General features: G+C 48.7%; 1 protein-coding gene across 1 annotated transcript; it reads right to left on the reverse strand.

Moving 5' to 3' along the window:
- Positions 1-23,749: 23,749 nt before the first annotated feature.
- Positions 23,750-33,865, reverse strand: FBXO24 (F-box protein 24). Its single transcript, XM_069759942.1, has 10 exons — positions 33,717-33,865; positions 32,373-32,403; positions 30,556-30,727; positions 29,819-30,045; positions 29,254-29,482; positions 28,462-28,620; positions 28,264-28,385; positions 27,735-27,866; positions 26,681-26,854; positions 23,750-24,073 (listed from the first exon to the last, which is right to left on the reverse strand). Exons 1-10 carry the CDS (start codon positions 33,863-33,865, stop codon positions 23,750-23,752), a joined length of 1,719 nt encoding a protein of 572 aa, XP_069616043.1.
- Between the last annotated feature and the right edge of the window lie 38,224 nt (positions 33,866-72,089).

Genomic DNA, 72,089 nt, shown 5'->3' on the forward strand with positions numbered 1-72,089 from the left:
CCCCCAATCCTGTCACTCCCCACTGACCCCTCATCCCCCTCCCCCGGTCCTGTCACTCCCCACTGACCCCTCATCCCCCTCCCGCGGTGCTGTCACTCTCCACTGACCCCTCATCCCCCTCCCCCGATCCTGTCACTCCCCACTGACCCCTCATCCCCCTCCCCCGGTCCTGTCACTCCCCACTGACCCTTCATTCCCCTCCCCCAATCCTGTCACTCTCCACTGACCCCTCATTCCCCTCCCCCGGTCCTGTCACTCTCCACTGACCCCTCATTCCCCTCCCCCGGTCCTGTCACTCTCCACTGACCCTTCATTCCCCTCCCCCGGTCCTGTCACTCTCCACTGACCCCTCATTCCCCTCCCCCGGTCCTGTCACTCTCCACTGACCCCTCATCCCCCTCCCCCGATCCTGTCACTCCCTACAGACCCCTCATCCGCCCGCCTACGCTCATGATCTCTGCTTGCAGTGAATGGTGGCAGAACCTGAACATTCCTAATACTCCTCACAGCTGAAGGTTTGTTACAGGTGGATGCAGCTACGACAATCCTCTTGGAGGGTTGGGAGTCGGGTCACTGCGGGGGAGGGTGACCCTGCACCTGTCTGTCAGCGGGGAAGGGGATACATGTTCGCCTAGTTTAACTGTTGCAATGTATCAGTTTGTGAAACTGTAACAAACCCTCAGCTGAGAGCAGGATTGGGGCAGGAAGTATTTTCAGCCTCTAGATGTCAGCTGAAACATTTTCATTTGCGGACAGCAAGCAGAGATCTAATCAGCGCTGAGAAGGTTAAATCTACAGCATGAAGTTAGATGTCCATTCCCTGGTCGAGCTGTGAGTGGATGAGGGTGGTAGTGAGGACGCTGCTGGTTGTGCTCCGATCTCTGCTGTGTCTGAGTGGATGAGGGTGGTAGTGAGGACGCTGCTGGTTGTGCTCCGATCTCTGCTGTGTCTGAGTGGATGAGGGTGGTAGTGAGGACGCTGCTGGTTGTGCTCCGATCTCTGCTGTGTCTGAGTGGATGAGGGTGGTAGTGAGGACGCTGCTGGTTGTGCTCCGATCTCTGCTGTGTCTGAGTGGATGAGGGTGGTAGTGAGGACGCTGCTGGTTGTGCTCCGATCTCTGCTGTGTCTGAGTGGATGAGGGTGGTAGTGAGGACGCTGCTGGTTGTGCTCCGATCTCTGCTGTGTCTGAGTGGATGAGGGTGGTAGTGAGGACGCTGCTGGTTGTGCTCCGATCTCTGCTGTCTGAGTGGATGAGGGTGGTAGTGAGGACGCTGCTGGTTGTGCTCCGATCTCTGCTGTGTCTGAGCGGATGAGGGTGGTAGTGAGGACGCTGCTGGTTGTGCTCCGATCTCTGCTGTGTCTGAGCGGATGAGGGTGGTAGTGAGGACGCTGCTGGTTGTGCTCCGATCTCTGCTGTGTCTGAGTGGATGAGGGTGGTAGTGAGGACGCTGCTGGTTGTGCTCCGATCTCTGCTGTCTGAGTGGATGAGGGTGGTAGTGAGGACGCTGCTGGTTGTGCTCCGATCTCTGCTGTGTCTGAGCGGATGAGGGTGGTAGTGAGGACGCTGCTGGTTGTGCTCCGATCTCTGCTGTGTCTGAGCGGATGAGGGTGGTAGTGAGGACGCTGCTGGTTGTGCTCCGATCTCTGCTGTCTCTGAGTGGATGAGGGTGGTAGTGAGGACGCTGCTGGTTGTGCTCCGATCTCTGCTGTCTCTGAGTGGATGAGGGTGGTAGTGAGGACGCTGCTGGTTGTGCTCCGATCTCTGCTGTGTCTGAGTGGATGAGGGTGGTAGTGAGGACGCTGCTCGTTGTGCTCCGATCTCTGCTGTGTCTGAGCGGATGAGGGTGGTAGTGAGGACGCTGCTGGTTGTGCTCCGATCTCTGCTGTGTCTGAGTGGATGAGGGTGGTAGTGAGGACGCTGCTGGTTGTGCTCCGATCTCTGCTGTCTCTGAGTGGATGAGGGTGGTAGTGAGGACGCTGCTGGTTGTGCTCCGATCTCTGCTGTCTCTGAGTGGATGAGGGTGGTAGTGAGGACGCTGCTGGTTGTGCTCCGATCTCTGCTGTGTCTGAGTGGATGAGGGTGGTAGTGAGGACGCTGCTCGTTGTGCTCCGATCTCTGCTGTGTCTGAGCGGATGAGGGTGGTAGTGAGGACGCTGCTGGTTGTGCTCCGATCTCTGCTGTGTCTGAGTGGATGAGGGTGGTAGTGAGGACGCTGCTGGTTGTGCTCCGATCTCTGCTGTGTCTGAGCGGATGAGGGTGGTAGTGAGGACGCTGCTCGTTGTGCTCCGATCTCTGCTGTGTCTGAGCGGATGAGGGTGGTAGTGAGGACGCTGCTGGTTGTGCTCCGATCTCTGCTGTGTCTGAGTGGATGAGGGTGGTAGTGAGGACGCTGCTGGTTGTGCTCCGATCTCTGCTGTGTCTGAGTGGATGAGGGTGGTAGTGAGGACGCTGCTGGTTGTGCTCCGATCTCTGCTGTGTCTGAGTGGATGAGGGTGGTAGTGAGGACGCTGCTGGTTGTGCTCCGATCTCTGCTGTGTCTGAGTGGATGAGGGTGGTAGTGAGGACGCTGCTGGTTGTGCTCCGATCTCTGCTGTGTCTGAGTGGATGAGGGTGGTAGTGAGGACGCTGCTGATTGTGCTCCGATCTCTGCTGTGTCTGAGCGGATGAGGGTGGTAGTGAGGACGCTGCTGGTTGTGCTCCGATCTCTGCTGTGTCTGAGCGGATGAGGGTGGTAGTGAGGACGCTGCTGGTTGTGCTCCGATCTCTGCTGTGTCTGAGCGGATGAGGGTGGTAGTGAGGACGCTGCTGGTTGTTGTCTTGTCGCTGGGGATGTTTGCTCTCCTTCTGCTGATTGCGGAGTGTGAACTGCGCTGTACCCTTCTGGCTCCGGAGCTTGTGATGATCCTCTGTTATAATGTGCCGCGTCTTATTACTGGGCAGTGGGGTCTCATGTAGGAGGACGCTCGGACCTCTCTGTTTCGGGGGGCTTCACTGTCGCTTTCTTCCCAGCAGGTGTGTTGTGAGTTCTGTTTTTGGGCTCCCTCTGGTGGTTACTGATGGTACTGGGTGACTTGTCTTTCCTGGGTTTCTGGGTTCCACCTGTTCCATCAGCATATGGGAGTTTCCTATTTAACCTGGCTTTGCTGGCATTTCCTCGCCGGTTATCAATGTATCCAGTGTGTCTTGTTACCTCTGCTCCCTGCTCCTAGAACCTTCTGGTCAAGCTAAGTTTGGATTTTCCTGTTTTGGTGTTTTGCTTTATTTGGTTTTTAGTCCAGCCTGCAGATATGTGATTCTTGCTGCTGGTTGCTCTAGTGGGCTGAAATTGCTCCTCATGTACCATGAGTTGGCACATGAGTTCAAGTAATTTCAGGATGGTTTTCTTGAAGGGTTTTTCGCTGACCGCGCAGTTCACTTTTGTATCCTCTGCTATCTAGCTTTAGCGGGCCTCATTTTGCTGAAACTGTTTTCATACTGCGTATGTGCTTTCCTCTCATTTCACCGTCATTATATGTGGGGGGCTGCTATTTCTGTGGGGGATTTCTCTGGAGGCAAGAGAGGTCTGTGTTTCTTTTAATAGGGGAAGTTAGATCTTCGGCTGGAGCGAGACGTCTAGGATCATCGTAGGCACGTTCCCCGGCTACTTTTATTTGTGTGTTAGGTTCAGGGTCGCGGTCAGCTCAGGTTCCATCGCCCTAGAGCTTGTTTGTATCTGTGCTTGTCCTTTAGTGATCCCCTGCCATTGGGATCATGACAGTATAACCGGCCCACAAAGTGTTAATTGTATTGGCTGAAGTAGGAGGATAAGTAGTCTGAGGAAGTTTTTTTTTTTTTTTTTTTTTTTCTCTTTCCCTCAGAGTTTGCTGCCTAGCCTTATTGCAGTGTGGCTACTTCCTCCTCCTCTTAATCTTTGAATGGCTCTGATCCCAGCTGTTTATCATGGACGTCCAGAGTTTGGCTTCCAGCCTGAATAATCTTGCCACTAAGGTTCAAAATATACAGGATTTTGTTGTACATGCTCCTATGTCTGAACCTAGAATTCCTGTCCCAGAGTTTTTTTCTGGAGATAGATCTCGTTTTCTGAATTTTAGGAACAATTGCAAGTTGTTTCTTTCTTTGAAATCTCGCTCCTCTGGAGACCCTGCTCAGCAAGTCAAGATAATTATATCTTTCCTGCGGGGTGACCTGTTATGGCTGGCAATCAGGCAACACAGCGTGCAGTAATCAGCGCACATACAGAGATCTGGCAATAACCCAAAACAATAGGACGAGCTCTGAGACGTGGAATCTCTGTAGACTGCAGTACCTGATCTATCCTCACACAACTGGAAGCAGCAGTGGATTGCGCCTATCAACTACCTATGCAACTCGGCACTGCCTGAGGAGCTGACTAGCCTGAAGATAGAAATACAAGCCTGACTTACCTCAGAGAAATACCCCAAAGGAATAGGCAGCCCCCACATATAATGACTGTTAGCAAGATGAAAAGACAAACGTAGGAATGAAATAGATTCAGCAAAGTGAGGCCCGATATTCTAGACAGAGCGAGGATAGCAAAGAGAACTATGCAGTCTACAAAAAACCCTAAAACGAAAACCACGCAAAGGGGCAAAAAGACCCACCGTGCCGAACTAACAGCACGGCGGTGCACCCCTTTGCTTCTCAGAGCTTCCAGCAAAAGATAATAACAAGCTGGACAGAAAAAACAGAAAACAAACTAGAAGCACTTATCTAGCAGAGCAGCAGGCCCAAGGAAAGATGCAGTAGCTCAGATCCAACACTGGAACATTGACAAGGAGCAAGGAAGACAGACTCAGGTGGAGCTAAATAGCAAGGCAGCCAACGAGCTCACCAAAACACCTGAGGGAGGAAGCCCAGAGACTGCAATACCACTTGTGACCACAGAAGTGAACTCAGCCACAGAATTCACAACAGTGACCCTCAGGATTGGGCATTTGCATTGGCACCAGGGGACCCTGCGTTGCTTAATGCGGATGCGTTTTTTCTGGCATTAGGTTTGCTCTATGAGGAACCTAACCAAGAGATTCAGGCTGAAAAAGCTTTGTTGGCCCTCTCTCAGGGGCAAGATGAAGCAGAAATTTATTGTCAAAAATTTCGGAAGTGGTCGGTGCTTACTCAGTGGAATGAGTGCGCTCTGGCTGCAAAGTTTAGAGATGGCCTTTCTGAGGCCATTAAAGATGTTATGGTGGGGTTCCCTGCGCCTGCTGGTCTGAATGAGTCTATGACTATGGCTGTTCAGATTGATCGGCGTTTACGGGAGCGCAAACCTGTGCATCATTTGGCGGTGTCGTCTGAACCGTCACCTGAGATAATGCAATGTGATAGAATTCAGTCCAGAAGTGAACGGCAAAAGTATAGGCGGAAAAAAGGGTTGTGCTTTTATTGTGGTGATTCAGCTCATGTTATATCAGCATGCTCTAAACGCACAAAAAAGGTTGATAAGTCTGTTGCCATTAGTACTTTACAGTCTAAGTTCATTCTGTCTGTGACTCTGATTTGTTCATTATCATCCATTTCCGTCGATGCCTATGTGGATTCAGGCGCTGCCCTGAGTCTTATGGATTGGTCATTTGCCAATCGCTGTGGGTTTAGTCTAGAGCCTCTGGAAGTCCCTATTCCTTTGAAGGGAATTGACTCTACACCTTTGGCTATGAATAAACCTCAGTACTGGACACAAGTGACCATGCGTATGACTCCCGTTCACCAGGAGGTGATTCGCTTCCTGGTATTGTATAATTTGCATGATGTTCTAGTACTTGGTCTGCCATGGTTACAAACTCATAATCCAGTCCTTGACTGGAAAACAATGTCTGTATTAAGCTGGGGATGTCAGGGGGTTCATGATGATGCACCTCCGATTTCTATCGCTTCATCTACTCCTTCTGAGGTTCCTGTATTTTTGTCTGATTATCGGGATGTTTTTGAGGAGCCTAAGCTCAGTTCGCTTCCTCCTCACAGGGATTGCGATTGTGCTATAAATTTAATTCCAGGCAGTAAATTTCCTAAAGGTCGTTTGTTCAATCTGTCAGTGCCAGAGCATACTGCTATGCGGGATTATGTTAAGGAGTCCTTGGAAAAGGGACATATCCGTCCATCTTTGTCCCCTTTGGGAACAGGTTTTTTTTTCGTGGCCAAAAAAGATGGTTCCTTGAGGCCTTGTATAGATTATCGTCTTTTGAATAAGATTACCGTAAAATATCAGTATCCTTTGCCATTGTTGACTGATTTGTTTGCTCGCATTAAGGGGGCTAAATGGTTCACTAAGATTGATCTTCGGGGTGCGTATAATCTTATACGAATAAAGCAAGGTGATGAGTGGAAAACCGCATTTAATACGCCTGAGGGCCATTTTGAGTATTTGGTAATGCCTTTTGGACTTTCTAATGCTCCTTCAGTCTTCCAGTCCTTTATGCACGATATTTTCCGTGAATATCTGGATAAATTTATGATTGTGTATTTGGATGATATTTTGGTTTTTTCTGATGACTGGGAGTCTCATGTTCAGCAGGTCAGGAAGGTGTTTCAGGTCCTGCGGGCCAATTCCTTGTTTGTAAAAGGCTCAAAGTGTCTCTTTGGAGTCCAGAAGATTTCTTTCTTGGGGTATATTTTTTCCCCTTCTACTATTGAGATGGATCCCGTCAAGGTTCAGGCTATTTGTGACTGGACGCAGCCTACATCTCTTAAGAGCCTACAGAAGTTCTTGGGCTTTGCTAATTTCTATCGTCGTTTTATAACTAATTTTTCTAGGGTTGTTAAGCCTTTGACGGATTTGACTAAGAAGGGTGCTGATGTTGCTAATTGGTCTCCTGCGGCTGTGGAGGCCTTTCAGGAACTTAAGCGCCGGTTTTCTTCTGCTCCTGTGTTGCGTCAGCCAGATGTTTCGCTCCCTTTTCAGGTTGAGGTTGATGCTTCCGAGATTGGAGCGGGGGCGGTTTTGTCACAGAGAAGCTCCGATGGCTCAGTGATGAAGCCATGCGCGTTTTTTTCTAGAAAGTTTTCGCCGGCTGAGCGGAATTATGATGTTGGTAATCGGGAACTTTTGGCCATGAAGTGGGCATTTGAGGAGTGGCGTCATTGGCTAGAGGGTGCTAGACATCGTGTGGTGGTCTTGACTGATCACAAAAATTTGATTTACCTTGAGTCTGCCAGGCGTCTGAATCCTAGACAGGCTCGTTGGTCACTGTTTTTCTCTCGTTTCAATTTTGTGGTTTCATACCTGCCAGGTTCAAAGAATGTGAAGACGGATGCTCTTTCTAGGAGTTTTGTGCCTGACTCCCTTGGAAATTCTGAGCCCTCTGGTATCCTTAGGGATGGGGTGATTTTGTCTGCTGTCTCCCCAGACTTGCGACGTGCTTTGCAGGAGTTTCAGGCGGGTAAACCTGATCGTTGTCCGCCTGAGAGACTGTTTGTTCCGGATAATTGGACCAGTAGAGTCATCTCCGAGGTCCATTCTTCTGCGTTGGCAGGTCATCCTGGAATATTTGGTACTAGAGACTTGGTGGCCTGGTCTTTTTGGTGGCCTTCCTTGTCGAGGGATGTGCGTTCTTTTGTGCAGTCTTGTGAGGTTTGTGCTCGGGCTAAGCCTTGCTGTTCTCGGGCCAGTGGATTGTTGTCACCTTTGCCTATCCCGAAGAGGCCTTGGACGCACATTTCCATGGACTTTATTTCGGATCTCCCTGTCTCTCAAAAAATGTCCGTCATCTGGGTTGTGTGTGATCGCTTTTCTAAAATGGTTCATCTGGTACCCTTGCCTAAGTTGCCTTCCTCCTCTGAGTTGGTCCCTCTGTTTTTTCAGAATGTGGTTCGTTTGCATGGGATTCCTGAGAACATCGTTTCTGACAGGGGATCCCAGTTTGTGTCTAGATTTTGGCGGACGTTCTGTGCTAAGATGGGCATTGATTTGTCCTTTTCGTCTGCATTCCATCCTCAGACGAATGGCCAGACTGAACGAACTAATCAGACCTTGGAAACTTATTTAAGGTGTTTTGTTTCTGCTGATCAGGATGACTGGGTTACCTTTTTGCCGTTGGCCGAGTTTGCCCTTAATAATCGGGCTAGTTCTGCTACCTTGGTTTCTCCTTTCTTTTGTAATTCGGGGTTTCATCCTCGTTTTTCCTCTGGTCAGGTGGAACCTTCTGATTGTCCTGGAGTGGACATGGTGGTGGATAGGTTGCATCGGATTTGGAGTCATGTGGTGGACAATTTGAAGTTGTCCCAGGAGAAGGCTCAGCAGTTTGCTAATCGCCGTCGCCGCGTGGGTCCTCGACTTCTTGTTGGTGACTTGGTGTGGTTGTCTTCTCGTTTTGTTCCTATGAAGGTCTCTTCTCCTAAGTTCAAGCCTCGGTTCATCGGTCCCTATAGGATCTTGGAAATTCTTAACCCTGTGTCGTTTCGTTTGGATCTCCCGGCATCGTTTGCTATTCATAATGTGTTTCATCGGTCGTTGTTGCGGAAGTATGAGGTACCTGTTGTTCCTTCGCTTTAGCCTCCTGCTCCAGTGCTGGTGGAGGGAGAATTGGAGTATGTTGTGGAGAAGATCTTGGATTCTCGTGTTTCCAGACGGAAACTCCAGTATTTGGTCAAGTGGAAGGGTTATGGTCAGGAGGATAATTCTTGGGTGATTGCCTCGGATGTTCATGCTGATGATTTGGTTCGCGCTTTTCATAGGGCTCATCCTGGTCGCCCTGGTGGTTCTCGTGAGGGTTCGGTGACCCCCTCCTCAAGGGGGGGGTACTGTTGTGAGTTCTGTTTTTGGGCTCCCTCTGGTGGTTACTGATGGTACTGGGTGACTTGTCTTTCCTGGGTTTCTGGGTTCCACCTGTTCCATCAGCATATGGGAGTTTCCTATTTAACCTGGCTTTGCTGGCATTTCCTCGCCGGTTATCAATGTATCCAGTGTGTCTTGTTACCTCTGCTCCCTGCTCCTAGAACCTTCTGGTCAAGCTAAGTTTGGATTTTCCTGTTTTGGTGTTTTGCTTTATTTGGTTTTTAGTCCAGCCTGCAGATATGTGATTCTTGCTGCTGGTTGCTCTAGTGGGCTGAAATTGCTCCTCATGTACCATGAGTTGGCACATGAGTTCAAGTAATTTCAGGATGGTTTTTTTGAAGGGTTTTTCGCTGACCGCGCAGTTCACTTTTGTATCCTCTGCTATCTAGCTTTAGCGGGCCTCATTTTGCTGAAACTGTTTTCATACTGCGTATGTGCTTTCCTCTCATTTCACCGTCATTATATGTGGGGGGGCTGCTATTTCTGTGGGGGATTTCTCTGGAGGCAAGAGAGGTCTGTGTTTCTTTTAATAGGGGAAGTTAGATCTTCGGCTGGAGCGAGACGTCTAGGATCATCGTAGGCACGTTCCCCGGCTACTTTTATTTGTGTGTTAGGTTCAGGGTCGCGGTCAGCTCAGGTTCCATCGCCCTAGAGCTTGTTTGTATCTGTGCTTGTCCTTTAGTGATCCCCTGCCATTGGGATCATGACACAGGTGGATCTGTCTGACCTCGCCCCGGAGGAGCGATGGAGGTGAGACGTCATTATTCCCTTAATATGCGGCAGTGACTGTACGGACCAGGCCGTGGTGGACGGGGCTGACCGCCTCTTGCGCAGGATGTGCAGGGGTTGTCGGCAGTAGTAGATGCTGTGCTATTACGTCTGTGTGGTTACAGGGTGGAGCACGCCAGGATGCACGCCAAGCACCGTGGCCACGAGGCGATGCACGCGGAGATGGTCCTCATCCTCATCGCCACGCTGGTGGAGGCGCAGCTGCTGCTGGTGCAGTGGAAGCAGTGACACCCGCGCTCCTACAATGTAAGAGCCGACGTACGGTAAGAGGGGGGTGTCTGCAGCGCTGTGCGGCTCACGGACCCCCGTCACTGCCCGCGCCGGTCCCAGGAGGTGACGCGTCCTGTGCCAGTCTGGGGCAGGAGTGGTCTGCAGCCTGGAGACCGCCGGCAGCTGTTATACTCCAGTCACATCCGAAGCTGCAGCCTCTGCTCAGCTGGAGGTTTGCCATAACTGCAGCTGTGGATGTGACCGGTTGGTTGGTCACATCTTGGGCTCTGTGTGTTCTCGCAGATGGTGACGCTGTTCCAGATGTGGATTGTTCCTGTGTATTTCACAGTGAAGCTGCACTGGTGGAGATTCCTGGGAATCTGGATCCTCTTCTCTGGTCACCGCATTTATCACCTACAAAGCCACACGGAAACCACTGGAACAAACCACCCCCAGGTGAGTGCCGCAGGCTGCAAGCGGAGACCCTTCTAGGTACAGGGTGGTGCAGGGACCAGGCGACCAGAAATGAGATGGCTCATTCAGCGGCATGTCCACCTCTCTGTAACATTACACAGCACATGAAGGGTTAATGATAAGTGGAGTCACTGTCTCCATACATTACTTATACTGATCCTGTATTACAGTCTCCAGAGCTGCACTCACTATTCTGCTGGTGCAGTCACTGTGCACATACATTACATTACTGATCCTGAGTTACATCCTGCATTATACTCCAGAGCTGCACTCACTATTCTGCTGGTGCAGTCACTGTGTACATACATTACATTACTGATCCTGAGTTACATCCTGTATTATACCCCAGAGCTGCACTCACTATTCTGCTGGTGGAGTCACTGTGCACATACATTACATTACTGATCCTGAGTTACATCCTGCATTATACTCCAGAGCTGCACTCACTATTCTGCTGGTGCAGTCACTGTGTACATACATTACTGATCCTGAGTTACCTCCTGTATTATACTCCAGAGCTGCACTCACTATTCTGCTGGTGCAGTCACTGTGTACATACATTACATTACTGATCCTGAGTTACATCCTGTATTATATTCCAGAGCTGCACTCACTATTCTGCTGGTGCAGTCACTGTGTACATACATTACATTACTGATCCTGAGTTACATCCTGTATTATACTCCAGAGCTGCACTCACTATTCTGCTGGTGCAGTCACTGTGTACATACATTACATTACTGATCCTGAGTTACATCCTGTATTATACTCCAGAGCTGCACTCACTATTCTGCTGGTGCAGTCACTGTGTACATACATTACATTACTGATCCCGAGTTACATCCTGTATTATACTCCAGAGCTGCACTCACTATTCTGCTGGTGCAGTCACTGTGTACATACATTACTGATCCTGAGTTACATCCTGTATTATACTCCAGAGCTGCACTCACTATTCTGTTGGTGCAGTCACTGTGTACATACATTACATTACTGATCCTTAGTTACCTCCTGTATTATACCCCAGAGCTGCACTCACTATTCTGCTGGTGCAGTCACTGTGTACATACATTACTGATCCTGAGTTACATCCTGCATTATACTCCAGAGCTGCACTCACTATTCTGCTGGTGCAGTCACTGTGTACATACATTACATTACTGATCCTGAGTTACATCCTGTATTATACCCCAGAGCTGCACTCACTATTCTGCTGGTGGAGTCACTGTGCACATACATTACATTACTGATCCTGAGTTACATCCTGCATTATACTCCAGAGCTGCACTCACTATTCTGCTGGTGCAGTCACTCTGTACATACATTACATTACTGATCCTTAGTTAGCTCCTGTATTATACCCCAGAGCTGCACTCACTATTCTGCTGGTGGAGTCACTGTGCACATACATTACATTACTGATCCTGAGTTACATCCTGCATTATACTCAAGAGCTGCACTCACTATTCTGCTGGTGCAGTCACTGTGTACATACATTACTGATCCTGAGTTACCTCCTGTATTATACCCAAGAGCTGCACTCACTATTCTGCTGGTGCCGTCACTGTGTACATACATTAGTGATCCTGAGTTATATCCTGTATTATACCCCAGAGCTCCACTCACTATTCTGCTGGTGCAGTCACTGTGTACATACATTACATTACTGATCCTGAGTTACATCCTGTATTATACCCCAGAGCTGCACTCACTATTCTGCTGGTGCAGTCACTGTGTACATACATTACATTACTGATCCTGAGTTACCTCCTGTATTATACCCCAGAGCTGCACTCACTATTCTGCTGGTGCAGTCACTGTGTACATACATTACATTACTGATCCTGAGTTACATCCTGTATTATACCCCAGAGCTGCGCTCACTATTCTGCTGGTGCAGTCACTGTGTACATACATTACATTACTGATCCTGAGTTACATCCTGCATTATACTCCAGAGCTGCACTCACTATTCTGCTGGTGCAGTCACTGTGTACATCCATTACTGATCCTGAGTTACCTCCTGTATTATACCCAAGAGCTGCACTCACTATTCTGCTGGTGCAGTCACTGTGTACATACATTACATTACTGATCCTTAGTTACCTCCTGTATTATACCCAAGAGCTGCACTCACTATTCTGCTGGTGCCGTCACTGTGTACATACATTAGTGATCCTGAGTTACCTCCTGTATTATACCCAAGAGCTGCACTCACTATTCTGCTGGTGCCGTCACTGTGTACATACATTACATTACTGATCCTGGGTTACATCCTGTATTATTCTACAGAGCTGCGCTCACTATTCTGCTGGTGCAGTCACTGTGTACATACATTACATTACTGATCCTGAGTTACCTCCTGTATTATACCCCAGAGCTGCACTCACTATTCTGCTGGTGCAGACACTGTGTACATACATTACATTACTGATCCTGAGTTACATCCTGTATTATACCCCAGAGCTGCACTCACTATTCTGCTGGTGCAGTCACTGTGTACATACATTATTGATCCTGAGTTACATCCTGTATTATACTCCAGAGCTGCACTCACTATTCTGCTGCTGCAGTCACTCTGTACATACATTACATTAATGATCCTGAGTTACCTCCTGTATTATACTCCAGAGCTGCACTCACTATTCTGCTGGTGCAGTCACTGTGTACATACATTACATTACTGATCCTTAGTTACCTCCTGTATTATACCCAAGAGCTGCACTCACTATTCTGCTGGTGCCATCACTGTGTACATACATTAGTGATCCTGAGTTATATCCTGTATTATACCCCAGAGCTGCACTCACTATTCTGCTGGTGCAGTCACTGTGTACATACATTACATTACTGATCCTGAGTTACCTCCTGTATTATACCCCAGAGCTGCACTCACTATTCTGCTGGTGCAGGCACTGTGTACATACATTACATTACTGATCCTGAGTTATATCCTATATTATACCCCAGAGCTGCACTCACTATTCTGCTGGTGCAGTCACTGTGTACATACATTACTGATCCTGAGTTATATCCTGTATTATACCCCAGAGCTGCACTCACTATTCTGCTGGTGCAGTCACTGTGTACATACATTACATTACTGATCCTGAGTTACATCCTGTATTATACTCCAGAGCTGCACTCACTATTCTGCTGGTGCAGTCACTGTGTACAAACATTACATTACTGATCCTGAGTTACATCCTGTATTATACCCCAGAGCTGCACTCACTATTCTGCTGGTGCAGTCACTGTGTACATACATTACATTACTGATCCTGAGTTACCTCCTGTATTATACCCCAGAGCTGCACTCAATATTCTGCTGGTGCAGTCACTGTGTACATACATTACTGATCCTGAGTTACATCCTGTATTATACCCCGGAGCTGCGCTCACTATTCTGCTGGTGCAGTCACTGTGTACATACAGTACATTACTGATCCTGAGTTACATCCTGTATTATACCCCAGAGCTGCGCTCACTATTCTGCTGGTGCAGTCACTGTGTACATTGTTATGAACAGGTAATTCAGAACCACAATGGGTCTAGTGGTTAAGAGCACACAAGGTGACCTAACAGTTAGCAATAACAAGGACGAGCTCTGAGACGTGGGAACTCTGCTGACCGCAATCCCTAATCCTATCATACCACACTAAAGGTAGCCGTGGAGCGCTCCTGTCCAGGCCTAGGCGCCTCGATCACAGCCTGAGAAACTAGCTAGCCCTAAGAGAGAAAAATAAGCCTACCTTGCCTCAGAGAAATTCCCCAAAGGAAAAGGCAGCCCCCCACATATAATGACTGTGAGTAGAGATGAAAGTACAAACACAGAGATGAAATAGATTTTAGCAAAGTGAGGCCCGACTGACTGAACAGACCGAAGATAGGAAAGATTACTTTGCGGTTAACACAAAACCCTACAAACAACCACGCAGAGGGTGCAAAAAGACCCTCCGCACCGACTAACGGTACGGAGGTACACCCTCTGCGTCCCAGAGCTTCCAGCAAGCAAGAAAAACCAATAGCGCAAGCTGGACAGATAATATAGCAACAAAAGTAACACCAGCAAAACTTAGCTTATGCAGGAAAGACAGGCCACAGGAACGATCCAGGAGAAAGCAAGATCCACAGTAGAACATTGACAGGAGGCCAGGAGCAAAGCACTAGGTGGAGTCAAATAGAGCAGCACCTAACGACTTCACCACATCACCTGAGGAAGGAAACTTAGAAGCCGTAGTACCACTCACATCCACCAACGGAAGCTCATAGACAGAATCAGCCGAAGTACCACTTGTGACCACAGGAGGGAGCTCGACCACAGAATTCACAACAGTACATACATTACTGATCCTCAGTTACATCCTGTATTATACTCCAGAGCTGCACTCACTATTCTGCTGGAGCAGTCACTGTGTATATACATTACATTACTGATCCTGAGTTACATCCTGTATTATATTCCAGAGCTGCACTCACCATTCTGCTGGTGCAGTCACTGTGTACATACATTACATTACTGATCCTCAGTTACATCCTGTATTATACCCCAGAGCTGCACTCACTATTCTGCTGGTGCAGTCACTGTGTAGATACATTACTGATCCTGAGTTACATCCTGTATTATACCCCAGAGCTGCACTCACTATTCTGCTGGTGCAGTCACTGTGTAGATACATTACTGATCCTCAGTTACATCCTGTATTATACCCCAGAGCTGCACTCGCTATTCTGCTGGTGCAGTCACTGTGTACATATATTACATTACTGATCCTGAGTTACATCCTGTATTATACTCCAGAGCTGCACTCACTATTCTGCTGGTGCAGTCACTGTGTACATACATTACATTACTGATCCTGAGTTACATCCTGTACTATACCCCAGAGCTGCACTCACTATTCTTCTTTCTGTACTTTCCCTTCCAGGCTGGTGTATAAATGGTTCTTGCTGCTGTATAAGATGAGCTATGCCACGGGCATTGTGGGATACATGGCTGTGATGTTCACGCTCTTCGGTCTGAACCTGTTGTTCCGGTAAGTCTGTGTCTGCCGACATTTCTCATTTTCTGGAGCAGAATCTTCGAACAATTGATTTCTTGATCTTCAGATGCGATACGTCTTCTCTCCACTAGAGGTCTCCTCTCTGCCACTTAAAGCAGGCCTGCTATGCCTGCTATGTACACCAGGGGCAGTGTGGAGCCTTAAGCCCTGGGAATCTTATGGAGAATGCGGCATCCAAGCTCTGACCGCGTGCTGCCATCACCCCCAAGCTCTGACCGCGTGCTGCCATCACCCCCGAGCTCTGACCGCGTGCTGCCATCACCCCCCGAGCTCTGACCGTGTGCTGCCATCACCCCCCGAGCTCTGACCGCGTGCCGCCATCACCCCCCGAGCTCTGACCGCGTGCCGCCATCACCCCCCGAGCTCTGACCGCGTGCCGCCATCACCCCCAGAGCTCACCCCCACTCAGACTTAGTGTTACTTAGGCCCAGCAGCGGTACCTGGCTCTGAAGAAATTCCTCAAAGGACCGTCTTACAGCTTCTTCCTCAAGGAGTGACGAATTCAGCTTCCAATAACCTCTTCCCATCCGAGGAGTCTCTGTAACGCTCAGAGAAAATATAATCAAACAGTGATCGGAGAATTCCACCTCCACAACGACGAGGAGACTGCCTCCTCCTTCAAATAAAACCTGTCTATCCTAGACCTGCACTAACTACCTCTAAAAAGGTGAACCCCGCGTGGCCTGTGTTGTGCCGGATGTGGACATCCACCAGGCGTGCCTCACTTACTATTCTATTTAGCGCGACGCAATCGTAAGCCAGCCGATCTCCGGAACCTCCTCTATCACAGGGTCTCGTGACGTTGTTGAAATCCCCTCCAAAGACCACCTGCCGGCTCGAAAATAAGAAAGGTTTGATCTTCATGAAGAGACACTTGCGGTCCCACTTGGACTGGGGACCGTAGATGTTAATGAGCCGAAGCTCCTCTCCCCCCATGGAGACATCTAGGATCAAGCATCTCCCCATTTCTAACTCGATCAATCGTCTGCATTCAACCGCTGCGGTCTTAAAAAGGACCGCCACCCCGCTATTTGGCTTGGCCGCAAGAGCCCAGTAGGAGGGCCCGTGCCTCCACTCCCGCCTTTTTTTTTTTTTTTTTAACGGATATGGTGCCCACATTGCTATAGACCGCGTGGGCTGGGCAATGTACAGCGTGGGCTGGGCAATGTACAGCGTGGGCTGGGCAATGTACAGCGTGGGCTGGGCAATGTACTAAAGGCCAGTATAGTAAAACAAGAGAAAAAGAGGCTAAGCCTCTGCCAGCTCACCAACACCACAGGTGCGTGGAACTCGTCCTGACCAGACGTGCAGTGGATACAATATATGGAATGAAGTGGTAGTTCCAGCTCCTTAAAATTCAAAGTCTTTATTTTCCAAGTTAAAACTTCATAGTCATCAAAGAATCCTTGTACATCATGGATGCATAGGCAGCGAAAAAGAAAGCTGCCTATGCATCCATGATGTACCAGGATTCTTTGATGACTATGAAGTTTTAACTTGGAAAATAAAGACTTTGAAGTTTAAGCAGCTAAAGGCCAGTGCCTGTTTTGTGGAGACATGGGTCACTCCATTCGAGTCTGTCCGGTAAAGCCGGAGAAGCTCCGGCATCTAGGATCGATAGGCGAGGCCTCCCTAGAGGGAAAAGACTTCTCCCTAGCCCTTACTGTGGCCATGACAACCAATGAATCCCAGTTTGTTGAGTTGGCGTATTTGGATTCCAGGGCAGCAGGAAATGTTATCCTCCAGGCTGTAGTGGATTGGTTCCAAATCCCAGTTCATCCACTCAAGCACCCCCTGGCAATAACATCTGTCGATGGGAGAACTCTTTGGGAGACATTTTGTCTGGCTACTGAGCCGCTTGAGGTCCGTATTGGAATGCTTCATACTGAGAAGATTGCCTTCTAAGTTCTTTCCCACATGCCTCACGCCTTTCTCTTAGGCCTACCATGGCTATAGCACCACAAACCTGTGTTGGACTGGAGAACTGGAGAGGTGCTCCTCTGGGGACATTCCTGTCTTGAGAGGTGTCTGGCTCCAGTTCGTCCGGCTAAGGCCCCGTCTTGTCCGGCATCGCTGCCCGGTTTGCCGTCTGTCTATTTGGTCCTTTGTCGGTTTTTGACAAGAAGGAAGCAGAGACTTTGCCGCCTCACAGGCCGTATGACTGCCCTATCAACTTGTTTCCCGGATCTACACCCCCTGGAGGCCGAATTTACCCTCTGTCCCCAGCCGAGACTCAAGCTACACACGTGGTCAAAATTGTTGGTACCCCTCGTTTAACCCCTTACCGGCATCGGACGTACTATACCGTCCGATGCCGGCTCCCCTGCTTTGATGCAGGGCTCCGCGGTGAGCCCGCACCAAAGCCGGGACATGTCAGCTGTTTTGAACAGCTGACATGTGCCCGTAATAGGCGTGGGCAGAATCGCGATCTGCCCGCACCTATTAACTAGTTAAATGCCGCTGTCAAACGCAGACAGCGGCATTTAACTACCGCTTCCGGCCGGGCGGCCGGAAATGACGTCATCGCCGACCCCCGTCACATGTCCGGGGGTCGGCGATGCGTCTCCATTGTAGCCATAGAGGTCCTTGAGACCTCTATGGTTACTGATTGCCCGTCGCTGTGAGCGCCACCCTGTGGTCGGCGCTCACAGCACACGTGCAATTCTGCTACATAGCAGCGATCAGCAGATCGCTGCTATGTAGCAGAGCCGATCGTGCTGTCCCTGCTTCTAGCCTCCCATGGAGGCTATTGAAGCATGGCAAAAGTTAAAAAAAAAAGTTTAAAAAAATGTGAAAAAAATAAAAAAAACATAAAAGTTTAAATCACCCCCCTTTCGCCCCAATCAAAATAAATCAATAAAAAAAATATCAAATCTACGCATATTTGGTATCGCCGCGCTCAGAATTGCCCGATCTATCAAATAAAAAAAAGTATTAACCTGATCGCTAAACAGCGTAGCGGGAAAAAAACTCGAAACGCCAGAATTACGTTTTTTTGGTCGCCGCGACATTGCATTAAAATGCAATAACGGGCGATCAAAAGAACGTATCTGCACCGAAATGCTATCATTAAAAACGTCATCTCAGCACGCAAAAAATAAGCCCTCAACCGACCCCAGATCACGAAAAATGGAGACGCTACGAGTATCGGAAAATGGCGCAATTTTTTTTTTTTTTTTTTTAGCAAAGTTTGGAATTTTTTTTCACCACTTAGATAAAAAATAACCTAGTCATGTTTGGTGTCTATGAACTCGTAATGACCTGGAGAATCATAATGGCAGGTCATTTTTAGCATTTAGTGAACCTAGCAAAAAAGCCAAACAAAAAACCAATGTGGGATTGCACTTTTTTTGCAATTTCACCGCACTTGGAATTTTTTTCCCGTTTTCTAGTACACGACATGCTAAAACCAATGATGTCGTTCAAAAGTACAACTCGTCCCGCAAAAAAATAAGCCCTCACATGGCCAAATTGACGGAAAAATAAAAAAGTTATGGCTCTGGGAAGGAGGGGAGCGAAAAACGAACACGGAAAAACGAAAAATCCCCTGGTCATGAAGGGGTTAATGACAGAAATACCAACAATGGTTACAGAAATAACTTGAATCTGACAAAAGTAACAATAAATAAAAAATCTATGAAAATAAACAAAAGAAAGTCAGACATTGTGTCACAATTCCCACCGTGCTGACACCAATATGTCACGGATCGGGGGTGATCTTTGGCCAGCACACGGCTATCACATGTGCAGGGGGCTTATCTTAGTTATCCCTCCACTGCTACAATGTGATGAAAACACAAACAAGGCTATTGACCTATCAATTTACTGCAGGGGCTTATTTTAGTTATCCCACTGCTGCTACAATATCAAGAACTGCAGGGATTTATGTATATCCCGCTTTTCCAGTCCCGCTTTGGAACTTGCAGCTCTCCGGCGTCCCCCATACCCTCAGGTCAGTCAGGGAACTACACCTGGAATAATTGGTCGCCGGACGAACCACTTCACTGTGGACTGGCTAGCAGGCACGCTGCAGCGAGGGAATTATAAATGCTCAGGCCGAAGCCAGTCAATAGCTTATAAAACCCCGTTCCGTCGCTGCCAGCGGCACCCACCCAGCCCAGAACACACTTCGCTGCCACGAGCTCAGATTTCTCAGAGAGGGGTTCGAATCAACCCAAATAAGTAGCGTAATTACTTCAGAAGACTTGGGGTACGTTTTAGAGCAAGAGAACAAAGCTAGTAATTTATATATTTGACGCCATAAAAGATTAGGCAGTGTTTATAAAAGACATATAAAGATGTTACAATATGAGACAAAGTATGTACAAAGCAACTACAAAAAAAAAAAACAGGGATTAAGAAAGAGTTTGCCAATTATATCTTTTGTGACCTGCTTTATTCCTGATTAGTCGTGTATCTGGACGATATTCTAGTATTTTCCCCGGATCTGACCTCCCACAGATGAACAGTTCGGCAAGTTCTTCAGTGTCTTAGGGAGAATCGCCTCTATGCCAAGTATGAGAAATGCATTTTTGAACAGTCCTCTCTTCCCTTCTTGGGTTACATTTTCTCGGATACGGGACTCAGGATGGATCCTGAGAAAGTCTCTTCCATTCTGAAATGGATGCTGCCCGTGGACGTCAAAGCAATACAGCGATTCCTTGGCTTTGCTATTTATTATAGGCAATTCATTCCCCACTTTCACCGCTCCCATCTCTGCTATGACCCAAAAGGGAGCCGATCCAAAGAACTGGTCTTCCGAGGCTGAAGATGCCTTCCGCTCTCTTAAACAGTCTTTCTCCACCGCTCCCATGCTGCATCACCCAGATTTGAACAAGCAACTTCTTTCTTGAGGTGGACGCTGTGTCGGGGTGTACGGCAGAGCAAGAAGGGACAACAGGCCAAGGGATGATTCAACAGATTTATTACCAAGAACACTGGAACAACACATGCAGGTAGATCTACAGAGTCCACAATTAGTCCAATGGAACAGGTTCGGGGGCACCTCCCGATAATCCTTGTGACAGCTAACAAAGCAATAGTCCACACGAGTCCAAGGGCTCCCAAAACAATCTCACGAACGACGAGATATGTCCTCAGCTCAAGTCTCGCCCTGTTCGCTTCCGCAGTCACAGATGGATGTGGGGTCTTGCCTCAGCTAAGAATCCCCACTCCTTCTCCTTTAAGGATCAACTCACATCTGATCTCAAAAATAAGAATGGATTGTCTGCGCTCCTGGGATCCGCCCACGAAGGGGGGTAGGGGTCACACCTTCTATTCAATGGTTGGGTCCACCAGAAGATTCTAGACTGGTGGGCTCCACATAGTCTATGTAGTATGTACATTTGACTAGCCACCTGCTGTGAGGAAGAATGGCTATCCCTTCACTAGTGATGTTGACAAAGCTTAATTACATTATAGCTTAGAGCTGCAAGTATTGGGGGAAGGAGACATCTTGTTACAGGTGAACTCCCAGCACAAGAAAATACATAAATTACAGCTAATAGAAACCAGAGAACAGTTACATACATCAAATGGCATATTATTCAAATACAGGACAGGGCAAAAGTACATATCATGACAGACGCATCCTCGTTAGGGGCTGGAGCTGTGCTCACCCAGAAGTCCTCCTCGGGCCGCTGTGTGTCCTGCGGTTTCTTCTGTAAAGTCTTCTCCGCTCCTGAGCATAACTACTCCATCGGGAACCAAGAGTTACTCGCCATTATAATGGCTCTGGAGGAGTGGCGATACCTGCTGGAGGGTGCAGTCTATCCAGTGGTCATCTACATGGACCATAACAACCTGGCTTATCTCCAGTCCGCCCAGAGACAATCCTATCCAAGCTAGGTGGTCTTTTTTTCTGCTTGCATTAACTTTCTTTTACATTTCAGGTCCGGTGACAAGAATGTCGGGGCCGATTTCCTCTCTCGCTCTTTTCTGTCCGAGGATCAAGAGGAGGATCCACAATTTATCATTGAGCCATCCAAGATGGTCACTGTTGCTTCAGTAAGTCTGTTACGAATTCCCCCAGGGAAGACCCTTGTGGCTGAATCTGAGAAGGAGCGACTTTTGTCTTGGGCCACTCATCAAAGGTGGCTGGTCACACGGGACAAAGGAAGACTCTACAGTTTCTCGCCACTACTGGTGGCCGTCCATGAGGAGAGAGATTTATGCTTATGTGGCTGCCTGTCCAATTTGTGCCCGCAACAAAGTCCCCAGACGACTTCCTGACGGTTCTCTCCTGCCGTTACCTGTACCGTCTGGTCCATGGCAGCACATAGCTATGGACTTCATTACGGATTTGTCAGTATCCGAAGATTGCACCATCATCTGGGTAGTTGTGTATCACTTCTCCAAAATGGGACACTTTACCCTGTTGTCTGCTCTTCCATCCGCTCCTGAACTGGCTGACAGCTGGATCAAACATATTTTCCGCCTGCACAGATTTCCTCGTCACATGGTGTCTGATCGAGGTTCGCAGTTCACTTACAGATTCTGGCAAGCTCTCTGTAAACATCTGGATATCATCCTGGATTTCTCATAGGCCTATCACCCCCAAGCCAATGGGCAAGTGGAGCATGTCAACCAGGTCCTGGGCAATTACCTGTGACACTTCGTCAATGCCCACCATAAAGATTGGGTGAAGTTGCTTCCCTGGGCTGAGTTCTTGTACAACAATCACACTGGTGAAGCCTCGGGGAGAGTCACTGTTCTACATTGTGTTCGCACGGCAACCAGAGGTTCCTCTCCCGGTGACGTTCCTTCTGATGTCCCTGGGGCAGATGTCCTCTCCAAGGATTTTGTGACGTTGTGGGAGGACACTAAAGCCACTTTAGAAGCATCCTCCGCCCATATGAAGAAACATGCAGACAAAAGGCGTCTGAATCCACCGTGCTTCCATCCTAGTGACAAGGAATGGCGCTCATCCATGTACATCTGGCTGAAGGTTCCTTCTTACAAGTTGGGTCCTCGTTTTATCTAGCCTTTTGAGGTGCTGAAGGGGATCACTGAGGTCTCCTATAAATTGAAGATGCCTCCTTCTTTACAGATTCAAAATTCCTTCCATATATCTCTACTAAAGCCAGTCATCCTTCTTCAAGGATCTCAGTACCATGCCCATGCCAACAGCCTCGGATGATGTTTTTGAAGTGGAGAACAACTTGGCCATGAAGAGGGTGAGATGCAAGACCTTCCTCGTTGACTGGAAGGGATATGGTCCCGAAGAAATGTCCTGGGAGCCAAACGAGAACATTCATGCTCCGATTCTCCTCTGGAAATTCCATGATGGCCTGAAGAGGGGGGGTTGTCTCCGCAGGGTCTCCGGCATGTCTTTTCACTCACCCTTGCTGCGGTCAGTTCTTCCCTTTCCCATGCTCTGCATGCTTCCAGCCAATTCTCTGGCTATGTCCTTAGGGAACGCGCACGTGCACTCACACACTCTTAAAGGGTCAGCATGTGCACTTGCTATTTCCTCCCCAGCCAATAGCTGTGAGACATTATGTATATATTGCTTCCTCCCCACTGGGGAGGTGCCTGAGCAACCTTCCTGTTTTGCAGTCTAAGTTGTGTAAGGTTGCATACCAGTCCCTGCTGCACTCTGGTGAAAATCCCGCCTGCTGCACTCTAGTGCAAATCTTTCCTGCCTGCACTCTGATCTCTGATACAAACACTGCCTGCTGCACACTGATGCAGATCCTGCCTGCAGCACTCTGATGTAGATCCTGCCTGCTGCACTCTGATATAAACTCTTTCTGCAGCACTCTAATGCAAACTCTGTCTGCTGCACTCTGATGCGAACTCTGCCAGCTGCTCCCTCCAGTCTGTCCTCTGGATCCAGCTTCTGCGCGTCCATTCTTCTGTCCTGGAGTGGCACCTGGCGTTCATAGGGAGCCCAGTCTAACCTTGGCTCCCGATGAAAGTGTTCGCATAGTCATGCCCTTCCAGGCTCTCCATGGTCCATGGCACAGTGGTTCCATAAACCACGTCCGTGACAGGTAGTATCGGTATTTTGGGCAGGTTGGGGTATCAGGCAGTACAGGGTGGTATCAGGCAGTATAGGGTGGTGTTAGGCAGTGTAGAGCAGTGTCGGTATTTGGGGTAGGTTGTTGTATCAGGCACTACAGGGTGTTATCAGGCAGCACAGGGTAGTATCGGTATTTGGGGCAGGTTGGGGTATCAGGCAGTACAGGGTGGTATCAGGCAGTAAAGAAGATTATCAGGCAGTACAGGGTGTTATAATGCAGTATAGGGTGGTGTTAGGCAGTACAGAGTGGTATCAGGCAGTAAAGGATGTTATCAGGCAGTACGGGGCGGTATCAGGCAGTACAGGGCGGTATCAGGCAGTACAGGGCGGTATCGGGTATTTGGGGTGTATTTCTCTCACAGACGCCACTTCTTGTATTGTCAGATAATTTTATTTCTCTGCTACCTTCTTGGTGCTGTGGTTGGAAGCTGCCCGCTCTCGGCGGTCCGCTCTATCATGCCCAGTGCAGCCCACAGGAACTCTTTTTGATACTCCGGCAGGGCCAAGTTACCGATGAAGTCCTTGGTCTTGGCCACACTCTCATGGACATTGGTGCAGCGGCGTAGTTGGTTCTCACACTCCTCCCAAGCCAGCGCCACTGGCCCGTCGTCCTCCCTGCTGCTGCCTGGACGATCATAGTACGTGATGTTCTCCTCAGTGTCATAACTGCTCATGATATACAGACAGTCTCGGGTAGAGGAGATACGGCGGGCACACACCGGAACCTGCCAGGAGACACGTGTGGTTATGTACATGGAGGCAGATAATACAGCAGTCCTATGTAAGACCGCAGATAACACAGTAATAGCACAGCACGTTACTGACAGTCCTAGGTAAGACCGCAGATAACAGTGATAGCACAGCACGTTACTGACAGTCCTATGTAAGACCGCAGATAAGTTACCGCCAGCCCTATGTAAGACTGCAGATAACACAGTGATAACTCTGAGTACAGATAATGTAGTAGATGTTACCTGCAGTCCTATGTAAGACCACAGATAACACAGTGATAACTCTCTGAGTACAGATAATGTAGTAGATGTTACCTGCAGTCCTATGTAACACCACAGATAACAGTGATAACTCTCTGAGTACAGATAATGTAGTAGATGTTACCTGCAGTCCTATGTAACACCACAGATAACAGTGATAACTCTCTGAGTACAGATAATGTAGTAGATGCCACCTGCAGTCCTATGTAAGACCGCAGATAACACAGTGATATCTCTGAGTACAGATAATGTAGTAGATGCCACCTGCAGTCCTATGTAACACCACAGGTAACACAGTGATATCTCTGAGTACAGATAATGTAGTAGATGCCACCTGCAGTCCTATGTAACACCACAGGTAACACAGTGATATCTCTGAGTACAGATAATGTAGTAGATGCCACCTGCAGTCCTATGTAACACCACAGGTAACACAGTGATATCTCTGAGTACAGATAATGTAGTAGATGTCACCTGTTTCTGTGTCTGTCATCTCTTGCCTCTCTCGATGCTCCCATACATCTCTATATTGCCCCCCTGGTCTCTCTCTGTGCCTTCTAGGTCTCTCTGTTGCCCCTATGGTCGCTCTGTGCCTTCTAGGTCTCCCTGTTGCCCACCTGGTATCTCTGTTGCCCCCCCGGTCTCTCTGTTGCCCCCCGATCTTTCTGTTGCCCACCTGGTCTCTCTGTTGCCCCCCCCAGTATCTCCGTGCCTCCCTGGTCTCTTTGTGCCCCTTAACTTTCTGTGCCCCCTGGTCTCTGTGTGCCTCCCGAGTCTCTCTGTTGCCCTCCTGGTCTCTCTGTGCCGTCTACATCTCTCTGTTCCCCCTTCATCTCTCTGTTGCCCGCCTGATCTCTCTGTTGCGCCCCCCCCTGGTATCTCTGTGCCTTCTATGTCTCTCTGTTGCCCCCCTGGTCTCTCTATTACCCACCTAGTCTTTCTATGCCCCTACGTCTCTCTTGCCCCCCTGGTCTCTGTTGCCCCTCCTGGTCTCTCTGTGCCCTCTATGTCTCTCTGTTGCCCCCCCCCCCCGATCTCTCTGTTGCCGACCTCGTCTCTCTATTACCCACCTAGTCTCTCTATGCCCCTACGTCTCTCTGTTGCCCCCCTGGTCTCTGTGTGCCTCCCGGGTCTCTCTGTTGCCCCTCCTGGTCTCTCTGTGCCCTCTGTCTCTCTGTTGCCCCCCCCCCGGTCTCTCTGTTGCCTCCCCCCCCCGATCTCTCTGTTGCCTACCTCGTCTCTGTGTTTCCCTCCTGGTCTCTCTGTTTCCCCCCTTGTCTTTGTGTCCCCCCTGCTCTCTGTGACCCCTATACCTCTCTGCCCCCCCCCCCCGGTCTCTCTGTACCATCTACATCTCTCTGTTGCCGCCCTGGTCTCTCTGTGCCCCCTACAGGTCTCCTTATGCCCCCTCCTTGCGTCTCTGTAGCCCCTTCTTTCCCCCCCCCTACATCTCTCTGTCCCTTTCCTGCCTCTATCTGACCTTTCCCTGCTCCTTTCCTCTTTTTCCCTCTCTGCCTCCTCCGCTTTCCACCTGTGAATTTCTAGCCTCTCTTTGTACTGTTACAATTTCTCTTGTCCTGGCCTCTCTCTGACTGCACTTTGTTTCTTTCCTTGCTTCCCTCTCTGAGACACTCTTCCCTATGTCTGTTGTCTCTGTAGATGACTTCTTTTGTGCCTCTCCTAACTTTCTTTCATTCTCTACCTCCACACCTCTCTCTGTGTCTCCTTTGCCTCTCTCTGTCTCCTCTGTCTTTGTCTCCTTTGCCTCTCTCTGTCTCCTCTGCCTTTGTCTCCTTTGCCTCTCTCTGTCTCCCCTGCCTCTCTCTGTCTCCTCTGCCTTTGTCTCCTTTGCCTCTCTCTGTCTCCCCTGCCTCTCTCTGTCTCCTCTGCCTTTGTCTCCTTTGCCTCTCTCTGTCTCCTCTGCCTTTGTCTCCTTTGCCTCTCTCTGTCTCCCCTGCCTCTCTCTGTCTCCTCTGCCTTTGTCTCCTTTGCCTCTCTCTGTCTCCCCTGCCTCTGCCTTTGTCTCCTTTGCCTCTCTGTCTCCTCTGCCTTTGTCTCCTTTGCCTCTCTGTGCCTCCCCTGCCTCTGCCTTTGTCTCCTTTGCCTCTCTGTGCCTCCCCTGTCTCTCTGTGCCTCCCCTGCCTCTCTGTGCCTCCCCTGCCTCTCTGTGCCTCCCCTGCCTCTCTGTGCCTCCCCTGCCTCTCTGTGCCTCCCCTGCCTCCCTCTGTGTCTCTCCTGCCACTCGCTGTTCCTAGAACACTAGTAGAAGTTATGTGATGGCAGCCTGTCCGCCATTCTCATTGCCTATTATGTGACATAGCAGAGGTTCAAGTTATTCACCTTCAAAAGCAACTTGACAAAAGTGGGGCTTCCATTCGGCCATCCAGGGAGGCGGCCCCCAGCACCACACCCGCAGCCATGCACTTCCTTCAAAGAATCTATGGAGGATCTTAGTAGGACTATAGTGTGGTGGAGGCCACAAAATATGTCAATCGGTTTCCTGTAATATGGGATCTAAGGGGAAAAAAGACTAGAATGAGTAATGCAGAATAGGCGAGGTGACAGAAGATGGAGGACAGAGGCCGGGGGATGGAGGTCAAGGGAAGGGGAGATGGAAGACAGAGTCCTGAAAAGGGGATGGAGGACAGGGGAAGAGGAAATGGAAGACAGAGGATGGGAAGGTGGTGGAGGACGAGAGGGGGGGATGTAGGACAGAGGTCAAGGGAAGGGGAGATGGAGGACAGAGACCATGGGAAGGGGAGATGGAGGACAGAGACCGCGGGAAGGGGAGATGGAGGACAGAGACTGCGGGAAGGGGAGATGGAGGACAGAGACCGCGGGAAGGGGAGATGGAGGACAGAGACCGCGGGAAGGGGAGATGGAGGACAGAGACCGCGGGAAGGGGAGATGGAGGACAGAGACCGCGGGAAGGGGAGATGGAGGACAGAGACCGCGGGAAGGGGAGATGGAGGACAGAGACCACGGGAAGGGGAGATGGAGGACAGAGACCACGGGAAGGGGAGATGGAGGACAGAGACCACGGGAAGGGGAGATGGAGGACAGAGATCACGGTAAGGGGAGATGGAGGACAGCGACAACGGGAAGGGGAGATGGAAGACAGAGATCACGGTAAGGGGAGATGGAGGAGAGAGGCCAGGGGGAGGAGAGACAGAGTATGGAGAGAAGGGAAGATAAGAGTATGATGCTAGGAGGAAGGGGAGATAGAGAATATAAGCCAAGAAGGGAAATGGAGAACATATGCAGAGGAGAAAGGTGGATTAAGTGTGAGGCCAAAGGGAGCAGAGATGGAGGACAGAGGACAGCGAGGTAGACAGAGGGCAGGTGGTAGGAGGTAGACTGAGAATAAAGGCTAGGTGGAGGGTCTGGCCTTTACCTGGCAGGGGTGTCCTCTGTCGATCTTGTCACCAGTTCCCAGCTGTCCAAAGCGGTTGCTTCCTTGCATAAATATTCTCCCAAATTCATCCACTAACGCCAGATGATTAAAACCCAGCGAGCAGAGCGCCACCTGCAGGACAAGCACAAACACATCAAATAACCTCACAGTCATACAAATTGTCTGAGGGCGGATAACGGTCTCTGTATACAGTATATAAGACCACACAGTGTATACAGGACACGAAGATGATGGCCATGACGGTCTCCGTATATCTATGGTCGGGGGTCAGTGTGATACATAGGACCACACAGTGTATACAGGACATGAAGATGGCGGCCATGACAGTCTCCGTATATCTATGGTAGGGGGTCATTGTGATATATAAGGCCACACAGTGTATATAGGAAGATGGTGGCCATGACGGTCTCCGTATATCTATGGTCGGGGGTCATTGTGATATATAAGGCCACACAGTGTATATAGGAAGATTGCGGCCATGACAGGACACATCACATTCATGGCTGACCTTGCTGGGCAGAGTTATCGGTCGCGGCGTCTGCATTTCCAGAAAGTTAAACCCACGGAGGGTTCCAAATAAATCCCTGTAGACAGCCAGAGAGTGAACCTCCAGGAACGCGGCACCGTCGTCTGTGAAGACAAGATGGAGGTGATGTGGCCATACATGGAGGTGGTGCCCCACGCCAAGCTGATGACTTCCTCTCACCTGTGACGTACAGGGCGCTGCTCTGGTGGCTGCACATCTGGGTGATGGGCCGCGGGGCCGGGTCACTGGATATTTCCCGCAGGGTCGTCTGTGTGGTGTAGTATCGACCCTGGGCCAGGGAAAGTTCATTGATGGTGATGCTGAAAACCTTCCCCATCTCTATGGAAACAGGAGCCATGGATTACCCTCCTGTGACAATCAGTGACAGTCAGTGATGTGATGGTCGGTGATGTGACAGTCATTGAAGTTACTGTCAGTGATGGACAGGTCAGTGATGGACAGGTCAGTGATGGGTCGGTCAGTGATGGGCCGGTCAGTGATGTGACAGTCATTGAAGTTACTGTCAGTGATGGACCGGTCAGTGATGGGTCGGTCAGTGATGGACTGGTCAGTGATGGACCGATCGGTGATGAGTCGGTCAGTGATGGACCGATCAGTGATGGGTCGGTCAGTGATGGGTCGGTCAGTGATGGGTCGGTCAGTGATGGGCCGGTCAGTGATGGGTCGGTCAGTGATGGACCGATCAGTGATGGGTCGGTCAGTGATGGGTCGGTCAGTGATGGACCGTTCAGTGATGGGTCGGTCAGTGATGGACCGGTCAGTGATGGGTAGGTTAGTCATGGGCCGGTCAGTGATGTGACGATAATTGATGGGCCAGTCAGTGATGGATAGGTCAGTGATGGGTCGGTCAGTGAAGTGACGGTCAGTGATGGGTCGGTCAGTGATGTGACGGTCAGTGATGGGCCCATGACTGATGTGATGGGCCAGAACGCCCCCGGCTGCCATCATCACCTGTCAGCAGCAATAGCTGCTTCTCCGCCTCCATGCCCAGCAGTGAGATCTTCTTCAAGTTCATGGATGGGTGAAAGGTCATCGTGCAGACGGGCTTCCTGGAGGACTGGGTGTAGATCTCCACGCAGTCACACCGTCTGGAGACCTCCTCGTTGTCAAGGACCTCTCGAGAGGCAAGGACGTACAGATACCTGCGGTAGAAGGTGCCGCTCTTCGAGTCACAGGTGAACTGCACAATATGTCGGAAAGAGGGGATTGTACAGCGTTACCATGGAAACATAATAATGCGTGTAACCATGGAAACAACACAATGTCATTACTAGGTGCTACCAACATCAGTCACCATGAAACCAAAACTAAAACAGGCAATGTCACAATGGACACAGTACGACAAATCTGGTGTTACCATAGAAACGACACTGGAGTACATAGTGTTACCATGCAAACACAAGAATAAGTCAGTAATGACGCCATGGAAACAACACTGAAATCACCCCAGGTTACCATGACGTCACTGTACGACACACTACAAGGCCTAGCACAGCCTCCATATGGTGGAGCTCACATCTTTGACGTCCTGGCACAGCGGCTCGTGCTGTAGGTAGTGTCCACGGGTGACGGTGTAGCTGGCGTTCCTGAAGGTGTGGTAGAGGGCCCCCGTGTAGTCCAGGACAAACAGTTTGTCCTCCATCGTGAGGAAGCGCTGGAAGCCACAGGGGCTGATGGGTGACGCGATCCGACCACACAGGCGCTGGCGACTGGAAAAATGGTGGAAGAACATCCCCTTTGTGTCTGGAAGAAAACAGACAAGATGGCGGCCTCTGCTGGTCACTGACCTCTGACCTGTGCCCCTCCATATAGTACAGGATGACCTCGACACCGACTTCAGACCTGTGCCCCTCCATAAAGTACAGGATGACCTGACCTCTACAATGACCTCTGACCTGTGCCAGTCCATACAGTGCAGGATGACCTGACCTCCACAATGACCTCTGACCTGTGCCCCTCCATACAGTGCAGGATGACCTGACCTCCACAATGACCTCTGACCTGTACCTCTCCATACAGTGCAGGATGACCTGACCTCCACAATGACCTCTGACCTGTGCCCCTCCATACAGTGCAGGATGACTTGACCTCTGATCTGTGCCCTTCCATACAGTGCAGAATGACCTCTGACCTGTGCCCCTCCATACAGTGCAGGATGACCTGATCTCCACATTGACCTCTGATCTGTGCCCCTCCATACAGTACAGGATGACCTGACCTCCACATTGACCTCTGATCTGTGCCCCTCCTTACAGTGCAGGATGACCTGTCTCCTCCAGTCTGCGGCCTCCGTCTTGCACGGTCGGATCTTCTGGTACAGGCTTCTCCAGGATCTACAGCTGTTACACTCCTGGTGCAGAAAGTGACACGTCTCCCCAAGGAGCATCACGTCCCGGACCGAGAGGAAGGAGATAATGTGTTGCACCTGTGGGAGAGAGAGGGTGTCTTAAGGTACCTTCACACATAACGATATTGTTAACGATATCGTTGCTATTTGTGACGTAGCAACGATATCGTTAATGAAATCGTTATGTGTGACAGCGACCAACGATCAGGCCCCTGCTGGGAGATCGTTGGTCGCTGAATAAAGTCCAGAACTTTATTTCGTCGCTGGACTCCTGCTGACATCGCTGGATCGGCGTGTGTGACACCGATCCAGCGATGTCTTCACTGGTAACCAGGGTAAACATCGGGTAACTAAGCGCAGGGCCGCGCTTAGTAACCCGATGTTTACCCTGGTTACCATGCTAAAAGTAAAAAAAAACAAACACTAGATACTTACCTACCGCTGTCTGTCCTCCAGCGCTGTGCTCTGCTCTCATCCTGTACTGGCTGTGAGCCGGAAAGCAGAGCGGTGACGTCACCGCTCTGCTTTCCGGCTCACAGCCAGTACAGGAGGAGAGCAGAGAAGCAGAGCGCAGCGCTGGAGGACAGACAGCGGTAGGTAAGTATCTAGTGTTTGTTTTTTTTTACTTTTAGCATGGTAACCAGGGTAAACATCGGGTTACTAAGCGCGGCCCTGCGCTTAGTTACCCGATGTTTACCCTGGTTACCGGGGACCTCGGGATAGTTGGTCGCTGGAGAGCTGTCTGTGTGACAGCTCTCCAGCGACCAAACAGCGACGCTGCAGCGATCCGGATCGTTGTCGGTATCGCTGCAGCGTCGCTTAATGTGAAGGGGCCTTTAGCCTCCAGAGCTGCACTCACTATTCTGCTGTTACATCGTCTCTTATCCTCCAGGTCTTTTATTAAATAAAATAAAAATACTTTACATGACACTAACTGTGATACATTACAAATAAAACAGAACAGAACATAAGAACAAAGCTCCAATCAGACGACAACAAACGACAAAAGCCACAAAGAAATAAACCGGAAATCGAACAAAAATGGAGAAAGTTCATGACCTACAAATCAGGGACGTGAAAGAAAAATTCCAATAACATAAAATAAAAAAATAAAAGACAACAAACAAAATACTCATAACTTACGTGAATACCTGTAAAAAAAATTATAACTAATAGTATAAAATCATGTAAGACCCCTGGCCTAGCTTCATTCATACTACTATATACAACCCCAACTACATTCACACCGTCCTATATACAATATTATATACAATATATACACTATAAACACATTACACTAAACCAAACACTATACAACACCGCAAACACAACACAACCCTACTGGTCCCTGCCTTACCTTACAGCCACCCCTTACACCACCACATTCACCCTACAATAAACCTAAACACAACACAGTGTACAAAATTAACATTTTTTTTGTTTTGTTTTTTTTTTAAATATATATACACACACCTACTCTAACTATCCCGCCACCCCTGATCCAGCTCTGGCCACAAAGTTCAGGAATTATCCGAGCTAGGATCAGGCCCCAAAGTTTTTCCCCAGGCGGGGCCAGGCCAGATCAGTCTCTTATCACCGCCGTTGAACCCCCCAATCCCCTCACCCAACCTAACTAAGACCCTCTATTATACACACTATATACAATACACTATATACAATATATACATAAACCAACATCACAGAACACAACCTACATTCTCACCACCCGAGGCTCAAGTTCGATGGCTGCAAACCTATTCAGGGAACAGAAATACAAAACAAAAATCTAGGGTGTAAAGATATCAGCCCACCACCAGGCTATAGGAGCGCTAATGGACTAAGGCACCTCGAAGGAGAAGCCCCTCCAGAGATGGGCCGCCCTCCGGGCACCCAGTCTTTCGCACTCCAGAGAACGCACCTTCACCAGGGCACCTAGGATGCTGCTACAAACTTCATCTACACGGAGGATTTTACTCTGCGTCGAAACTAAAACTCGCGCGTTCCACGTGAAATACCTGACCACTGCGCTAACGAAAAATAAAGTGGCTCGGTCCCTTCTCCCGAGGTCTCTGAACGCTCCATAGGCCCACTCGGCATAGGACAGAGTGGCCAGCCTTGGCCAACCAATGGAAGCGCCCACCCTGTTGTACACCTCTGTATTAAAGGGACAATAAAGCAGGAAGGGCTCCATGCTTTCCAGCATGGTAGCGCAAGCCTGACAGGGACAATTCCTGTCCACGGAGCTCCTGTGCTTCAAATTGTCCCTCACAACTTACCTTGGAAGCAGCGCCAAGTCAAGTCCCAATACTTCTTGGGGATCCTACTAGAATTTAACAAACTTAACCCAACCTCTAGATCCCGACACGGGCAGTCCCTGAGGACCAATGGTCTCTGAAAATGCGAAAGCAAGACCCGCATGTCGAAGAGTTTCCTCGGGAGGGACCTCACTTCCCACACTCCCAGACCCCATCGGCGCATCATTTTCAGAACCGGGGTAACATAAGCCGGGAGATGCCCGTGCGGTGTGCGAAGATCCTTCAATCTTCTCCCTGTCTCCCATTCCTGGAAGAAAGGCTGAAACCATCCTTTGCAGGAGAATACCCACGGAGGAGCCCTCTCTTTCCAGAGGTTTGCCACGTTAACTTTCAAAAAGGTGTTCACTAGAAACACCACGGGGTTCACCATATTCAACCCCCCTAGTCTCCTCATGCGATAAGTGACCTCCCATTTGACTAGGTTTAGTCTATTCCCCCATAACATCTGGAAGAACAGACTGGAGACCCGTGTCCAGAGAGGCTCTGGCAAGACACAGACGCTGCCCAAGTAGATTAGCAAGGGGAGCAGGAAAGCTTTGCACAGGTCAACCCTTTCCCTCAGGGTCAAAGACCAACCCTTCCATTGGTCCACTCTTTGGGCGACACCTTTGATTCTGCCTTCCCAGTTTTTCGTGGGGTAATCACCCTGGCCAAATTCGATGCCTAGGACTTTGGCATGTTCTTGGGGTTCGGGGAGGGTGTCCGGAAGATCAAACGTGGGATCCCCGCCTCCCAGCCAGAGACTCTCACACTTGTCCTGGTTGACCTTGGACCCGGATGCCTCCGAGTAGCTCTCCACTTCTGACATCACCACCATCGCCTCCTCTTGCGAAGAAACAAAGACGGTAACGTCCGCGTAGGCCACTACCCTCAGGATAGCCTCTGGCGCCAACTTGCCCATCCTCACCCCCGCCAACGGTCCACAATCAACCCTTCTGAGGAAGGGATCGATCGCAAACGCGTACAGCAAAGGGCTAAGAGGGCAGCCCTGGTGGACACCAGATCCCACCCCGAAAGGTTGTCCAATCCACCCGTTTACCAGAGGGAAAGTCTCAGCCCCTGCGTACAAGGTCTTAAGCCAGTCCACAAACCCTCCAGGCAGACCATACCTCAAAAGAGTGGACCAGAGGTACTCGTGGTCAACCCGATCAAAGGCTTTTGCCTGATCCAGGGTCAGCAAGAACCCCTTCCAAAGGCCAGCCCTGCCCCGCTCCACGGCCTTTCGGACACCCAGAACAGCACTGAAAGTGCTATGGCCAGGAACGCAACAGTGCTGGGCCTCCGAAAGGAGCCGTGGCACAAACTTCACTAGCCTGTTGAAGAGTATCTTAGCCAAAACCTTCCTGTCCACATTGATAAGTGATATGGGACGCCAATTCTCAATGCGTGACGGATCCTTACCCTTTGACAAAATGATCAAAGCCGACCTCCTTAATGATCTCGGCAGAGTGCCCGAGGAGAGACACTCATTAAACACCTGAGTCAAGAGGGGGACCAAGGAGTCCCTAAAGGTCTTAAAGAACTCGGATGTTAAGCCATCCGGACCTGGCGATTTTTTTGGGCCGGAGCCCATCGATCGCCAGTCTCACTTCCTCTTCTTTGATCGCTTCTGTCAAACCGCCCAGCGAGAGGTCAGCCCCTGGCTCTGGAACAGCTTCAGCCAGGAAAGCCGACATCCTGTCACGATCCAGTTCCTTCCTTCCCAAGAGGTGCGAGTAGTATGAACTGACGACCTCCAAGATCCCTGATTTGGACCTTCTCAGGGATCCCGTACTGTCCATCAGCCCTGTCACTCTCTTACTATTCACTGACATCTTGCAGCTTCTGTAAGGGTCGGGTGAGTAGTACTTCCCGTAGTCCCTCTCAAAAACCAAAGATGCGTGCCTATCGTATTGACACCTCTTTACACCTCTTTAGCAAGGATTTCACACTGGAGATCGCCTCGCGGCTACCCCCAGTCGAGACAAGATGCTCGAGTTTCCTCCTCAGGCTCTGATACAGGCGATCCCTGTTCAGGCTTCTGAGGTTCGAGAGTTGCCGGAAGAATCTCGCCACCCGATGTTTGAACATGTCCCACCACTCAGACTTAGTGTTACTTAGGCCCAGCAGCGGTACCTGGCTCTGAAGAAATTCCTCAAAGGACCGTCTTACAGCTTCTTCCTCAAGGAGTGACGAATTCAACTTCCAATAACCTCTTCCCATCCGAGGAGTCTCTGTAACGCTCAGAGAAAACATAATCAAACAGTGATCGGAGAATTCCACCTCCACAACGGCGAGGAGACGGCCTCCTCCTTCAAATAAAACCTGTCTATCCTAGACCTGCACTGACTACCTCTAAAAAACGTGAACCCCGTGTGGCCTGTGTTGTGCCGGATGTGGACATCCACCAGGTGTGCCTCACTATCCTATTTAGCGCGACGCAATCGTAAGCCAGCCGATCTCCGGAACCTCCTCTATCACAGGGTCTCGTGACGTTGTTGAAATCCCCTCCAAAGACCACCTGCCGGCTCGAAAATAAGAAAGGTTTGATCTTCATGAAGAGACACTTGCGGTCCCACTTGGACTGGGGACCGTAGATGTTAATGAGCCGAAGCTCCTCTCCCCCATGGAGACATCTAGGATCAAGCATCTCCCCATTTCTAACTCGATCAATCATCTGCATTCAACCGCTGCGGTCTTAAAAAGGACCGCCACCCCGCTATACGGCTCGGCCACTGAACTCACTGTGTTGCTGCTGCACTGTGTCTTACCCTCCAGTCAGCTCTACAGCTGCACTCACTATTCTGCTGTTACATTCTGTCTCATCCTCCAGTCACTTCAGCTGACTTGAAGATGAAACACAATATTGCAGAAAGTCAGTGAGTGCAGCTCTAGAGGTGACTGGAGGATAGGTGCCCACAATCAGCCACACCCTGCTAGGAGCAGCACCTGTCTTGTGAGCTCCAGCACTTCCAGCAGGAGGCCCAGAGTCTGCCTCTCTTCTCCCCAGGGAGAGGCAGGCTTCCTGCGAGGCCGGCAAGGCTTCCCAGGCTTCTGTTCCCCGGTCTGTGCCGGCGGGGGACAGAGAGCAGCAGCAGCAACCGTCCCAAGAGGGACTGAGGAGGTCGGGACGGGTGAGAAAAATCATACCCACCTACACCAACCCTGAGACGGCTCATCGTCCGCCCAGAGAGGGAGACAGGGGCGCCCCAGGCCCGCGAGTCCATGAGTACCTTCTCCCGAGTGGGCGCCATGCTACGTGAGTACGAGGACGCCGGCAAAGCACTGACTGGGCTGAAGGAGGAGCTGCGGGTGGCTCGGGTCCTGAACACCCGAGCCTCTAACAAAGAGAAACCCGCGACCTCCCAGAGGTTCAGAGCCCTCAAAGATGAGATGGTCCGGTTAGTGCTCCTCCGGGAGGGGATTGAGAAAAGTGCAGGTCCCTTCCTGGAGAGGTTTAAGAACCAGCGGCGGTTCTCAGAAATGTGAGGTTAAATACCTCAGGAGAGCCGCCAGCCGGCGTCCTAAGCGACGAGGAGGAGGAGGAGGAGGCCGATGTGGTTGTAACTGGAGTCCTACAAGCTGGAACTAGCCGGGAGAGTGAGTCGCAGAGCCGACAACAGGGAAGCGGCCTCCCGGCACGGCAGAGGACTCCGACAGCACAGGCTGGAGTGTCAGCGGAGGAAGAGGAGGAGTGCGGTCTGCTAGAGGAGATCTGACAGCTGGAGTCTCCAGTGAACCTGGACTGCTTTTCCTTTTGTGAGGACGAGCCAGCAGAGGAAACCAAGAAGAGGAAGAAGATGACGAAGGAGACCGCACGGGAGGTGGTGAGTTACAGATATGTACTGATGGATGATGTTACACCTACCGCCTCCTGTGTAAACCCCACCAAACCTAAAGGCACGGGCTCTGCAGTGGGTCTGGGGCATAGGCAAGGTGGGGAGAGGAGGAGGACGTCCGGCGGTGCTGCCGTCTGTGCGGGGAACAGTGCAGGGGGTGAGGCTGTGGAGGTACACATGACGCCGGACATAGGGGACCCCGAGGAGTTTCCCTCCCTGCCCTCTGCGGCTAAGCCGGTTATCACCGGGGCTGAGGGGGGCGAGGGGGATGTCCACGCCGTTGCGAAAGGGGGACGGTGTGGGCAGACTCCATCCCTGCTCACTACGGCTGAGTCGGCCGACGCCGGGGCTGTGGGGGGCAGGTCCGAGAAACTTGGTGCGGCGAAAGGGGTGCGCACTGTTGTGACAGGGGCGCAGTGCGCCTCAACAGAGAAGAGGCATGCGGCTGCGACAGGAGAGCAGCGAGTCCAAAAAGGACAAAAAAAGCAGGACAAATCATCTGCAGGGAACACTGGGTGCCCTGCTGCGATGGGGGGACAGAGGACCCCGAAGTCTGTGGGTGCGGGGCAGGCGGCGCCCCCCGACAATCAGCGGGCCCAGAATAATAAAATACAAACTGCTGCAGTGGGGGGGCAAGGTGCTCCAGAGACACAACAGAGCACCAATCAAGGGAAACCGGGTGTGGTGCTGCACCCCTCCCCCGGTCCAGCAGGTGTGAGTGCAGAGAAGCCAGACACAAGTGAGGAAGGAATGGATGTTACTGTGGAAGGTGCAGAGAACACTGGAAAAAATGGTGACAATACTGGTAATAAAGTGACGGGAAGTGGTGGCAATGGTAAGGGGAATGATGGGAGTAGTGGTGGAGTGAATGGTGGGAGTAGTGGTGGAGTGAATGATGGGAGTAGTGGTGGAGTGAATGATGGGAGTAGTGGTGGAGTGAATGATGGGAGTAGTGGTGGAGTGAATGATGGGAGTAGTGGTGGAGTGAATGATGGGAGTAGTGGTGGAGTGAATGATGGGAGTAGTGGTGGAGTGAATGGTGGGAGTAGTGGTGGAGTGAATGATGGGAGTAGTGGTGGAGTGAATGATGGGAGTAGTGGTGGAGTGAATGGTGGGAGTAGTGGTGGAGTGAATGATGGGAGTAGTGATGTTGCAAATGATGGGAGTAGTGGTGTAGTGAATGAGGAGTGCATTACTGTTGTTGGTGGAGGGGAAGCAGGTAGTGGTCCCGCTGCCCCCCCAGCGGTGGGGGGGGCTTCAGCCCCAAGCTATTCAGGAGCTGTCACTGCTGGGGGTAGTAGTGCGCCCTTGTCTGGTGACCCTAAGGATGGTGACTTGCAACAGCGCTTCCTGGACGCCCTGAGGAGAGGGGAGAGTTCCATCAATGTAGAGGGGAGGGAGGTTGATCTGTCTTTCTGGATAGAGAGACACGGTCTTTCCGCCTTCTGAGATAGAGGGGCAGAGGCTGTCTGGTCTCTGCCGACAACGGGGCAGAGGAGTAACCGTAGGAACGTGGCCCGTCTCCAGTGGATAAGCAAGGATGCCTGTCTTGATTGGTCAAAGGTTGCTGAGCTCCTGCTGGGGATGGGCTTCGCGGCATATGACATCTTTGCCTTGATCCATCCCTATGGGACCTCCTACTTCGATGTCAGCTTCGTGAGACCGGAGGGCCTTGAGCTTTTCTGGTCTCGCCACGAACTGGCTTGGGGTCGCCCTGAATGGCGGGGTTTCCTCACTGTAGCAATATCCCGCCAGAACTCAGGAAGATGACCGTTTTGACCAGTAACGAGTCACTTTCCTGTGTCGACATCTCCACCTGGGTTGGACGATACGGCGACATCGTCGGTATTCCCGAGAAAACCCTCGATGAGCATGGTATCGGGTCAGGAGCCTGGACCTTCATAGTGAAATGGAAGGTTTCAGGAAACACCGTTACCCATATCCCTTCCTCAACATTTTTGGGGAGGGACAGGATCTTGATTTTCTACCGGGGGCAGCCTAAGGTCTGTCACAGGTGCGGCAGCCCCACACACTTCAGTGCGCAGTGGACCACCCAGAAATGCGCACTGTGTGGGGACCTCGGCCATCTCGCTGCTACCTGTGGCAGGATTAGGTGTAACTTGTGTGGTGACCTCGGTCACCCATTCAGTCGCTGTCCGCGTTCCTTTGCCAATGCGGTCCTGAAAGCGGCGAGTGCGGGACAGGCGAAAGCCGGGACTAATCTCGCTGGTGAAGGGACCAGCAGAGGCGGAGGAGGCAGGGAACCGGTGAGGAGCAGGCTGCCGCCATCCAATATCAGGCGGCAGCAGCAGCGCCATGGGAACAGGGGGCAGGGAGTAATGACCCTAAACTCTGACCCGGGTGCTTCACTTGCAGCTGAGGATCCTAAAGACAGCGAATTGAGCGAGGAAGTCAAGAGACTTGAAAGGGAGGAGCAAAAGGACGCCATATCTGCCCAGGAACCTTCATCCGGTGACAGTCTGGATGAGGGAGAGGGCGAGTGGTCACAGCAAAAGAAAAATGGTAACAGGAAAACAACTAAGGATAAGAGGGGGTCCGGGCCTCGAGCCTCCTCCTTGGAGTGCGACCCCTCTGACTCCATAGCCCTGATCCAGGTGCCATTGGAAGGTCCAGCCGCCCCCCCTCTGGTGGATCTCTCTAACCGGTTCCGTGCCCTCCAGGACTCCCCTCCAGAGGGGGGCGATGGGGACCCGGGGCCGGAGGTTGCGGACAAGGTTGCTGGGGCTCAGGACTTCGCTGGGTCTTCTTCTCAGGGGGCAATTACAAAGCCTTCTGGGGGGGGACTACCTCAGGACCACCAGACAGGGGCCAGAGTGTATGTAAGGAGAGAATGGATGAGTCTGTTTGTCTTAAGCGCACTAAAAACTCATCATTGTCAGAGGAAGAGGGTGAAATTGTTGGGGGTGGGAAGAAAAAGGCTATCTAATTCAATCAATCATGATGGCGGCACCCACCCCGTTGACGCTGGCAACCATTAATGTTGCCAGCATAAAGTCAGAAGCGGCAAGGTACATGGCCTTTCATTTTCTCGGCCAACTTGACGCTGACATTTTGTTTTTGTAAGAGACCAGGTTGACCGACCTATCAACCATGCATAAGGCAAGGCCGGAGTGGAGGCACGGGCCCTCCTACTGGTCTCTTGCGGCCGAGCCGTATAGCGGGGTGGCGGTCCTTTTTAAGACCGCAGCGGTTGAATGCAGACGATTGATCGAGTTAGAAATGGGGAGATGCTTGATCCTAGATGTCTCCATGGGGGAACAGGAGCTTCGGCTCATTAACATCTACGGTCCCCAGTCCAAGTGGGACCGCAAGTGTCTCTTCATGAAGATCAAACCTTTCTTATTTTCGAGCCGGCAGGTGGTCTTTAGAGGGGATTTCAACAACATCACGAGACCCTGTGATAGAGGAGGTTCTGGAGACCGGCTGGCTTACGATTGCGTTGCGCTAAATAGGATAGTAAGTGAGGCACGCCTGGTGGATATCCACATCCGGCACAACACAGGCCACGCGGGGTTCACCTTTTTTAGAGGTAGTTAGTGCAGGTCTAGGATAGACTGGTTTTATTTGAAGGAGGAAGCCGTCTCCTCGCCGTTGTCGGTTATGGAGGTGGAATTCTCCGATCACTGATTATGTTTTCTCTGAGCGTTACAGAGACTCCTCGGAAGGAAGAGGTTATTGGAAGCTGAATTCGTCACTCCTTGAGGAAGAAGCTGTAAGACGGTCCTTTGAGGAATTTCTTCAGAGCCAGGTACCGCTGCTGGGCCTAAGTAACACTAAGTCTGAGTGGTGGGAGATGTTCAAACATCGGGTGGCGAGATTCTTCCGGCAACTCTCGAACCTCAGAAGCCTGAACAGGGATCGCCTGTATCAGAGCCTGAGGAGGAAACTCGAGCATCTTGTCTCGACTGGGGGTAGCCGCGAGGCGATCTCCAGTGTGAAATCCTTGCTAAAGAAATGTCAGTACGATAGGCACGCATCTTTTGGTTTTTGAGAGGGACTACGGGAAGTACTACTCACCCGACCCTTACAGAAGCTGCAAGATGTCAGTGAATAGTAAGATAGTGACAGGGCTGATGGACAGTACGGGATCCCTGAGAAGGTCCAGATCAGGGATCTTGGAGGTCGTCAGTTCATACTACTCGCACCTCTTGGGAAGGAAGGAACTGGATCGTGACAGGATGTCTGCTTTCCTGGCTGAAGCTGTTCCAGAGACAGGGGCTGACCTCTCGCTGGGTGGTTTGACAGAAGCGATCAAATAAGAGGAAGACTGGCGATCGATGGGCTCCGGCCCAAAAAAATCGCTAGGTCCGGATGGCTTAACATCCGAGTTCTTTAAGACCTTTAGGGACTCCTTGGTCCCCCTCTTGACTCAGGTGTTTAATGAGTGTCTCTCCTCGGGCACTCTGCCGAGATCATTAAGGAGGTCGGCTTTGATCATTTTGTCAAAGGGTAAGGATCCGTCACGCATTGAGAATTGGCATCCCATATCACTTCTCAATGTGGACAGGAAGGTTTTGGCTAAGATACTCTTCAACAGGCTGGTGGAGTTTGCGCCACGGCTCCTTTCGGAGGCCCAGCACTGTTGCGTTCCTGGCCATAGCACTTTCAGTGCTGTTCTGGGTGTCCGGGAGGCCGTGGAGCGGGGCAGGGCTGGCCTTTGGAAGGGGTTCTTGCTGACCCTGGATCAGGCAAAAGCCTTTGATCGGGTCGACCACGAGTACCTCTGGTCCACTCTTTTGAGGTATGGTCTGCCTGGAGGGTTTGTGGACTGGCTTAAGACCTTGTACGCAGGGGCTGAGACTTTCCCTCTGGTAAACGGGTGGATTGGACAACCTTTCGGGGTGGGATCTGGTGTCCGCCAGGGCTGCCCTCTTAGCCCTTTGCTTTACGCGTTTGCGATCGATCCCTTCCTCAGAAGGGTTGATTGTGGACCGTTGGCGGGGGTGAGGATGGGCGGGTTGGCGCCAGAGGCTATCCTGAGGGTAGTGGCCTACGCGGACGACGTTACCGTCTTTGTTTCTTCACAAGAGGAGGCGATGGTGGTGATGTCAGAAGTGGAGAGCTACTCGGAGGCATCCGGGTCCAAGGTCAACCAGGACAAGTGTGAGAGTCTCTGGCTGGGAGGCGGGGATTCCACGTTTGATCTTCCGGACACCCTCCCCGAACCCCAAAAACATGCCAAAGTCCTAGGCATCGAATTTGGCCAGGGTGATTACCCCACGAAAAACTGGGAAGGCAGAATCAAAGGTGTCGCCCAAAGAGTGGACCAATGGAAGGGTTGGTCTTTGACCCTGAGGGAAAGGGTTGACCTGTGCAAAGCTTTCCTGCTCCCCTTGCTAATCTACCTGGGCAGCGTCTGTGTCTTGCCGGAGCCTCTCTGGACACGGGTCAACAGTCTGTTCTTCCAGATGTTATGGGGGAATAGACTAAACCTAGTCAAACGGGAGGTCACTTATCGCACGAGGAGACTAGGGGGGTTGAATATGGTGAACCCCGTGGTGTTTCTAGTGAACACCTTTTTGAAAGTTAACGTGGCAAACCTCTGGAAAGAGAGGGCTCCTCCGTGGGTATTCTCCTGCAAAGGATGGTTTCAGCCTTTCTTCCAGGAATGGGAGACAGGGGGAAGATTGAAGGATCTTCGCACACCGCACGGGCATCTCCCGGCTTATGTTACCCCGGTTCTGAAAATGATGCGCCGGTGGGGTCTGGGAATGTGGGAAGTGAGGTCCCTCCCGAGGAAACTCCTCGACATGCGGGTCTTGCTTTCGCATTTTCAGAGACCATTGGTCCTCAGGGACTGCCCGAGTCGGGATCTAGAGGTTGGGTTAAGTTTGTTAAATTCTAGTAAGATCCCCAAGAAGTATTGGGACTTGACTTGGCGCTGCTTCCAAGGTAAGTTGTATGTGAGGGACAATTTGAAGCACAGGAGCTCCGTGGACAGGAATTGTCCCCGTGAGGCTTGCGCTACCATGCTGGAAAGCATGGAGCACTTCCTGCTTCATTGTCCCTTTAATACAGAGGTGTACAACAGGGTGGGCGCTTCCATTGGTTGGCCGAGGCTTGCCACTCTGTCCTATGCCGAGTGGGCCTATGGAGTGTTCAGAGACCTCGGGAGAAGGGACCGAGCCACTTTATTCTTAGTTAGCGCAGTGGTCAGGTATTTCACGTGGAACGCACGAGTTTTAGTTTCGACGCAGAGTAAAATCCTCCGTGTAGATGAAGTTTGGAGCAGCATCCTAGGTGCCCTGGTGAAGGTGCGTTCTCTGGAGTGCGGGGGGCTGGGTGCCCGGAGGGCGGCCCATCTCTGGAGGGGTTTCTCCTTCGAGGTGCCTTAGTCCGTTAGCGCTCCTATATCCTGGTGGTGGGCTGATATCTTTACACCCTAGATTTTTGTTTTGTATTTCTGTTCCCTGAATAGAAGGTTTGCAGGCATCGAACTTGAGCCTCGGGTGGTGAGAATGTAGTTTGTGTTCTGTGATGTTGGTTTATGTATATATTGAATATAGTGTATTGTATATATTGTATATAGTGTGTATAATGGAGGGTCTTAGTTAGGTTGGGTGAGGGGATTGGGGGGTTCAACGGCGGTGATAAGAGACTGATCTGGCCTGGCCCCGCCTGGAGAAAAACTTTGGGGCCTGATCCTAGCTCGAATAATTTCTGAACTTTGTGGCCAGAACTGGATCAGGGGTGGCGGGATAGTTAGAGTAGGTGTGTGTATATATATTTAAAAAATAAAATAAAAATTTTTTAAATATAAAAAAACAAACAAAAAACAAATGTTAATTTTGTACACTGTGTTGTGTTTAGGTTTGTTGTAGGGTGAATGTGGTGGTGTAAGGGGAGGCTGTAAGGTAAGGCAGGGACCAGTAGGGTTGTGTTGTGTTTGCGGTGTTGTATAGTGTTTGGTTTAGTATAATGTGTTTATAGTGTATATATTGTCGATAATATTGTATATAGGACGGTGTGAATGTAGTTGGGGTTGTATATAGTAGTATGAATGAAGCTGGGCTGGGGGTCTTACATGATTTTATACTATTTATAAGTTATAATTTTTTTACAGGTATTCACATAAGTTATGAGTATTTTGTTTGTTGTCTTTTAGTTTTGTTTTTTTTTGTCTTTTTTTATGTTATTGGAATTTTTCTTTCACGTCCCTGATTTGTAGGTCATGAACTTTCTCCATTTTTGCTCCATTTCCGGTTTATTTCTTTGTGGCTTTTGTCGTTTGTTGTCGTCTAATTGGAGCTTTGTTCTTATGTTCTGTTCTGTTGTGTTTTATTTGTAATGTATCACAGTTAGTGTCATGTAAAGTATTTTATTTAATAAAAGACCTGGAGGATAGGACATGATACGGCAGCAGACTGAGCGCAGCTCTGGAGCTGACAGTGACGTACCAGCTCCGGGGGTAGGTCTTGCAGAGTGACGTTCCTTCCTCCGGGATTCAGCGGTAGCTCCAGACATTGTTGCTTTACCTACAATAGAGATTATTAGGAGCCATTCAGTATCAGGCTCTGAAACACTCTGCGCTGCTCACTATGTAACTGTGATCTCACACAAGACCAGCACACTGCTGCTGAAATACTCTGCGCTGCTCACTATGTAACTGTGATCTCACACAAGACCAGCACACTCAGGGCGCCCCCTGCTGGTTGTCCTCTTATGAACTCGAGCCTGGGAGCTTTCTAGGAAAGTTCCCACAATCTAGGAACAGCCAGCAGAGGGCGCCTCACCGCAAATGAAGCTAAATATAGGTCATTGACCTACTTTACCTTCATTCCCCGGGGTTTTGCAGACATGAGCAGCCTGCATTAGCGGAGCTCGTGGCTGCAAAATACTTTAACCCCTTCAGATGGATCTACATCGTTGGACCTTACAGATCCTCGGAAGGTATGTATATTGTTGGTTTATTATTTTTTTTTAATTTACAGATCGAGGGTCTTCAGTGAGTGGATTGAGAGTAGAATAAATTAATACAACAACCTTTGTGATTTTTTTCAATAAATTAATTTTTAATAATGTGTGTGGTTTTTTTTTTAACCCTTTACTAGTATTGGATTAATAATGGATAGGTGTCATAATTGACGCCTCTCCATTATTAATTAGGCTTAATGTCACCTTACAATAGCAAGGTGACATTAACCCTTCATTACCCCATATCCCTCCGCTACACGGGAATGGGAAGAGAGTGGCCAAGTGCCAGAATAGGCGCATCTTCCAGATGTGCCTTTTCTGGGGTGGCTGGGGGCAGGTGTTTTTAGCCAAGGGGGGCCACTAACCATGGACCCTCTCCAGGCTATTAATATCTGCCCTCAGTCACTGGCTTTACTACTCTGGCGGAGAAAATTGTGCGGGAGCCCACGCCAATTTTTTCCGCCATTTAACCCTTTATTTTAATAGCTAGAACGGCCAAATTTTGCATATACACACTACTAACATTAGTAGTGTGGAATATGCAAAAAAAATGGTGATATGAGATGGTTTACTGTATGTAAACTAGGTCTCATATCATGTCGGATTTAGGAAGGAGATAGCAAAAGCCGGCAATTGAATTACCGGCTTTAAAGCTGTCTAGCGCTGTATGAAGTAATAATATATATACATATATGTGTCTCACTGACATATATATATATATATATACCTATTCTATGTGTACAGATTTATTCCACCTATTCTACTGTAACCTGTCAGTGTGATTTTACTGTACACCGCACTGAATTGCCGGCTTTTCTCTCTAACACCGCTGCGTATTCCTCGCAAGTCACACTGCTGGTCCATGTGTAATCCGTATTTTTGGGGCTTCCATAGACTTTCATTGAAGTTTTATTTGCGCAATACGGTGACAAACGCAGCATGCTGCGATTTTCTACGGCCGTAGAAAGCCGTATAATACTGATCAGTTTAATACAGCAGGTAGGAGCAGGTGCATAGAGAATAATTGTGCCGTATTTTTTGCGAGTTTTACGGACGTAGTTTCTGCGCTCTTACGTCCGTAAAACTCGCAAGTGTGACGCCGGCCTAAGACACAGCACAAGTAAAGACACCTCCTGTGTCAGGACATCGCCCAAAGCAACCAATCAGATGTGTGCATTCAGTGGCGGTAACACAAAGCTGACATCGGATTGGTCGCTGAGCTGGTGACAGATTCCCCCGCAGAAAATAAAAGCAGCGATCTGATTGGCTGTCACCAGTCAAAAGCGCATTTCATTGTGTGAGGCTATGTGCCCACTTTGCGGAATTGTCTGTGGAATTTTTTGTGCGGATTCTGCATCTCTTGGCAGAAAACGCAGGTGTGGATTTGATGCCTTTTTATGTGGATTTTGTGCAGATTTTCTGCGGATTTACTGCGGATTTCTTGTGTTTTTTACTCCTGCAGATTTCTATAATGGAATGGGTACAAAAACGCTGCAGATCCGCAAAAAAGAAGTGACATGCTAATACTTTTAATCCGCAGCGTTTCCGCACGGAATTTTCCACACCATTAGCATAGCATTTTTTTTTTCCATTGATTTACACTGTACTGTAAATCACTTGCGGATCTGCAGCGTTTCTGCACGGTAAAAAAGGCTGCGGATCTGCAGTAAATCCGCAACGTGTGCACATAGCCTTAGGTTTGGGAATGATGGTATTAGTGATCCGCTCCTCCTTAGTATCTTTGGTTCCCACATAGCACAGACCTGTACGGAGCAGCCGTGGCTGTGGCTGTCCTTCCTCTTCATCCTCCTGTCATGTGACTAAGGTGAGGACTTGTGGGGTTAGTGAAGACTGAGTGTTCTGTCTGCGGAACTGTCCCTGCAGCTCCCCATTGTTCTGACACGGTGACATCATCAGAGCCGACACTGTGACATCATCAGAGCTGATAGATAGGAAGGAAGCGTACGCGGCTAGTACAAGGGGCCCGGCTGGACTGGACGTGTCCACCCCCAAACCAATTGGCTTTCTAGCAGCCGCACTCCCAGAAGTTTGCAAAGCTTCATTATTTAATTAGATAAATTATACATCACAATAAATTAAAAAAAAATTTGCGATTGGCAAAAATCAAGCAGCAAGTGACGCTTCCACCTCGTCTGGGTCTTTTACAAACACCCCTAAAAGACAAGTGACGACATATAGAAAAGATGATTATGTTATACGTATGAAACACATAATAATCTGAATGTACACAAGGAAAACACACTGGTAAATCCGAGACAGCTGCTGCAAATGTCAGGAAAAACGGGTCATGAAATAAAGAATATTTCTACATAATACAGAAAAACGACAACTAAAAGGCAAGAACCGGAAGACAAGAGCTTGTGAGTACAGGGTCTATAATGACGGCTGTGCGCTGACCTGCCGCATCCATATAATAGAGAGGTATAAGTGACTCGGTAACTGCCGCGGATTATAAGGGAAAGGAATGGAGGTCGGACAAGGGGCTGCCTATAGTGCTGCCCCTGGATGTGGTACGCAGGGAGCCCTGTGCAGGAGCGCGGTTGTGCGCTGTAGCGGTGCTGGTGCCGAGACATTGGTGCTGCACTTAGGGTTTGGGGGTTTTCCTTGTACACGTGTCATGTATTTGTGTAAATTCAGTTTGTTATGTGTATCATACGTGTAACATAATCATCTTTTTCTATACGAGGGGCGTTCAGTAAAGATTCCCCTGCCCACTTCTATTATCACAGGAGCTGACACTGCACATGTGTAATGATAGAAGTCTCTGTAGGTTTCGGTCCTGATGTTACAGGTGCTGACGTGGCGCGAGGTTTGATAATGGACCCAGTGGATACCGAGCCGTCATCACGTTCCGTTACTGGAAAGGCCGCACACCAAAGGAGACGCTCGATGAGATGAAAGAGGTTTATGGTGATGATTCCCATCATTTGATGTAGTCAAGATCTGGCATCGTCAGTTCACATGTACAAACAGCTCCAATTCCAGGGCGACCCCACTCTGCTATTGATGAACTCACCATCCAGCAATGTGCACATTGCTCCCCATCTTCACTGAAAAAAAACAGAAATGTAGACATTTTTGCAAATTTATTAAAAAAAAACAAAAAAAAAACGATAATAATAATATAATAATATCGGTTGTGCCTTACAGTAACCGATCATTCCCATTGGTTGTCAGATATGTGTGCAGGTGTCAGGAGGCTGTCGATTGGTCATTTCGGCTGTCATTCACAAGTGCGCAGTGATTGGACGAGCTCCGGGTGGGCGGGGGCAGGACCCTGTAGGAACAGATTTATTTTATGGTACCACTCAGGCCTCTTTCACACTTCCGTCATTCATCTCCCGTCATAATGCGTCGTTTTGTGAAAAAAAAGTATCCTGCGAATTTGGATGTGGTTTTTCTCATAGACTTGTATTAGCGACGGATCGCGACGCATGGCCACACGTTTCGTTCCTCGTGCATTGGATCCGTCGGAATTTGGCGACACATCGTCTGGAAGAGACGTACAATGAAACGTACGTGGCTGTGCTATATATATTACGTGGCTGTGCTATATACTACGTGGCTGTGCAATATACTACGTGGCTGTGCAATATACTACGTGGCTGTGCAATATACTACGTGGTTGTGCAATATACTACGTGGCTGTGCAATATACTACGTAGCTGTGCAATATACTACATGGTTGTGCAATATACTACGTGGCTGTGCTATATATATTATGTGGCTGTGCTATATACTACGTGGCTGTGCAATATACTACGTGGCTGTGCTATATATATTACGTGGCTGTGCTATATACTACGTGGCTGTGCAATATACTACGTGGCTGTGCAATATACTACGTGGCTGTGCTATATACTACGTGGCTGTGCAATATACTACGTGGCTGTGCAATATACTACGTGGCTGTGCAATATACTACGTGGCTGTGCAATATACTACGTGGTTGTGCTATATATATTATGTGGCTGTGCTATATACTACGTGGCTTTGCAATATACTACGTGGCTGTGCTATATACTACGTGGCTGTGCTATATACTACGTGACTGGGCAATATACTACGTGACTGGGCAATATACTACGTGGTTGTGCAATATACTACGTGGCTGTGCAATATACTACGTGGTTGTGCAATATACTACGTGGCTGTGCTATATACTACGTGGCTGTGCAATATACTACGTGGCTGTGCTATATACTACGTGGCTGTGCTATATACTACGTGGTTGTGCTATATACTACGTGGTTGTGCTATATACTACGTGGTTGTGCTGTATACTACGTGGCTGTGCAATATACTACATGGTTGTGCTATATACTACGTTGCTGTGCTATATACTACGTGGCTGTGCTATATACTACGTGGCTGTGCTATATACTACATGGCTGTGCTATATACTACGTGGCTGTGCTATATACTACGTGGTTTTGCTATATACATGTATATATATAGCAGCAGACACATCTCTACAACAACTGTTAAGAGGAGACTTTGTGCAGCAGGCCTTCATGGTAAAATAGCTGCTAGGAAACCACTGCTAAGGACAGCACAGCATCTTACAGCGGCATGCTATTCCATCCGATTAGTGTTTAGTTAGACCATCATTTAATTTTTCAACAGGACAATGACCCCAAACACACCTCCAGGCTGTGTAAGGGCTATTTGACCAAGAAGGAGAGTGATGGGGGGCTACGCCAGATGACCTGGCCTCCACAGTCACCAGACCTGAACCCAATCGAGATGGTTTGGGGTGAACTGGACCGCAGAGTGAAGGCAAAAGGGCCAACAAGTGCTAAGAATCTCTGGGAACTCCTTCAAGATTGTTGGAAGACCATTCCCGGTAACTACCTCTTGAAGCTCATCAAGAGAATGCCAAGAGTGTGCAAAGCAGTCATCAAAGCAAAAGATGGCTACTTTGAAGAACCTAGAATATAAGACATAATTTCAGTTGTTTCACACTTTTTTGTTAATTATATAATTCCACATGTGTTAATTCATAGTTCTGATGCCTTCAGTGTGAATGTACCATTTTCACAGTCATGAAAATACAGAAAAATCTTTAAATGAGGTGTGTCCAATCCAAACTTTTGTTCTGTACTGTATATATATATATATATATAATACTAGATGGTGTCCCGATTCTAACACATCGGGTATTCTAGAATATGTATGTATGTATATAGCAGCCACATAGTATGTAGCACAGGCCACGTAGTATATAGGAGCCATGTAGTATATAGCAGACAAGTACAACGTGGCCTGATACTATGTGGCTGCTATATACATTATTATTCATAGTCATGAAAAGATAGAAAAATCTTTAAATAAGAAGGTGTATCCGATTCTAACGCATCAGGTATTATAGAATATGTATGTAGTTTATTTATGAAGATTTCAGAACAATGCAATGAATAGACAGGATTCGACCGGCCGGGCGCGTCCAATTAGCGAAGTGTGGTTGAAATCCTGCGTCAATTCGCGGCCGGACTGCGTCTGTCGCTGATTGTTCGTGGCCGGCCCAGCGTGACCAATCAGTGAAGCCAGGGGCGGCTCCAAGTTTTTGGGGGCCCCGGGCGAAAGAGTCTAACAGCCCACGTAGCATATAACACAGCCCACGTATCATATAGCACAGCCACGTAGTATATAGAACAGCCACGTAGTATATAACACAGCCAAGTAGTATATAGCACAGCCATGTAGTATATCGCACAGCCACATAGTATATTGCACAGCCACGTAGTATATTGCACAGCCACATAGTATATAGCACAGCCCACGTAGTATATAGCACAACCGCGTAGTATATTGCACAGCCACGTAGTATATAGCACAGCCACGTAATATGTAGCACAGCCACGCAGTATATAGCACAGCCACGTAGTATATTGCACAGCCACGTAGTATATTGCACAGCCACGTAGTATATAACACAGCGACGTAGTATATTGCACAGCCACATAGTATATAGCACAGCCACATAGTATATAGCACAGCCACATAGTATATAGCACAGCCACGTAGTATATTGCACAGCCACGTAGTATATAGGACAGCCCACGTAGTATATAGCACAGCGAAGCAGTATATAACACAGCCCACGCAGTATATAGCAATGTAGGCACCATATCCCTGTTAAAAAAAACCTGTAGTCATTGCCGCAATGCATTCTTGGAACCGGAGCGTCGCGAGGAGCGGGAAAGGCTGCCGCGGATGTCGGAAGGTGAGAATATAATGATTTTTATATTTTTTTATTATTTTTAACACTATATGTTTTTACTATTGATGCTGCATAGGCAGCATCAATAGTAAAAGGTTGGTCACACTTACAGGGGTAATGGTAGCGTTAACGGACTGCGTTTCACTGCGTTACGCCACGGTGTAACGCAGTCTGTTTAACGGACTGCTAACGCTATGTGGGCGCTGACTGGAGGGGAGTAGGGAGGGGACAATTCGCGGCCGGACTGTGCCTGTCGCTGATTGGTCGCGCCCAGCCGGCCGCGACCAATCATTGACGCGCGATTTCCGCAACAAACAGACAGACGGAAGTGACCCTTAGACAATTATATAGTAGATACAGTGCCTTGCGAAAGTATTCGACCCCCTCGAACTTTTCAACCTTTTTCCACATATCATGCTTCAAACATACAGATACCAAATGTAAATTTTTGGTAAAGAATCAACAAGTGGAACACAATTGTGAAGTTAAAAATTTATTGGCTATTTTAAATTTTTGTGCAAATTCAAAAACTGAAAAGTGGGGCGTGCAATATTATTCGGCCCCTTTACTTTCAGTGCAGCAAACTCCCTCCAGAAGTTCACTGTGGATCTGTAATAATTATAGAGGATAATTCAGGAGACTCTTTGCGTGGAACAAGACAACAGGACACAGTTTTATAAGTGGTAAAGTTTATATTATCACACGGTGCTTCAAACAGGTGCAAATAATAAACGCAGCTTAGCAGTCGATAAAAAACTTCAGAGGTAGATGCAAGCAAACAGAAAGTCTATGAAGCACAGTTATACTTGAGGATACTTGACACGAATAGATCCTTGACTTAGTCCAGACACAGATAGATATGCTATTAGGCAGTTCAAATCATATCTTAGCTCAACCAGGGAGGCCTGGGTAATGGTCTCAGGTTTTGCAGAGCAGAAACAGCTTACATGTCCAGCAAATGCAGATGGAACGAGCAGCAGATGAAGGAGGATTACTGAACACTGGTGTGCAGCAGGAACTCAGCGCAGAGTGGCAGGAACTCCAACACAGGTTCACAGGAGCAGGTGCAGGTGCAAGGCCAGGGAGTAATCAGGAGCTGGATGCAGAGCAGAATAATCTAGCACAGACTGAAGGCTGGGGTGGAGTTTTATAGCAGGGAGACAAGTGCACATGAGACCAAGGACGCCATGTTGGAAAAGGGCAGTAATGCACAAAAAGTAAAAAATGTTCAGAGTCCTGACAGGATCTCTGAATGATCCAATGTCGTCCTAAATGCCTAATGGTGATAAATATAATCCACCTGTGTGTAATCAAGTCTCCGTATAAATGCACCTGCTCTGTGATAGGCTCAGGGTTGTGTTTGAAGCACAGAGAGCATCATGAAGACCAAGGAACACAACAGGCAGGTCCGTGATACTGTTGCGAGAACTGAAAGACCTATAACAATAATTTTTAATAGTAATATTAAAAACATTCAGAAAAAGACCACACATTTAGAAGTGTCAGGGTACCTAATGGTTAGGTCAAAAAAATATACTATATAATTGTCTAAGGGGTACTTCCGTCTTTCTGTCTGTCCTTCTGTCTGTCTGTCTGCAACTTCCGTCACGGAAATCCCGCATCGCTGATTGGTCTGGCCAGCTGCCTGTCCTGGCTGCCGCAACCAATCAGCGACAGGCACACAAGAATTAGTCCCTCCCTACTCCCGTCCAGTCAGTGCTGACAAAGGGTTAATGACAGCATTAACGGACCGCGTTATGCCACGGGTAACGCACTCCGTTAACGTTGCTATTAACCCTGTGTGACCAATTTTTTACTATTGATGCTGCCTATGCAGCATCAATAGTAAAAACATATAGTGCTAAAAATAATTAAAAAAAACCCAAAACCTGCTATTCTCACTTTCCGTCGAGGCGCGCGCGGCTGCCACCAGCTTCCTTTCCCAGAGATGCATTGCGAAATTACCCAGAAGACTTAGCGGTCTCGCGAGACCGCTAAGTCATCTGGGTAATTTCACAATGCATCCTGGGAATGGAAATGGCGGCAGCGGTGCGTGCATCGACAGCTTCGCTGGATGACGGAGGGTGAATATAGAACTATTTTTTATTTTAATTATTTTTTTAAACAGGGATATGGTGCCCACACTGCTAAATACTACGTGGGCTGCCTTATATACTACATGGCTGCTATATACTGCGTGGGCAGTGTTATATACAATGTGGGCTGCGTTATATACTACATGGCTGCTATATACTACATGGGCAGTGTTATATACAATGTGGGCTGCGTTATATACTACATGGCTGCTATATACTGCGTGGGCAGTGTTATACACTACGTGGGCTGCATTATATACTAAATGGCTGCTATATACTACATGGGCAGTGTTATATACTATGTGGGCTGTGTTATATACTATGTGGGCTGTGTTATATACTGTTTGGGCTGTGTTAGATACTACGTGGGCTGTGTTATATACTGTGTGGCTGCTATATACTAGTTTATACCCAGAGATATAGAGAGATCCAAAAGAGAGATTGCAAGTGCAAAACAGAGTGTAAGAATAAAATTTCTCACCTTGCTGCAGCTGGTGTTTTGCATGTCCAATCTCCCAGGAAGCTCCCACATATGGATTCCGAATAGGCTGGTTACCACGGCCCCTGTTCGGGCGCCAAAACTGTTGTAGCTGTTTGCGTTCTGACCCAATGTCAGACATGCCAGATCACCAGTGAGGCCAAAATCAGGAGGTTACGCCCGTCATTTTACAAGCGCGCTTGGAGACAAAGGACACCGCACACATATTCTATGAGCAAGTCACTTTTATCTGATATCTCAAAAAGCAAAGCAATGTTTTATACCATTTACAACAAATGCATTTCAATGTAACACATGTAGCCCCCACCATCACCCAGGGTCATACTCTATTTTCCACGCACCCAGAACATGTTGTGGCTGACTATTGAGAACATACATGATAAGAAGTATAGTCTCCTTGAAGAGGAGACTAGCAGACTACTGTAACAACAGATTCTAGAAATTCTATCAGTTAAAGGCAAAAGGCACTTAAAGGCAAACTATTAACCCTTCTATGTCATGGGCAATGTTATATACCACGTGGGCAATGTTATATACTGCGTGGCCACTGTTATATACTGCGTGGCCTGTATTAACGCATCGGGTATTCTACAATATGCCGTGGCCTGTGCTATATACTATGTGGCTGCTATATACATACATACATATTCTAGAATACCCGATGCATTAGAATCGGGCCACCATCTAGTATATAAATAGCCGCCTAACTACTTAAATGGTATACGAATGCCAGATATTGTATACATTTATTATTATAAAGGAAAATGGACTAGGGAAGATAGCGGTGCCTTACCCTAATAGAGTCCCTTCCTGACAGCGGAGGTTGGCACCCTGGGATACGATATGGCGCCCCCGCTCGACGTCGGCTGGCCCTAAAAGACCCTAAAAAGGTATCCCTACCAAAAAAGCCACCACCATAAACACCAAAAATAGACACTACAAAGAACAGGTGCTAAAAGCTGCTCAATAGTGTTGATCTACTGTATATGGAATAAGTTAATATAGGTATCTGTGAGCCAATAAAGACTCTTGCATTCACAATTACACTGGAAACCTCCTAATGATAATGACTCGTGATGGGGTCTAAAAAGGAGGGTAAATATTATAGATCAACAAAAAAGATATTAATTGTCTGCTGATTACACGTTTTCTCTTGATTCCTTGTGGTCACAAAAAGCTACAAAGTAGCTAAGGGCTGATGCAGTAGCGGATATCAATACTATCCCTAAATTATGATACTATGAGAACTTATATAGATCATATGATAAAATTCAGAAGAGCATCAGGGCATCACCGCCAGATATAAATGTGATATCATATGCTGAAACAACTTAAATATACACATAGCGGCATCATCGCCAGAAGAAATCATATGGGCATCAGCGCCAGATTAAATAGATAAAAATGTGCACTAATGCATCAGTATACACATAACGGCATCATCACCAGAAAAAATCATATGGGCATCAGCGCCAGAATAAATTGTTCCGCTCAAACTTGTATGTTCTCACCTAAAGAGTGGACTCATGTATAGGCACACGTATCATCGCACCAGATTCAATAAATTGAAAAGCTTAAGTTTGCATGTTCTCACATGCATAGATGTCAACCTTGTGCATAACTGAATGGGCAGTATCGCCAAACCAATGTGGGTATCATCGCCAGAAATGACAGAAAAAATAGATAATGCAATTTCACATGTTAGATGTGACCATATGCAAACATAGAGGCATAATCGCCAGAGAATCATCTATTAAATGAAACCATATATGAGTGTGAGGGCAGATATATAGTTAGAATGAGGCCATCTTCCCCAGCATATGGAAATATAGATGGTTCAGATAATCAGACAGACATATATGCAGAATGTAGGCACCAGTATAGCATAATAGTGCACTTATCTCATTATTATTATTTATTGTTATAGCGCCATTTATTCCATGGCGCTTTACATGTGAGGAGGGGTATACATAATAAAAACAAGTACAATAATCTTAAACAATACAAGTCATAACTGGTACAGGAGGAGAGAGGACCCTGCCAGCGAGGGCTCACAATCTACAAGGGATGGGTGAGGATACAGGAGCAGAGAGGACCCTGCCCACAAGGGCTCACAATCTACAAGGGATGGGTGAGGATACAGGAGCAGAGAGGACCCTGCCCACAAGGGCTCACAATCTACAGGGGATGGGTGAGGATACAGTAGGAGAGAGGACCCTGCCCGCGAAGGCTCACAATCTACAGGGGATGGGTGAGGATACAGGAGGAGAGAGGACCCTGCCAGCGAGGGCTCACAATCTACAAGGGATGGGTGAGGATACAGGAGGAGAGAGGATCCTGCCCACAAGGGCTCACAATCTACAAGGGATGGGTGAGGATACAGGAGGAGAGAGGACCCTGCCCACAAGGGCTCACAATCTACAAGGGATGGGTGAGGATACAGTAGGAGAGAGGACCCTGCCCGCGAGGGCTCACAATCTACAAGGGATGGGTGAGGATACAGGAGGAGAGAGGACCCTGCCCGCGAGGGCTCACAATCTACAAGGGATGGGTGAGGATACAGGAGGAGAGAGGACCCTGCCCGCGAGGGCTCACAATCTACAAGGGATGGGTGAGGATACAGGAGCAGAGAGGATCCTGCCCGCGAGGGCTCACAATCTACAAGGGATGGGTGAGGATACAGTAGGAGAGAGGACCCTGCCCGCGAGGGCTCACAATCTACAAGGGATGGGTGAGGATACAGGAGGAGAGAGGACCCTGCCCGCGAGGGCTCACAATCTACAAGGGATGGGTGAGGATACAGGAGGAGAGAGGACCCTGCCCGCGAGGGCTCACAATCTACAAGGGATGGGTGAGGATACAGGAGGAGAAAGGATCCTGCCCGCGAGGGCTCACAATCTACAAGGGATGGGTGAGGATACAGGAGGAGAGAGGACCCTGCCCGCGAGGGCTCACAATCTACAAGGGATGGGTGAGGATACAGGAGGAGAGAGGATCCTGCCCGCGAGGGCTCACAATCTACAAGGGATGGGTGAGGATAGAGGAGGAGAGAGGATCCTGCCCGCGAGGGCTCACAATCTACAAGGGATGGGTGAGGATACAGGAGGAGAGAGGACCCTGCCCGCGAGGGCTCACAATCTACAAGGGATGGGTGAGGATACAGGAGGAGAGAGGACCCTGCCCGCGAGGGCTCACAATCTACAAGGGATGGGTGAGGATACAGGAGGAGAGAGGACCCTGCCCGCGAGGGCTCACAATCTACAGGGGATGGGTGAGGATACAGGAGGAGAGAGGACCCTGCCCGCGAGGGCTCACAATCTACAAGGGATGGGTGAGAATACAGGAGGAGAGAGGACCCTGCCCACGAGGGCTCACAATCTACAAGGGATGGGTGAGGATACAGGAGGAGAGAGGACCCTGCCCGCGAGGGCTCACAATCTACAAGGGATGGGTGAGGATACAGGAGGAGAGAGGACCCTGCCCGCGAGGGCTCACAATCTACAAGGGATGGGTGAGGATACAGGAGGAGAGAGGACCCTGCCCGCGAGGGCTCACAATCTACAAGGGATGGGTGAGGATACAGGAGGAGAGAGGACCCTGCCCGCGAGGGCTCACAATCTACAGGGGATGGGTGAGGATACAGGAGGAGAGAGGAGCCTGCCCGCGAGGGCTCACAATCTACAAGGGATGAGTGAGGATACAGGAGGAGAGAGGACCCTGCCCGCGAGGGCTCACAATCTACAAGGGATGGGTGAGAATACAGGAGGAGAGAGGACCGTGCCCGCGAGGGCTCACAATCTACAGGGGATGGGTGAGGATACAGGAGGAGAGAGGACCCTGCCCACGAGGGCTCACAATCTACAAGGGATGAGTGAGGATACAGGAGGAGAGAGGACCCTGCCCACGAGGGCTCACAATCTACAAGGGATGGGTGAGAATACAGGAGGAGAGAGGACCCTGCCCACGAGGGCTCACAATCTACAAGGGATGAGTGAGGATACAGGAGGAGAGAGGATCCTGCCCACGAAGGCTCACAATCTACAAGGGATGGGTGAGGATACAGGAGGAGAGAGGACCCTGCCCACGAGGGCTCACAATCTACAAGGGATGGGTGAGAATACAGGAGGAGAGAGGAGCCTGCCCGCGAGGGCTCACAATCTACAAGGGATGGGTGAGAATACAGGAGGAGAGAGGATCCTGCCCACGAAGGCTCACAATCTACAGGGGATGGGTGAGGATACAGTAGGTGAAGATAGAGCTAAGGGAATAGATCTTAAGAGAATAGATCCCCCATCCTGACGCGTTTCCCCCTTGCGGCGGTCCCGAGGGGTTCATCAGGGGAATGCCTATGATAGGCACAAGGGCAGCTGTAAAGCGGAAGAACGCTGCACGCGGTCCGGTAGTAAAGGATTCCGTTCCATGCTGTGTACGGCAGTAAATGCCGATATCCCCGGAACTATCTGGATCACTTCCGGTAACGGTGGAACGCGAATATGCGCTCCACAAGTAACACTTGGTGTATGTATATAACGGGAGGCATACCACGCCTCCCTATGTGTTCCACTATGCGCTCAACAGGCAGCAGATAATATGCTAATATGACGGGACGCATACCTTTACGTCACCTAGGGGATAATTGAAGGGCTAGATGTGCCCTGCAGATGACGCTTATCTTGTGCAGGTATATGCAGGTCCCCAAGCACAAACTGCGCTACATAGAAATAATAAAGTAATGACTAATAACCTAATAATCATGCTAGTAATACACCATTAATGTGATGGAACTCATGACAAAGGTCCTATTAGTATTAAGAAAATAAGAAATTGGCAGATGACAAAATACTAATAGGTGCAAAATAATAGAGGTTCTTAGCAGTATTTTATTATTCTTATCTTTATTCAATACACCGTATCCTGAATAACCGATTCACAGAAAACCCCCCTTGCTGATAGCAATTAGAAAGAAACCAAGGCATGCTCGAATCCAGCATGGCTTTCATATCCGTTTATAGTAGAACCGAAATCGCAGATAAAAAAAAACAAACGTATGGTGCCAAAAAATGGACCAAAAGATACAAGAGTCACCACTATAGGAGACATACCATTACATTTTGTCATGGTCTGTGTATGTACATTATCCGTGTATAATTTTTCATGTTTGTTGGCACAATTCATTTTATTTTTCACTGTACTGGAAAACATAAAAGCAAGTCCTCAACAATTTTTTGGGCTCACTGACTGGTAAAACTGTCAGCATAATTCACCAGGTCAGTACGATTACACCGATACCATACTTGTATAGTTTTTTTTTTTGTTCGTTTTTTAAGTGTTAGTAAAAAAAAAGCAGGGTCTTGGCATCAAAATTATTAATTATTATTATATATATAATAATAATCCAAAGAAGTGTGATTTTGGAGTTTTTTTGCTTTTTTTCTCATTATGGTGTTTACTGAATGCATTTATTAATTGTATATTTTGATAGGACCTTTATAGACACAGCAGTACATGTATACATATATGTGCATTTTTTTCAATTTTTCTATTTCTTTGTTTGATGTGTTTTCATCCGGCAGCCATCAAAGCAAATCATTGCTGGTCGGTGAAAAACTGTCAGATCTGCTGCAAAAGGCTACTTTCACATCAGCGATTTTTGCCAAAGTCACTGTCGATAGTGTCATACTCACCAATGGAGGAGGCAGCACTAAAAGTGCCTAGGGCAGCATAAACTCTAAATACGGCCCTTTATAGTGGCCAGATAAATAGTATACATAATGACCAGATATATAGTATACATAATGACCAGATACATAGCATACATGATGACCAGATAAATAGTATACACAGTAATCAAATAAATAGTATACATAGTGGCCAGATATAGTATGCAAAGTGACCATATAAATAGTATACATAATGATCGGATAAATAGTATACACCGTAATCAAATAAATAGTATACATAGTGGCCAGATATATAGTATGCAAAGTGACCATATAAAAAGTATATACAATTACCAGATATACAGTATATAATGGCCACTCAAATAGTATACATAGTGACCAGAGATATAGTATACAAAGTGACAAATATAGTATACAAAGTGACCAGATGTATAGTATAGGTAATGATCAGATAAATAGTATAAACAGTGACCAGATAGATAAGTGTACACAGCGACCAGATAGATAGTATAGACTGTGACCAGATAGATAGTATAGACAGTAACCAGATAGATAGTATAGACTGACCAGATAATGTCGATGTGACCAGATAGATAGTATACACAGTGACCAGATAGATAGTATACACAATAACCAGGTAGATAGTATAGACAGTGACCAGATAGTGTACACAGTGACCAGATAGATAGTATAGACCGTGACCAGATAGTGTAGACAGTGACCAGATAGATAGCATAGATAGTGACCAGATAGATAGTATAGACAGTAACCAGATAGTATAGACCGTGACCAGATAGTGTCGACCGTGACTAGATATATAGTATACACAGTGACCAGATAGATAGTATACACAGTAACCAGATAGATAGTATAGACTGTGACCAGATAGTGTAGACAGTGACCAGATAGAAAGTTTAGACAGTGACCAGATAGATACATAGTAACATAGTAACCATAGTTTGTAAGCTTGCGAGCAGGGCCCTCACTCCTCCTGGTATCTGTTTTGAACTGTATTTCTGTTATGCTGTAATGTCTATTGTCTGTACAAGTCCCCTCTATAATTTGTAAAGCGCTGCGGAATATGTTGGCGCTATATAAATAAAATTATTATTATTATAGTTAGTAAGGCCGAAAAAAGACATTTGTCCATCCAGTTCAGCCTATATTCCATCATAATAAATCCCCAGATCTACGTCCTTCTACAGAACCTAATAATTGTATGATACAATATTGTTCTGCTCCAGGAAGACATCCAGGCCTCTCTTGAACCCCTCGACTGAGTTCGCCATCACCACCTCCTCAGGCAAGCAATTCCAGATTCTCACTGCCCTAACAGTAAAGAATCCTCTTCTATGTTGGTGGAAAAACCTTCTCTCCTCCAGATGCAAAGAATGCCCCCTTGTTCCCGTCACCTTCCTTGGTATAAACAGATCCTCAGCGAGATATTTGTATTGTCCCCTTATATACTTATACATGGTTATTAGATCGCCCCTCAGTCGTCTTTTTTCTAGACTAAATAATCCTAATTTCGCTAATCTATCTGGGTATTGTAGTTCTCCCATCCCCTTTATTAATTTTGTTGCCCTCCTTTGTACTCTCTCTAGTTCCATTATATCCTTCCTGAGCACTGGTGCCCAAAACTGGACACAGTACTCCATGTGCGGTCTAACTAGGGATTTGTACAGAGGCAGTATAATGCTCTCATCATGTGTATCCAGACCTCTTTTAATGCACCCCATGATCCTGTTTGCCTTGGCAGCTGCTGCCTGGCACTGGCTGCTCCAGGTAAGTTTATCATTAACTAGGATCCCCAAGTCCTTCTCCCTGTCAGATTTACCCAGTGGTTTCCCATTCAGTGTGTAATGGTGATATTGATTCCTTCTTCCCATGTGTATAACCTTACATTTATCATTGTTAAACCTCATCTGCCACCTTTCAGCCCAAGTTTCCAACTTATCCAGATCCATCTGTAGCAGAATACTATCTTCTCTTGTATTAACTGCTTTACATAGTTTTGTATCATCTGCAAATATCGATATTTTACTGTGTAAACCTTCTACCAGATCATTAATGAATATGTTGAAGAGAACAGGTCCCAATACTGACCCCTGCGGTACCCCACTGGTCACAGCGACCCAGTTAGAGACTATACCATTTATAACCACCCTCTGCTTTCTATCACTAAGCCAGTTACTAACCCATTTACACACAATTTCCCCCAGACCAAGCATTCTCATTTTGTGTACCAACCTCTTGTGCGGCACGGTATCAAACGCTTTGGAAAAATCGAGATATACCACGTCCAATGACTCACCGTGGTCCAGCCTATAGCTTACCTCTTCATAAAAACTGATTAGATTGGTTTGACAGGAGCGATTTCTCATAAACCCATGCTGATATGGAGTTAAACAGTTATTCTCATTGAGATAATCCAGAATAACATCCCTCAGAAACCCTTCAAATATTTTACCAACAATAGAGGTTAGACTTACTGGCCTATAATTTCCAGGTTCACTTTTAGAGCCCTTTTTGAATATTGGCACCACATTTGCTATGCGCCAGTCCTGCGGAACAGACCCTGTCGCTATAGAGTCACTAAAAATAAGAAATAATGGTTTATCTATTACATTACTTAGTTCTCTTAGTACTCGTGGGTGTATGCCATCCGGACCCGGAGATTTATCTATTTTAATCTTATTTAGCCGGTTTCGCACCTCTTCTTGGGTTAGATTGGTGACCCTTAATATAGGGTTTTCATTGTTTCTTGGGATTTCACCTAGCATTTCATTTTCCACCGTGAATACCGTGGAGAAGAAGGTGTTTAATATGTTAGCTTTTTCCTCGTCATCTACAACCATTCTTTCCTCACTATTTTTTAAGGGGCCTACATTTTCAGTTTTTATTCTTTTACTATTGATATAGTTGAAGAACAGTTTGGGATTAGTTTTACTCTCCTTAGCAATGTGCTTCTCTGTTTCCTTTTTGGCAGCTTTAATTCGTTTTTTAGATAAAGTATTTTTCTCCCTATAGTTTTTTAGAGCTTCAATGGTGCCATCCTGCTTTAGTAGTGCAAATGCTTTCTTTTTACTGTTAATTGCCTGTCTTACTTCTTTGTTTAGCCACATTGGGTTTTTCCTATTTCTAGTCCTTTTATTCCCACAAGGTATAAACCGCTTACACTGCCTATTTAGGATGTTCTTAAACATTTCCCATTTATTATCTGTATTCTTATTTCTGAGGATATTGTCCCAGTCTACCAGATTAAGGGCATCTCTAAGCTGGTCAAACTTTGCCTTCCTAAAGTTCAGTGTTTTTGTGACTCCCTGACAAGTCCCCCTAGTGAAAGACAGGTGAAACTGTACAATATTGTGGTCGCTATTTCCTAGATGCCCGACCACCTGCAGATTTGTTATTCTGTCAGGTCTATTAGATAGTATTAGGTCTAAAAGTGCTGCTCCTCTGGTTGGATTCTGCACCAATTGTGAAAGATAATTTTTCTTGGTTATTAGCAGAAACCTGTTGCCTTTATGGGTTTCACAGGTTTCTGTTTCCCAGTTAATATCCGGGTAGTTAAAGTCCCCCATAACCAGGACCTCATTATGGGTTGCAGCTTCATCTATCTGCTTTAGAAGTAGACTTTCCATGCTTTCTGTTATATTTGGGGGTTTGTAACAGACCCCAATGAGAATTTTGCTACCATTTTTCCCTCCATGAATTTCAACCCATATGGACTCGACATCCTCATTCCCTTCGCTAATATCCTCCCTTAAAGTGGACTTTAGACAAGACTTTACATAGAGACAAACCCCTCCTCCTCTCCGATTTTTACGATCCTTTCTAAACAGACTGTAACCCTGTAAGTTAACTGCCCAGTCATAGCTTTCATCTAACCATGTCTCGGTTATTCCCACTATGTCAAAGTTACCTGTAGATATTTCTGCTTCTAGTTCTTCCATCTTGTTTGTCAGGCTTCTGGCGTTTGCGAGCATGCAGTTTAGAGGATTTTGTTTTGTTCTAATCTCCTCACTGTGGATTGTTTTAGAAATGTTCTTACCTCCCTTCTGAGTATGTTTTCCTGGGTCGTCTTTGTTCGAGTCCAATGTTTTCCTTCCCGTCCCCTCTTCTTCTAGTTTAACGCCCTCCTGATGAGTGTAGCGAGTCTTCTGGCGAATGTGTGTTTCCCAGGTTTGTTGAGGTGTAGTCCGTCTCTGGCGAGGAGTCCATCATACCAGTAATTCACACCGTGGTCCAGGAATCCAAATCCTTGTTGTCTGCACCATCGTCTTAGCCAGTTGTTTGCATCAAGGATCCTGTTCCATCTCCTGGTGCCATGCCCGTCTACTGGAAGGATAGAAGAAAAAACTACCTGTGCATCCAGTTCCTTTACTTTCTTCCCCAACTCTTCAAAGTCCTTGCAGATTGTCGGTAGGTCCTTCCTTGCCGTGTCATTGGTGCCAACATGTATCAGAAGAAATGGGTGGACGTCCTTGGAGCTGAAGAGCTTTGGTATCCTATCGGTCACATCCTTGATCATCGCACCTGGAAGGCAGCATACTTCTCTTGCAGTTATGTCCGGTCTGCAGATGGCTGCTTCTGTGCCTCTCAGTAGTGAGTCTCCCACCACCACCACTCTTCGTTGCTTCTTGGCTGTACTTTTTGCTGTCACTTGTTGCTGTGTGCCCTTTTCTTTTTTGCTTGCTGGTATTGCTTCATTCTTAGGTGTGCCATCTTCATCCTCTACAAAGATTTGATATCGGTTCTTCAGTTGTGTGGTTGGTGATTTCTCCATGGTCTTCTTGCTTCTTTTGGTCACATGCTTCCACTCATCTGCTTTTGGAGGTTCTCTTGGAGGTTCACTTTTTGCACCTTCTGTGACCAGTAGAGATGCTTCTGTTCTGTCTAGAAAGTCTTCATTCTCTTTGATGAGTTTCAAAGTTGCTATTCTTTCTTCCAGACCCCGCACCTTTTCTTCTAAAAGGGCCACTAGTCTACACTTCTGACAGGTGAAATTGGATTCTTCTTCTGGTCGATCTGTGAACATGTAGCACATGCTGCAGCTCACCATGTAGGTTGTCACATCTGCCATGTTGCTCCTAGACCCTGCTGACTTGCTGTGTGTTTTCCTTCTTGTGTAATCTACTCAGCCAAGCTCTCTTGCAATAATGTCCTACAGGCAAAAATTCGCGCGCCGTAAGGCGCGCGGTTTGGTGATGCTTTCGAAGCAGCTGGTCCCGGCTGTACCCAACGATCTTCTAGCTTAGGGAGACTTCGCTTCTCCCAGAAGGCACCTGGAATATGCAAATTAGCCTCCTGAAGCTTGAATCCCTGGTTTGGTGATGCTTTCGAAGCAGCTGGTCCCGGCTGTACCCAACGATCTTCTAGCTTAGGGAGACTTCGCTTCTCCCAGAAGGCACCTGGAATATGCAAATTAGCCTCCTGAAGCTTGAATCCCTGGTTTGGTGATGCTTTCGAAGCAGCTGGTCCCGGCTGTACCCAACGATCTTCTAGCTTAGGGAGACTTCGCTTCTCCCAGAAGGCACCTGGAATATGCAAATTAGCCTCCTGAAGCTTGAATCCCTGGTTTGGTGATGCTTTCGAAGCAGCTGGTCCCGGCTGTACCCAACGATCTTCTAGCTTAGGGAGACTTCGCTTCTCCCAGAAGGCACCTGGAATATGCAAATTAGCCTCCTGAAGCTTGAATCCCTGGTTTGGTGATGCTTTCGAAGCAGCTGGTCCCGACTGTACCCAACGATCTTCTAGCTTAGGGAGACTTCGCTTCTCCCAGAAGGCACCTGGAATATGCAAATTAGCCTCCTGAAGCTTGAATCCCTGGTTTGGTGATGCTTTCGAAGCAGCTGGTCCCGGCTGTACCCAACGATCTTCTAGCTTAGGGAGACTCTTCGCTTCTCCCAGAAGGCACCTGGAATATGCAAATTAGCCTCCTGAAGCTTGAATCCCTGGTTTGGTGATGCTTTCGAAGCAGCTGGTCCCGGCTGTACCCAACGATCTTCTAGCTTAGGGAGACTTCGCTTCTCCCAGAAGGCACCTGGAATATGCAAATTAGCCTCCTGAAGCTTGAATCCCTGGTTTGGTGATGCTTTCGAAGCAGCTGGTCCCGGCTGTACCCAACGATCTTCTAGCTTAGGGAGACTTCGCTTCTCCCAGAAGGCACCTGGAATATGCAAATTAGCCTCCTGAAGCTTGAATCCCTGGTTTGGTGATGCTTTCGAAGCAGCTGGTCCCGGCTGTACCCAACGATCTTCTAGCTTAGGGAGACTTCGCTTCTCCCAGAAGGCACCTGGAATATGCAAATTAGCCTCCTGAAGCTTGAATCCCTGGTTTGGTGATGCTTTCGAAGCAGCTGGTCCCGGCTGTACCCAACGATCTTCTAGCTTAGGGAGACTTCGCTTCTCCCAGAAGGCACCTGGAATATGCAAATTAGCCTCCTGAAGCTTGAATCCCTGGTTTGGTGATGCTTTCGAAGCAGCTGGTCCCGGCTGTACCCAACGATCTTCTAGCTTAGGGAGACTTCGCTTCTCCCAGAAGGCACCTGGAATATGCAAATTAGCCTCCTGAAGCTTGAATCCCTGGTTTGGTGATGCTTTCGAAGCAGCTGGTCCCGGCTGTACCCAACGATCTTCTAGCTTAGGGAGACTTCGCTTCTCCCAGAAGGCACCTGGAATATGCAAATTAGCCTCCTGAAGCTTGAATCCCTGGTTTGGTGATGCTTTCGAAGCAGCTGGTCCCGACTGTACCCAACGATCTTCTAGCTTAGGGAGACTTCGCTTCTCCCAGAAGGCACCTGGAATATGCAAATTAGCCTCCTGAAGCTTGAATCCCTGGTTTGGTGATGCTTTCGAAGCAGCTGGTCCCGGCTGTACCCAACGATCTTCTAGCTTAGGGAGACTCTTCGCTTCTCCCAGAAGGCACCTGGAATATGCAAATTAGCCTCCTGAAGCTTGAATCCCTGGTTTGGTGATGCTTTCGAAGCAGCTGGTCCCGGCTGTACCCAACGATCTTCTAGCTTAGGGAGACTTCGCTTCTCCCAGAAGGCACCTGGAATATGCAAATTAGCCTCCTGAAGCTTGAATCCCTGGTTTGGTGATGCTTTCGAAGCAGCTGGTCCCGGCTGTACCCAACGATCTTCTAGCTTAGGGAGACTTCGCTTCTCCCAGAAGGCACCTGGAATATGCAAATTAGCCTCCTGAAGCTTGAATCCCTGGTTTGGTGATGCTTTCGAAGCAGCTGGTCCCGGCTGTACCCAACGATCTTCTAGCTTAGGGAGACTTCGCTTCTCCCAGAAGGCACCTGGAATATGCAAATTAGCCTCCTGAAGCTTGAATCCCTGGTTTGGTGATGCTTTCGAAGCAGCTGGTCCCGGCTGTACCCAACGATCTTCTAGCTTAGGGAGACTTCGCTTCTCCCAGAAGGCACCTGGAATATGCAAATTAGCCTCCTGAAGCTTGAATCCCTGGTTTGGTGATGCTTTCGAAGCAGCTGGTCCCGGCTGTACCCAACGATCTTCTAGCTTAGGGAGACTTCGCTTCTCCCAGAAGGCACCTGGAATATGCAAATTAGCCTCCTGAAGCTTGAATCCCTGGTTTGGTGATGCTTTCGAAGCAGCTGGTCCCGGCTGTACCCAACGATCTTCTAGCTTAGGGAGACTTCGCTTCTCCCAGAAGGCACCTGGAATATGCAAATTAGCCTCCTGAAGCTTGAATCCCTGGTTTGGTGATGCTTTCGAAGCAGCTGGTCCCGGCTGTACCCAACGATCTTCTAGCTTAGGGAGACTTCGCTTCTCCCAGAAGGCACCTGGAATATGCAAATTAGCCTCCTGAAGCTTGAATCCCTGGTTTGGTGATGCTTTCGAAGCAGCTGGTCCCGGCTGTACCCAACGATCTTCTAGCTTAGGGAGACTTCGCTTCTCCCAGAAGGCACCTGGAATATGCAAATTAGCCTCCTGAAGCTTGAATCCCTGGTTTGGTGATGCTTTCGAAGCAGCTGGTCCCGGCTGTACCCAACGATCTTCTAGCTTAGGGAGACTTCGCTTCTCCCAGAAGGCACCTGGAATATGCAAATTAGCCTCCTGAAGCTTGAATCCCTGGTTTGGTGATGCTTTCGAAGCAGCTGGTCCCGGCTGTACCCAACGATCTTCTAGCTTAGGGAGACTTCGCTTCTCCCAGAAGGCACCTGGAATATGCAAATTAGCCTCCTGAAGCTTGAATCCCTGGTTTGGTGATGCTTTCGAAGCAGCTGGTCCCGGCTGTACCCAACGATCTTCTAGCTTAGGGAGACTTCGCTTCTCCCAGAAGGCACCTGGAATATGCAAATTAGCCTCCTGAAGCTTGAATCCCTGGTTTGGTGATGCTTTCGAAGCAGCTGGTCCCGGCTGTACCCAACGATCTTCTAGCTTAGGGAGACTTCGCTTCTCCCAGAAGGCACCTGGAATATGCAAATTAGCCTCCTGAAGCTTGAATCCCTGGTTTGGTGATGCTTTCGAAGCAGCTGGTCCCGGCTGTACCCAACGATCTTCTAGCTTAGGGAGACTTCGCTTCTCCCAGAAGGCACCTGGAATATGCAAATTAGCCTCCTGAAGCTTGAATCCCTGGTTTGGTGATGCTTTCGAAGCAGCTGGTCCCGGCTGTACCCAACGATCTTCTAGCTTAGGGAGACTTCGCTTCTCCCAGAAGGCACCTGGAATATGCAAATTAGCCTCCTGAAGCTTGAATCCCTGGTTTGGTGATGCTTTCGAAGCAGCTGGTCCCGGCTGTACCCAACGATCTTCTAGCTTAGGGAGACTTCGCTTCTCCCAGAAGGCACCTGGAATATGCAAATTAGCCTCCTGAAGCTTGAATCCCTGGTTTGGTGATGCTTTCGAAGCAGCTGGTCCCGGCTGTACCCAACGATCTTCTAGCTTAGGGAGACTTCGCTTCTCCCAGAAGGCACCTGGAATATGCAAATTAGCCTCCTGAAGCTTGAATCCCTGGTTTGGTGATGCTTTCGAAGCAGCTGGTCCCGGCTGTACCCAACGATCTTCTAGCTTAGGGAGACTTCGCTTCTCCCAGAAGGCACCTGGAATATGCAAATTAGCCTCCTGAAGCTTGAATCCCTGGTTTGGTGATGCTTTCGAAGCAGCTGGTCCCGGCTGTACCCAACGATCTTCTAGCTTAGGGAGACTTCGCTTCTCCCAGAAGGCACCTGGAATATGCAAATTAGCCTCCTGAAGCTTGAATCCCTGGTTTGGTGATGCTTTCGAAGCAGCTGGTCCCGGCTGTACCCAACGATCTTCTAGCTTAGGGAGACTTCGCTTCTCCCAGAAGGCACCTGGAATATGCAAATTAGCCTCCTGAAGCTTGAATCCCTGGTTTGGTGATGCTTTCGAAGCAGCTGGTCCCGGCTGTACCCAACGATCTTCTAGCTTAGGGAGACTTCGCTTCTCCCAGAAGGCACCTGGAATATGCAAATTAGCCTCCTGAAGCTTGAATCCCTGGTTTGGTGATGCTTTCGAAGCAGCTGGTCCCGGCTGTACCCAACGATCTTCTAGCTTAGGGAGACTTCGCTTCTCCCAGAAGGCACCTGGAATATGCAAATTAGCCTCCTGAAGCTTGAATCCCTGGTTTGGTGATGCTTTCGAAGCAGCTGGTCCCGGCTGTACCCAACGATCTTCTAGCTTAGGGAGACTTCGCTTCTCCCAGAAGGCACCTGGAATATGCAAATTAGCCTCCTGAAGCTTGAATCCCTGGTTTGGTGATGCTTTCGAAGCAGCTGGTCCCGGCTGTACCCAACGATCTTCTAGCTTAGGGAGACTTCGCTTCTCCCAGAAGGCACCTGGAATATGCAAATTAGCCTCCTGAAGCTTGAATCCCTGGTTTGGTGATGCTTTCGAAGCAGCTGGTCCCGGCTGTACCCAACGATCTTCTAGCTTAGGGAGACTTCGCTTCTCCCAGAAGGCACCTGGAATATGCAAATTAGCCTCCTGAAGCTTGAATCCCTGGTTTGGTGATGCTTTCGAAGCAGCTGGTCCCGGCTGTACCCAACGATCTTCTAGCTTAGGGAGACTTCGCTTCTCCCAGAAGGCACCTGGAATATGCAAATTAGCCTCCTGAAGCTTGAATCCCTGGTTTGGTGATGCTTTCGAAGCAGCTGGTCCCGGCTGTACCCAACGATCTTCTAGCTTAGGGAGACTTCGCTTCTCCCAGAAGGCACCTGGAATATGCAAATTAGCCTCCTGAAGCTTGAATCCCTGGTTTGGTGATGCTTTCGAAGCAGCTGGTCCCGGCTGTACCCAACGATCTTCTAGCTTAGGGAGACTCTCGCTTCTCCCAGAAGGCACCTGGAATATGCAAATTAGCCTCCTGAAGCTTGAATCCCTGGTTTGGTGATGCTTTCGAAGCAGCTGGTCCCGGCTGTACCCAACGATCTTCTAGCTTAGGGAGACTTCGCTTCTCCCAGAAGGCACCTGGAATATGCAAATTAGCCTCCTGAAGCTTGAATCCCTGGTTTGGTGATGCTTTCGAAGCAGCTGGTCCCGGCTGTACCCAACGATCTTCTAGCTTAGGGAGACTTCGCTTCTCCCAGAAGGCACCTGGAATATGCAAATTAGCCTCCTGAAGCTTGAATCCCTGGTTTGGTGATGCTTTCGAAGCAGCTGGTCCCGGCTGTACCCAACGATCTTCTAGCTTAGGGAGACTTCGCTTCTCCCAGAAGGCACCTGGAATATGCAAATTAGCCTCCTGAAGCTTGAATCCCTGGTTTGGTGATGCTTTCGAAGCAGCTGGTCCCGGCTGTACCCAACGATCTTCTAGCTTAGGGAGACTTCGCTTCTCCCAGAAGGCACCTGGAATATGCAAATTAGCCTCCTGAAGCTTGAATCCCTGGTTTGGTGATGCTTTCGAAGCAGCTGGTCCCGGCTGTACCCAACGATCTTCTAGCTTAGGGAGACTTCGCTTCTCCCAGAAGGCACCTGGAATATGCAAATTAGCCTCCTGAAGCTTGAATCCCTGGTTTGGTGATGCTTTCGAAGCAGCTGGTCCCGGCTGTACCCAACGATCTTCTAGCTTAGGGAGACTTCGCTTCTCCCAGAAGGCACCTGGAATATGCAAATTAGCCTCCTGAAGCTTGAATCCCTGGTTTGGTGATGCTTTCGAAGCAGCTGGTCCCGGCTGTACCCAACGATCTTCTAGCTTAGGGAGACTTCGCTTCTCCCAGAAGGCACCTGGAATATGCAAATTAGCCTCCTGAAGCTTGAATCCCTGGTTTGGTGATGCTTTCGAAGCAGCTGGTCCCGGCTGTACCCAACGATCTTCTAGCTTAGGGAGACTTCGCTTCTCCCAGAAGGCACCTGGAATATGCAAATTAGCCTCCTGAAGCTTGAATCCCTGGTTTGGTGATGCTTTCGAAGCAGCTGGTCCCGGCTGTACCCAACGATCTTCTAGCTTAGGGAGACTTCGCTTCTCCCAGAAGGCACCTGGAATATGCAAATTAGCCTCCTGAAGCTTGAATCCCTGGTTTGGTGATGCTTTCGAAGCAGCTGGTCCCGGCTGTACCCAACGATCTTCTAGCTTAGGGAGACTTCGCTTCTCCCAGAAGGCACCTGGAATATGCAAATTAGCCTCCTGAAGCTTGAATCCCTGGTTTGGTGATGCTTTCGAAGCAGCTGGTCCCGGCTGTACCCAACGATCTTCTAGCTTAGGGAGACTTCGCTTCTCCCAGAAGGCACCTGGAATATGCAAATTAGCCTCCTGAAGCTTGAATCCCTGGTTTGGTGATGCTTTCGAAGCAGCTGGTCCCGGCTGTACCCAACGATCTTCTAGCTTAGGGAGACTTCGCTTCTCCCAGAAGGCACCTGGAATATGCAAATTAGCCTCCTGAAGCTTGAATCCCTGGTTTGGTGATGCTTTCGAAGCAGCTGGTCCCGGCTGTACCCAACGATCTTCTAGCTTAGGGAGACTTCGCTTCTCCCAGAAGGCACCTGGAATATGCAAATTAGCCTCCTGAAGCTTGAATCCCTGGTTTGGTGATGCTTTCGAAGCAGCTGGTCCCGGCTGTACCCAACGATCTTCTAGCTTAGGGAGACTTCGCTTCTCCCAGAAGGCACCTGGAATATGCAAATTAGCCTCCTGAAGCTTGAATCCCTGGTTTGGTGATGCTTTCGAAGCAGCTGGTCCCGGCTGTACCCAACGATCTTCTAGCTTAGGGAGACTTCGCTTCTCCCAGAAGGCACCTGGAATATGCAAATTAGCCTCCTGAAGCTTGAATCCCTGGTTTGGTGATGCTTTCGAAGCAGCTGGTCCCGGCTGTACCCAACGATCTTCTAGCTTAGGGAGACTTCGCTTCTCCCAGAAGGCACCTGGAATATGCAAATTAGCCTCCTGAAGCTTGAATCCCTGGTTTGGTGATGCTTTCGAAGCAGCTGGTCCCGGCTGTACCCAACGATCTTCTAGCTTAGGGAGACTTCGCTTCTCCCAGAAGGCACCTGGAATATGCAAATTAGCCTCCTGAAGCTTGAATCCCTGGTTTGGTGATGCTTTCGAAGCAGCTGGTCCCGGCTGTACCCAACAATCTTCTAGCTTAGGGAGACTTCGCTTCTCCCAGAAGGCACCTGGAATATGCAAATTAGCCTCCTGAAGCTTGAATCCCTGGTTTGGTGATGCTTTCGAAGCAGCTGGTCCCGGCTGTACCCAACGATCTTCTAGCTTAGGGAGACTTCGCTTCTCCCAGAAGGCACCTGGAATATGCAAATTAGCCTCCTGAAGCTTGAATCCCTGGTTTGGTGATGCTTTCGAAGCAGCTGGTCCCGGCTGTACCCAACGATCTTCTAGCTTAGGGAGACTTCGCTTCTCCCAGAAGGCA

The sequence above is a fragment of the Ranitomeya imitator genome, chromosome 3 (assembly GCF_032444005.1).
Source record: "Ranitomeya imitator isolate aRanImi1 chromosome 3, aRanImi1.pri, whole genome shotgun sequence".
Taxonomy (NCBI): domain Eukaryota; kingdom Metazoa; phylum Chordata; class Amphibia; order Anura; family Dendrobatidae; genus Ranitomeya; species Ranitomeya imitator.

Coding starts and splice junctions, on each gene's coding strand:
- FBXO24 (XM_069759942.1), bottom strand. CDS start 33,865: ATGGGCAAGTTGGCGCCAGAGGCTATCCTGAGGGTAGTGGCCTACGCG. Junction 29,483..29,818: donor TGTGCCAGGACGTCAAAGAT/GTGAGCTCCACC, acceptor CATATTGTGCAG/TTCACCTGTGACTCGAAGAG. Junction 24,074..26,680: donor TTGTCAAGTTGCTTTTGAAG/GTGAATAACTTG, acceptor GTCTCCTGGCAG/GTTCCGGTGTGTGCCCGCCG.